This window comes from Anguilla anguilla, chromosome 2 (assembly GCF_013347855.1).
Source record: "Anguilla anguilla isolate fAngAng1 chromosome 2, fAngAng1.pri, whole genome shotgun sequence".
In the NCBI taxonomy this organism is placed as follows: domain Eukaryota; kingdom Metazoa; phylum Chordata; class Actinopteri; order Anguilliformes; family Anguillidae; genus Anguilla; species Anguilla anguilla.
In genome coordinates, this window is record NC_049202.1 from 57,420,460 (window position 1) to 57,492,548 (window position 72,089).

General features: G+C 39.1%; 1 protein-coding gene across 2 annotated transcripts; it reads left to right on the forward strand.

Annotated features, from left to right (window-relative positions):
- The first annotated feature begins 582 nt into the window (after positions 1 to 582).
- LOC118221740 (urotensin-2 receptor) lies at positions 583 to 39,775 on the forward strand. Of its 2 annotated transcripts, none has more exons than XM_035407083.1 (3): positions 583 to 1,151; positions 3,088 to 4,181; positions 36,620 to 39,775. In XM_035407083.1, the coding sequence occupies exon 2, from the start codon at positions 3,092 to 3,094 to the stop codon at positions 4,178 to 4,180; it is 1,089 nt and encodes a 362-aa protein (XP_035262974.1). In that variant the 5' UTR covers positions 583 to 1,151; positions 3,088 to 3,091; the 3' UTR covers position 4,181; positions 36,620 to 39,775. The 2 variants fall into 2 exon arrangements, with proteins under 2 accessions (XP_035262974.1, XP_035262975.1); XM_035407084.1 differs by lacking the exon at positions 36,620 to 39,775 and adding an exon at positions 8,507 to 9,667.
- The last annotated feature ends 32,314 nt before the right edge of the window (positions 39,776 to 72,089 follow it).

Genomic DNA, 72,089 nt, shown 5'->3' on the forward strand with positions numbered 1-72,089 from the left:
TGTAAGAGTATTTTAGTCGTGCAGCAGCCAATGTTTGGATTCATCTTGATAAAGGTCACCCTGCCCAAAATGCCAGTTTGATTCCACCAGCACAATAAAAATATTAATAGCAAGACGTCAGTTGGTTATTTATTATTATTATTATTATTTGCATGTGTTGTGAGATAATGCACATCATTCTCACAAATGTGTATCATTAAGAAAATACACGCATTTGCCCAAATCCTCACTGACACTAAGTGCATGCTGTGGATATTTTTCTCCATTTCATAAGGAACAATTTATGGACCGAAGGAAAATGAAGCAACACTGGTATCAATCACAGCCGTTATGCATGCAGCGAGCATGCTAACCCCTTTTCGCATGCAGGGTATGGGAATCACTGCTGTGAGAACTCAAGGTGTGTGGCAGCACTCCCCCAGCTGTACAGAAATAGCCACAGTGAGGGTAGTGAGCGCAGCGCACATTTCCAGAATGCCGCCTCATAATCCCAGCCCATACCCTTCCTATGCTCTCTTCCTCCCTCCCTCCCTCCCTCCCCTTTCCTCTTGCTCCCTCTCCCCCACTCTCTCTCTCTCTCTCTCTCTGCGTGTGTGAGCGCCTCTCTCTCTCCCGCGCACACGCTCATTCTGTCTGTGAGCGAAATACTGAAATGCACAGCCTCAACAGTATCTTACAGCATTCTTTGTTTTAGACAACTCGTGCTCTTCTGTGGTTTTTTTAAAATTTATTTATTTTACAGCGGCTGTTTTAAAAATCGTGATTGTGATCATTTGTTTCTTTTCTTAACCAGATATAAAAAGCCGTATTTTGCAGGTGTTCAGATAAGTGAGCGGAGTCAAAGTTTGCAATGCCACTGAAGCTCTTTTATTTATTTAATATTTTGAGTTTTTCTGGAAAAATGTACTAATCTAATTTTGCAAAATTATGTTTTAGTGGTGTTTTTTTTGTCTTTTGTTTTTTGTTTTGTTTTGTTTATTTCAGATTTTTATTCAAATGCCTTCACTGGATCATTTGGAGTTAACATTTCTGGTATTTACATATTCCCTGCGTGTGGTTTACAATGAGTTGGGATGGAATATACATTAATTGAAGATAAATGCTGATCCTTTCTGTTGGAGAAACTGTTCTGCCTGCAGTGTTCACTCAAGGTAAGGCAATAAGTTTTGACTTAAATGACATTTCCATTTGAGTCAGAGGCTTTCATATGGACTGCTTCATTGTGTCTGAAGAGATAAAAAGATCATGTTCCTGAAGGCAAGCTAAATCACTCTTGTTAATAAAAATGCATTTTTATGTCTTAACCTTTCATTAATATACTCTCATATCCATACTAATGGGGACATTCATTTTTGCAGAGTCTAAAGTCTGGGGTGAGTTTCCCTTGACTTTACGCTGCACAAAATCACAATGGGTTTTTAATTTGATGATATATATAAACACACACACACATTTTGCTCAATACTCCACAATTTTTGATTCATAAAAAATTCACATTTAGTTATTGTGCAAATCCTCTGCTAAGGTTTCGCTTTGGTTTTACTATGCAGAAATTAGAGCACTTTTTAGACATAGTCCCTGAATTTTTGGGCACCATAATGTTTGGGACACATTAATATTATGTAAGTGAAATTAATCATGTTTTGTAATTTGTCGCATATCTTTTGCATGCAATGACGGCTTGAAGTCTGTGACCCACAGACATCAACAGGTACTGTGTATCTTTTCTGGTGGTGCTCTACCAGGCCTGTACTTCAGCCATCTTCAGCTCCTGGTTGTTTCAGGGGCTCGTGGCATTAAGTTTTCTCTTCAGAATACAAAAAACATGTATAATTGAAGTGAGCCAGTACATGTGGCAGCCATACATGCCCAAACCCTATCACCCCCGCCACCATGTTTCTCATATGATAGGGACTGCTTTGGATCTTCGGCAGTTCCTTTTGGCCTCCACCCTTTGCTTTTGCCGTCAATCTGATACACGTAAATCTTGGTTTCATCTTTCCACAAGACCTTTTTACATAACTGCAGGCTCTGTCAGGTACTTCTTAGCAAACTGTAACCTAGCCATCCTGTTTTTAAGGTTAACTTATGGTTTTCATCTTGCAGTGTAGCCTCTGTAGTTCTGTTCATGAAGTCTTTTGCAGAGAGTAGTCACTGGCACATCCACACGTGCCTCCTGAAGAGTGTTTCTGATCTGTTGGAGAGGTGTTTGTTATTCTTAATTATGGTGAGAATTATTTGGGCTACCAGGCTCACCAGTGCTCTCTTTCTTTTTAATGATGTTCCAAACTGTTGATTTTGGTAAGCCTAAGGTTTGGCCTATGTCTCTGAATGTTTTTTCTTATTTCTCAGCCTCATATTGGCTTCCTCGGTTTTCATTGCACACCTCTTGTACTCTGGTTGACAAACAACAGCTCGGGCTGACAAACGGCAATCTGAGACTCCAAAGGCCTAGAATCAAGATAGCATACTGAAAGCTCTCTTACACTTGCCCTGAGATAGCAATTGAACACGCCTGGCTCATCAGAAATACCTGTGAAGTCATTTGTCCCAAACATTTTAGTGCCATGAAATGGGGGAGACTATGTATAAAAAGTGCAGTAAAATTTTAAATATTAAAACCAACACTGACTTACTTAATTACTTAATGGCCTTTTGAATTTTGTTACATATATATATATATATATATATATATACAACAAAAATATAATAAACAAACAGATATGTTTCAAATGCTTCTTTTATTACAAATTTAGAATGCAGTGAATTTTTTATAATATTTTGCTTTGGCAAAAAGTCAGTTTGCAAAACTTTTAGGGAATTATAATAATGACTGCATACTTTCCGAATAAGCATAGAATCTCCATATGCCTGCAGTGCGCGCACACTCACACACACACACGTGCACACAATCTTTAGTTGAATTCTTTTGTGCACGTGTGTGTGTGTGAGTGTGCGCGCACTGCAGGCATATGGACACACACAAACACACATTTACTGATGTTTTTCTAAATGTTATTGAAACTTCAGTTTTGTTTCTGAGATACACATTGTAATGTGTGCTCCTGTTGTGTCTTCCTGCTGAAGAGAGATGACTACCATATCTATGGAGCCCTTGGTGGTGATGGTCGAGAAGATCCCCAATGCCACCGATGCGCCACTGGATCCCTCAGCCGAGGACATGACCGCCACCCTCACTATCGGGGCAATCCTGTCCGTCATGTGCCTGGTGGGCGTGTCCGGGAACATCTACACACTGGTAGTCATGTGCCACTCCATGCGATCAGCAGCTTCCATGTACATTTATATAATAAACCTGGCACTGGCAGACCTACTGTACCTACTCACCATTCCCTTTGTGGTCTGCACCCACTTCCTCAAGGCTTGGTACTTTGGCGATGCTGGCTGCCACATTCTGATCAGCATGGACTTCCTGACCATGCATGCCAGCATCTTCACTCTGACCATCATGAGCACGGAGCGATACTTTGCAGTCCTCAAGCCCCTGGATACTGTCAAGCGCTCCAAGAGCTATCGCAAAGCAATTGCGATCCTGGTGTGGGTGGCCTCCCTGGTGCTCACCCTGCCCATGATCGTCACCATTCAGCTCATGGCAGTGGGCAAAAAGAGCATATGCCAGCCTACACTCAGCGTGCTGTCCTACAAGATCTACATTTCTATTCTCTTCTGCACAAGCGTTGTGGCCCCCGGTGTGGTCATCTGCTACCTTTACATCCGTCTGGCCCGGACTTACTGGGTCTCCCAGACAGAGACCTTCAAATTGACCAAAAAGTTACCCAACCAGAAGGTCCTGTACCTGATCTTCACCATCGTCCTGCTCTACTGGGCCTGTTTCCTGCCGTTTTGGATCTGGCAACTCCTGAACCTGTACCAACCGTCCCTGCCTATCTCCGCCAAGGCTGTGCGGAACATCAACTACCTGACCACCTGTCTGACGTACAGCAACAGCTGCATAAACCCCTTTCTCTACACCCTGCTCACCAAGAACTACAAGGAGTACCTGCGCAAGAGGCAGAGGTCCTGGACTGCAGGCAGTTATTTTAACCGGAGGAATCGGTTCCAGAGGTCCCCGCGCCGCTCCCTGTCCTCCAGCAGCCAGCAGTGCACAGAGAGCTTTGTGCTCTCACACACACCTCGCACCAACAACAGCAGTCTGTGAGGTAGGTCTCAGTCCCCGTATAGGGTTCCAGTCCAACTGCCTAGTGTTGGGTTGTTGAGGGCTCAAATTGTTTAGGTTGTTTAACAATTTCCGTTGTCTGGCTCCGCACTGCAGTGCGTCTCTTTCTGAATTGGTCCTGCGACTTTGAATCTATCCAGGGATGGTTTCACAGTCCTGGTAGTTTCTTGGTTGAGCTGTTTGAAAATAGCAACTGCAGGGGAACATAAATCCATGTGCAGTGTATAGTTTGAACCAGGCTGTTGCCTTTTTGAGGTTTTCAGTGAGAAATTGTTTGGGGTGATCAGTGAAGAAGAGCAATAGACTCTTGCATGACAGAGTGCAGTGTTGTGGAACTGAGGGACAGGGCTTCAGAGAAGGTATGGGGTAAAAATGCAGCTGGTGTTCTTCACACCCTTGCACAGAGAGGCATTCCGCACAGCTGTGAAGATTCAGCCTGGAATTCCCCCAAGAACATAATCCACTGAATGGACTTTCAGTAATTTATAGGGAAGAATATTAACTGGTCAGCAATTATCTGCTATATAAAGAGCCCAATGCCTTGAGCATTTGTCCTGTGTATGTAACTGTAAATATGTGTGTGTATGTGTGTGTGCGCTCGCATGCGCGCGCGTATGTGTGTTTGGGTGTGTGTGCGCAATTTTGCTGCGTGAATTTCCCTCCACAAAGGGCACTCATACTGCATAACCCTGCGGTAATTATTCCATTTATAAAGTGGCTTACCAACAAAAAGCATAACTGAAATTAAAACATATGATTTTGTTGCAATGGAAACATTACTTACTGTAAGTGTTCCAGCAAATATCCCAAAACCCTGTACCACTTAGCAGTGAACAAGTCTTTCTGGTCCCTCTCTCAACTGGGTTTGATAACAAACTGGTTTGAGGTCAAAATGGTCTCACAGCATGTTTGTTATCATGGATAGCTTGCAAGCTAATTATTGAATTATATTCAAAACAGAAGCTATATGACTATGTTTATATTATAAACTATAAACATATTCGAGCTCTAACTATACTTGCTACTCTCTACAGAAATTCATGAACATCAAGGTGACTATGTTTGAGTTGGCAGTGGCTGTACACACATATATACATACATATATATATATATATATATATATATATATATATGTATATATATATATATATGTATAAGAAGATGCAAACACACAAGATGCATATATACATTATGTTGTGTCTTCCACAGCTCAGGTACATTATATGCATCTATCCAAGAACACATGCAATTACTCATGTATGCATATACCTCAAACACAGTTCAAAAAATACTACAAAGAAGGCAAATGATCTTCTCAGTACTTTAATAACAAAAGAGTGTGACAAATGGATATATTGCAATATATACACAGAGGGGTGACAAATTAAAAGAAAAACCAACAAAGTATCTTAGTAAGGTGTTGGGCCACCACGAGCCACCAGAACAGCTTCAATGCACATTTGCATAGATTCTACAAGTATGTGGAACTCTACTAGAGAGATGGAACACCATTATTCCAAAAGATATTAATTTGGATGAGAATGCACTTTCTTATTGGTCCAAAATCTCTCACAGGCTTTCAACATCATTTTCATTATAAACTATTCAGAGACCCCTCTTGCGCTGTGGATGGGGGCATTGTCATCCAGGAAGAGACCCCTCTCATCAGAATAAAATCATCAAATGTGCATTTTTGAATGTGCAAATGTGCGTAATTTCCAGCCCTATTCACTGGTGTCTTTCTCATAGATCTAAATGCTAATGTCACTTCAGTCACTGTTCCTGTTGAAACACTAGCCAGTCTTTCGCGCTGAAGCTCCTACCATCCGTGCCCCAATAATGAACCCTCTTTCAAAGTCACTTAGATCTTTTCCTCTTTCCATCTTGATCCAAAACTGACAACTGTGCCTGCTTAGCATTTTTATACATGCCACAGAGCATGATAGGATGTTAATTGCTTAATTGTATAATTGTGGAAGCATCTGCATTCGTTATGTTTCTTCACTCATTTATTCTGGTTTTTTCTTTAATCTGTCACCCATCTGTGTATTGCAATATATCTAACAAAAACATTCAAATATTTTTGGTACAAAATCTATTCCTTGAAAAGTTACTGGCAAAATACCAGACACTAGTTCAAGAGGTTATTTTTTGCACATTCATAATATGGTAATAATAGCAAGTGCTTTCCAAAACAGATAGAAATAAGATTTAAGATTGCAATACGAGGGGTACAATAAAAGCAACCTAAAAAGGAAGAACGAACAGCAAATAAAATAACAACATAGAGCATAGAAGTATAAAAGGCAATATAGACAATAAGACAAACTAAGCACAGTAAAAGTAAAACATGATGAAACAAATAAAAGGAAATGAAAAGCAAAAGTACAGCAACTAGCTGTCAGTCATTACTGAAGGCGGTTTTGTAAAAAAAAGACAAAGCCTAGTTTTAAAAGTAGAGGCTGTATCAGCAGACCTAACATTTGTATGGAAGGCTGTTCCAGAGCCTAGGGGCCATTACAGTAAAGGCTTGATCACCCCTTGATTTTAATGTAGACTCTGGGAAAGCCAAAAGTCCAAGCTACTGATTAGAATAGCATGATCAATGGTGTCAAAAGCCATACTAAGGTCAAGCAGCACCAGAACAGAAATGTCTCCTGCATCAGCAGCCATCAATAAATTGCTAGTAACCCTAAGAAGGATCGTTTCAGTGCTGTGCAGCTGGCAAAAACCAGACTGAAATTTTTCAAAGATATTGTTGCTATTAAGAACCTCTAAGAGTTGTTTTAAAACAACTTTTTGCAGAACTTGCAAAAGGTCTAAAATTTCCTAAAAACAAACAGATCAAGCCAAGCTCTTTTTTGACAGAGACTGAACACAAACCATTTAAAAATAATATGGGACTTATCCAGAAGAGAGAGAGCTGTTAAAAATCAAAAGCAAACTGGGGCCAATCGCCTCCGTAACTTCTCTAAAATGTTTTGTGGGAATAATATCAAGGGGGCTGGAGAAGGGTTTCATATGTGACACAATCTCTATTAGAGTTTGCAGAGAGATTGCCCTAAAGTGAGTAAAGGAATTAGAACAAGGGCAGGGAAGGTTCACAGCACAGACCGGAGGAGTAATGTTAGCTCCAATATGATCAATCTTATTAACAAAGACAGATAAAAACTTTTCATCAACAACATCCATCTAAATGCATCTAAACAGTCGACAGCACAGCTGTGTTATAGGAATGATTTTAGTCAATGTTTTGAAAAGTATTATAGCTTGTGTCAAACTTATATTACATTATATATCACATATAGCGTTTCTTCTTAATTATATAATATTAAACCTATTTTTGAATATAACATAATTAATTTTCTTTTTTGAGAACTTTTTGAATTCACCAAGAGTGAATAACAGTGTTTAAATAAATATGTGTGCATCAAAATCATGTATACGACAAGCACAAGGGGACAGTCCATTTCCAATTAAAAAGTACGAAACAATGTCATAGTTGTACACGTTTAATTTCAAACAGCCAGAAGGCTGGCTTCTATAATCATACGCATTTTCCATTACTGACTTTTGGAAACTATGCAAAACATTTTAGATGGATGCATTGGAAAGATTACAATCAGAATATTGAGTTCTTTCATCCTGTACTTCAGTGGCACTCTGTCCCACCACACCCTCTCCCCCAGCATTGCTCCACAAACACACGATACAGCACATTGTATGTGACTGCTTAGTTTAATCGGCACACACTGTGTTTACAGTAAGCCAGGTTATTAAAATCAATGTGTTTTTCTTTATGAATTAGCCGCACTTTCTAAATACTGGAGGTGTACCTTGGACCTGTCTTTGAAAGAGCTTAATCACGTTCATGGTCAGACCAGGTTTTTCGTTTCTTTAATGGTGGTATGTGTGCCATAGAAACAGCTGTAATTCATTTACATTTCATCTCCTTTCCTGACTTTCTGACCAAGTTTTCTTCATTTATCTCACTCTCTATAATATTTTACACCAAACAGCTGTTAACTGGCATTTAGTGCTACTCAGTGAACACATTTGAACTTACAAAGCTGCACAGTACATTATGCATTATCTCTAGAATAGCAGCAAATATTTCAGATCTAAAAACAGCAAAGGATCAATTCAGACAGTATGATTACATTCTGCCTTAATATATAAATATATGGGTCTACATGTGTTGATAAATAACCAAAGCTAGCCCATGTAAATAACTACAAATAGTTATAAAATACCTCTGCTCTGCTCCTTAGTGGTATTGAGTCTTCCTTTGTTTTTTGTTTTTTCCAGGAAAATACTTTTGATCTGCCATGATAGCTGTATGTGAGCCATACATATGCTAGCGACAAATCCGTTTCACCATCCAGATGAGTGATTGGATTTTTGTTCTACCACTCTTATTGGTTTCAAGCTTTTCAGAAAAAATGGGAGAATTTAATGACCTTTTTTGGAAAGGAAAAGGAGTGTACTGGTGTCTGAATTATTGAACCCATACATAATGGTCCTTCACATATCCGTCAAGCATTGGATTACTGTGATTGTGTCATTCATCATGAAAACAGTCAATGTCCCGGAAAAGAAAAAGGATAAACCCTGTTTTACACTGTAATGGTTTTCCTGAAAAAGAGTGTTTTATCTGATATATCAGTGACCTCCCACACTTGGATTAACTTTTAACCAACACAGGCGCTCCTTCGTCAAAATAGTAGGGTTTGTGGCAGATTCCACTGCTTTAAAGGCTTGTATATTTTGACATACAGGTTAATGTTCACACTGGCAGGCATTGATAAGTAAATTGTGCATGAAGTTAAAAGATGTGACAACAAAATGTCATCAAAACTTTGTTTGCAATTGTTTACACTAATGACATAGTTGTGACAAGATTACTTTCTATATTTTATGTTCATCTGTACACAGTGTAATTGTCAAGCTTTAACCTAGGGTTTTGAGAAATAAAAAAGTATTACTTACATATATAGATAATATTAATGTATCATTATACAATATGCACATAAAATGCTATGAATGTATTATTTTAATACAAAGACAAAAATCTGAATTTTGAGGAATGTCAAATTACATATTTTCAGTTAAAAGAAAAGAAAGAGTTATTAGACAGACATAAAGACATAAATACATTACAAACCATACCCATAAGGGCAGCATGACTATAAAGGCGCTCAAACTGTGCTACACAGTAAAATGCTTAGATTGACTCAAACAGAGTTTATATCCAAGAGTCCAAACAGATCAAATATTCTCTGTCACAGTAAAATGTTGATTTGAGTTTGAGTTTTTTTCACCCTGTATTTAATGATTGTTTGAACACAGTATCTTCTATGTTGGCATCAACACACTTAAATGTTCCCTCCAGAAACAGCCCGGAATTGGTTATTCCTGCATTTATTTTGCGTTACTATAGCTGCAAATAAACAAGAAAACTGAAATGCAGTTTCTTCTTTTTCCTTCTTTTCAACAAACTTGTGTCTGTAATCACCTGCCAGAACCTCTGAGACTTTGTGAGGAAATAAGTCAGCAGGAAAACGAGGTAAAAATAAACCATTGTATTGTTTAATGTACCCTGCTGAGAATGCAAAATATTGACGGGCCCAAGATTCAAATAGACACAAGACACAGCCCGCGAGGATAGCCCCTGTACACCAGTGTTTCTGTTTCATAAATCACGGTTCAATTAAAAAAACAATGTGGTCATGCATTTCTGAAATTATACAAGAATGGTTTTCATTACCACTGCTTATTTTATTTTGTTATATTTTTTCGTCCTTAATTCATGAGTTTATAACCTGGCCTTCTGTAACTATTTTATATAGTTTACGCATGCTAATTAAATAAAAATGTTTTGATTTGATTCGATTTTTTTTAAATTTCTTTAATTTTTGTACTGTTTTATTGTGCAGGGATCCTTACACTTACATGGTAATGCAAGTCTTTTTACTAAGTCAATTGTTGTTATTTACAATAATTATAGTCATTCAGTGAATTTTCCAATAACTCTTTCACAAATTGCCTTAAGTGATGCTATGTTTTATCATATATTTATAGTGAATCTTCCATTATATTTTCAAACCAAATCTATAACATTTTACCCTGAACAGCTAAAAGTCTTTTAGTGCTACTCAACCAACTCAACACATTTGAACAGCATGCATTTTCTTAAAATTTAAACGCAGATATATCAGGGTATTTAAAAATTGCAAAGGAACAATTTATATGATTACAGTATGGCTTAATATCCAGATTGACATCCTCCATCATATTCTCAATCCCACAACAGGTTACACTATGTTGTACTTCCCACACTCTGCCATGTCATCTGTACCATCTACATACCAATACATACAATTGGTTTTGACTAACAAAAAATAATTAGTCACTATTAGAGTTTAGAGTCAGTAAATTATTAATTGTTAATGAGTGGGAAATTGATGCAAACCCAAGCACTTTTGTTTGGAACAGTTAATGCTGCACTGACCTAATGTAGCCACATAAAAAAAACTGAGTGGGCCTCGTCTATTTTAAATGCTAATGTGAACTGATTTACTATTAGAATTGTTTATCAGCTCTGATGTTATAAGTCCTGAAAGAACAAAAACACAGGAAAAGCTTTACAAGAAAAAATTCAAAATTTTAAAAATGAAACAATTAAAGCAGCAACCTAAAAAGAGAATGGCCACACTTTGCAGCATAATCATTTTGGCCCTATTGCACTGCAACAACATTGTAAGTACTTAAGGAACAGTTGTGTAATAGCATGCTGTATTACTATACAATGACCCAGTTTAAATGCTCAACCAAAAAAACTCCAAATTTTCTAATTAGTTCTGGAGAACTTCATTATCTTTGTATTTAGAGGTTACATTACTATAACGTTACTGCGTGGTTTCAGTAACAGGACTGACAACTCCTGAATAAGAAATAAAGGTTTGGACGTGAAATGGAAGAGTGGGCTGAGAGCAGTCACAGTTCGGGAAAGTATGTGAAAGATCAGACTCTAAATACAAAGTTGAGTGCCCCTGATTGCTGCAACATAAATTGGTATTTCTTCCATTAGTCTGCAGTACTCTGAAAAGCCCTGTGTTTTTCTGTCAAACATTTCCTGGCCATCTTGGATCTGGTGGAAGGTTTTTAAACATTTTCTGTGGTGCTGATTCAAAATGCTGATCATTTCCAAGCTTCAGTGCTATATGCTTTTTGTTTCATCTTATACATTGCCAATGTTTTTTTGTTTGTTTTTTTCTCTTTTTTTTTTAAAAGACTGCATTTATGGTGGAAGAAATCTTTAAAAAACTGCAATGGACAGCATAATTATCTCCTATTTATCTTCACAGCATGCAGCAAATGGCAATGCAGCAACAAGCAACAGGAAATAAAAGGGCAGAAATGTTTTTGAAAGTAAAATTTTCTTCAATACTCTGTTCATGTAAATGTGAACAGTAGCCGATGAACTTCTAATAACCTTATCCAAGTGGACCACTTCATTTTCTGTGTCCAGGTTATTGCTCATTTAGGAAATGAAAATCAAATGGGCTTTTGAATAATATATCATTGGTAACCATAACCAGCCTTCAGCCAGTCAAGCAGGCTTTATGTGCTATGTGTACAGACAGAATGAGCAATTCACTTCCTGATTATCAGAGATAAATATAAAGCGGCATACACCAGCCCACCCACCTCCCCCCCCCCCCCACCCCCCCGCCCTTCTCTCTTTGAATTGTCATTTTAAATGACTGTGCATTTCTAACATATTAAGCCAGTTTTCCTGCTTCCCTGCGGGTTTGGAAATGACTTGATTCAGCTTGATGAACACAATTTGATTATGAAATGTAATTTCCACACAATGTCTGCAGAATGGCAGCCGCAAGGATTAGGATACGTAAGTGTGAAGGTGTGAAAGGAAAAAAAAAGCCGGGCGTGTCACAGAGAGGTGTGAGGTCGGCAACAAAGAGGAACAGCAGAACGCGCGCACAGCAGACCTGTTAACAGCAGGGCTGACTGAACAAGGACAGCTGGCTACTTTTATAGGCCTTTTTTTCCATTCTGTGTGCACGCTTGTAAATATTTTTCAAGTGACCCTGGACAAAAGTGTCTGGCATTTGAATCCGACTCATTTGGCCCCTTCATCCAAATGCGAGTGCAGTAAGTTAATGACACGGTGCATTTAACTGGCTAAAGCACGAGCACCGTGTGAGTTTCCTGGGTGTGTGGCAGCCTTTAATTGCACTCACTGTGGATTTCATGCACAATTTATAAGGCTCCCACTTGCCACAGAAGATCCACGCGTGGTCAGATTTTTAATATTCTTTTCGTTGCGTCAAAGAGATCTGTGGCAACTTGTCAAATGCCCATACACAAACGCATGCACAAAATCCTGTCACCAGCCCCCCCCCCCTACTAAAAAAATAAAAATAAATAAATACCGGTGTCATGTTCACACTCACACAGTAGCCAGCACAAGGTCACAGAACTGACACTTTTAACTGCCTCTGCCTTAAACCCACTCTCCATTCCAATTGCAATTGCACAATGCCTGCTTAATTTACGACACAGGCGTCTTTTTACACAGCGCTGAACTGAACACGACATGCAGTGCTCCTGTTCCCATTTGATGGATGTCGCCAAAAGTGACCAGCGCCCTATCCCAGTGATATAATTAATTCCATATAGATGCAGGAAAATGAACATCTATTTGTATATGTACTATCAATCTCAATTCAGATGAAAGGGATCATTTTTAAGATGATGTGGTCATCAGAAAGGATTAGACTTTCTTAATTTCCCATCTCTGCATATCTGTCCCCTCCATTTGCACAATGCTTTAATCCACTGTATACTAAATGATAATTATTCCCTATGTCATTTGCATTGACAAGATATTTACAATTGCATCTCTTTTCATAACTAATTTTAATCCTTCATTGCATACTGTAGGTATGTTAATAGTCTATTTCAGGTCTAAAATGTTTCTGCTTGAAATTAACAAAAGAAAAAAAAATGAGCATGAAAGCTCAAATAGAGCTGTTTTAATTTGCTAGTTGAGCAAAACGGTACACTACAAGAACTAAAGCTTTTCTTTTTTTGTCATTATTGTCATTCATTGTTCAGCTGGCAGAAGTGTTGCTCCCTCATTCTATGGTTGCAAGTAACTTAAAGTACTGTATGTGATTTATGTTAATTTAATTCACAATCCCAGGCCAGGCAGCAAAACATGCAGCATATAACTCAGTAGAGGTCTGCATCGGGCTAGAAATGAGGCTTAAGCCCGCTTAGGTTCAACATCATTACAGTCTGACCCGAACCTGCCTGGCAAGCTCTAGCCAAATTTTAAGCCCAGACCCGATAGAGCCAGGTTGCTGAAATAACTAGCCAACAACACCATGCAGCACAAAATAAAATCATGCAGTGTCAGCTGCAAGTGAATGTGCAACTTCACATTCTTTAGGTTTACTTTTGGGTGGTAGTACTACGCATGATCGCTGACAAATGTGGGAGAACGATATTTAGACGAGAGCAGAGAGGATGAGATCTGTTTCTTGTGCAGCCGCTGCCTCACAGGCAAAGCCTGAACAAGTGCACCACATTCTGCCACGTCAGCTCGGAGATCGACAACACAGGGCTCTGCGGCGAAGATGAAATTTGGCTGAATGTTTTCCTGTCAATCATACATCCTATTCCGTCATCAGACTGGCGAAAGTGGGAGATTAGGGACAGCACCTATTAAACATCAACTCTGGCATATTTAAGACTATGTCTATATATTGAAGGATTTGTCAAGGTGGAAAGAACCTTGCCCCCCTTAACAGGATAAACAAATCATGCGAGTGTAAATGTGTCCTTATAAATGTGGATAGAACAAATCAATATTTGAATTGTTAGAGAAAAAACACTGGCACACGCGCACGCATGCAAACATACACACAGGTGCGTGCTCACACATGCACACGCGTACGCATATGGACACACGTGGAGGCAGAACGCAAAATGGGATTTAAGACTACTTAAGGAAAAATGAGCCTAAAGTAAGACCAGATGATGAACGACATATTTTAGGCAATGCGTAAGTGCTGTTTTGGAGCAGCAGAAAGCTTGGACTTGATTTTTTATAATGAAAATCAGGACAGGACAGGTAGTGATGATAGTGTGCAATGTCCACCACCGCCAGGGGAGGCCCCGTCCAGCTGCCCAATCCGCAGCCCTCAGCTTTTCAGCAGAGAGCCTGGAAAAACCCCCAAGTTCAACAGCCTATGTAGACAAAAGCATTCATTCCTCAATCCCAGGTTTGTTTTATCTCACAAAAATAATGACAGAAAAAATCTATCATTGTCCCTGTAGTGAAATGGATGAGGACCGAAGGCTGACTTGTTTACTTCCAGCACATGCATGAGTAATAATGTGCTGACATGATCGACAGCATTTGTATAGCTGGACCCATAATCAGTCAAACCCTGAGATGTTTTTCTCCTGAGTTGTTGCAAACACCTTTTTTATTTCAAATGAGTACACTGTATGTGCCAACAATGCAGGTTGTCAGAATGTGCTTGTCAGGATTGATATATAACTAGATTTTTTAAATCAGCCAGTCATTTGTTTGCTACCTCGGGGAACAGTTTCAATTATTTCTGTAAGTATTAGTAAGCTTAATATTGACAAACTTGTTTTTGGACAGAGGTCTGGACTGTGGAAAATCAACTAATACCAAGTAGCCTTTAAAAAACATGCGCAACAGAAATATATATCATTTTGCAGTACCTCTTGTTGCCATGGAGTCATTAACATCCATGTCGGTCTTGTGGCTTCTTTTTTGTTGCTATACTGTAGGAAACAGTCGTTGAGAGTCCACTGTTGGGACATTATGTAGGTCAATGTTAGTTTTCCATTGGTTTGTGGCTGTCATGTGTTTATAGTTGAGGTCAAGAGAAATTATTGTGCCGCTTTTGATGTTGAGGCTTGATAAGATCTGTATATGTAGGTACAATTTCATCTTGTGTGCCAAATTTTAAGTAATAATAACAACAGACATTTATTAAAACTGCCATCTGTTCCCAGCTTAGCAATGGTTTATTACTGGAGCTGCTTGCAATGCTTTACATGAAGATCCTTCACTCAGATGAGATTTAAGAGAGACTGATTACATTATAAATTTTTCTGCAGTTTTTTTTCCCCCTGTCTACCTACAGTATGAAAATGAACTTATTGACAAAAGGGAAGTCCTTTGTGTAATGAATGAATGGCAGCACTAGCATGGGAACATTCAGTATACCAGCAATTCTGAACCAAAATAAATACATGAGAGTTTGGTTACAGTGAGTGAATTTTAAGCACCATACATACTCCACCTGATGATGTTTCAGAAGTACTTAAGAATGAAAACTTTTTCATCAGCTTAAGAACATTCGATACAGTGACAAATAAAGGAGAAAAGTACCGGAGAATGTTATTGTGCTACCATTTTTCCATATTCCAGACCCTACACCTCATCCACATGAAAGAGTTCTCACAATATTTTCACCTCCGTCTGTGACTTCCCCTGTGTTGGGATTCTCCATTGCCAGTCTGGTTCACTCTTGTCTTCTTTGGTTTTAAAGTTAAGGCTTTAATCTTGTTTACTTTGATAACACATTGCTTTGAACACTGGAGGTATTTGAGTAGCCTAAGTCAAAGCTACCTCTTATGTCAAATTTACGATGTTTAATAGAAAGATAAAAGAATTTAAGTAGTGTGGATTGTGAGCAGCGGGATGTGGTGTAAATTCAAAGGAATCATTCCCTGCAGATGGTGTACACACACTATAAAGCCAGGGGGAAATGAGCACTAATCCCTAATAGAATAACAAACCAAACTCATTTATAAAACATTAAAGAATATTTCTGTATTTTATTTTCAAAATGGAAAGGGCCCAGTAGAACAGAAGGGTGTGGTATCAGTATGTGCCAAAGGGGATCACAGTAATCCTTGAAATTACAGCTCGTGTTTCACACACAGAATGTTGAAATGCTGTATTTAATTAGAGAGAAGCAGGCTTTATTCTTGTATATTATTGTACATGCAGTACATTTTAAAATATTTTTCATTTGGCTTTCCCTCAAATTAGGTTTATATCATTACTGAATTAAGACTTAAAAGACATAAAAGTAGGCTCGTGCTGGATTTATTGAAAATTTTATTTTAAATATTTTAAAGATCAGATTTAGTTCTATCAGCCGTGCCCAAGAATAAATTTACAGGTGTGTAAAGGAATCCTAGAATCCTTTAAGACCACACTGAACACAATGATAATACATAGTATAGCAAAATGATGAGCTATGACAAAACAGCCTCATTTGGTTTTATACTCACTGCTCTCATGTTACCAGTTAATTATTCTAATGTTTGGTATTCCACTTCCATCTCAAGAAAAAAAATCTCATGAAACAGTTTTTTTAGAATGTGGCAGAAATAAATTGTTTAGATTCAGCTGCGGTCAACAGTCCTAGGCCATAAACCCTATGTACAGTATGTGTGAACTTGCTAATAGAACTTATACAGTTTACAGTTTCAATATTTAGCATTGCTCATGCCTGCATATCAAGCAATAATTATCATCTGATTTATTTTTTACCCCTTTAAAATTGAAAATTGAAAAATAGGATTGTGTGGAAAAATGAGATCGTGTGGAAGGATCAGACATATTGATTTGGTATCCTGTTGAAGTAATTGGAGTGGAGATCAGCAGGGAGTGGAGATAATGAGAGCCCCGTGGGCTCTGAGGCCCATGGGAACTGGAGTAGAGGAAGTGAGGTGGCTTGGTGAGGCACTGAAGCCCCAGGAAATTTGACAGGGATGTGGCAGGAAGCTCTGAAAGAACTGCACTATGTCAGGCTTCTGGGATTTCAGGGCCTGACAAACTGCAGCCTCCTTGGTTTTCTCAGGAAGGGGGTAAACTGCACACTGTTTCAGATGCTTTAGTCATTAGGGCTGTAAAAACATTGGACTGATTGACTGATTGAATAGCCTGTTCGCAGACCTTGGGCCTCATTTGAACCACTGTCCTGCAGACTCTCCTGGAGTTGGGAGCATCCACTCTGCCAAGGTGATTTCCGTTAGTTTGCATGTATTCACATTCACTTCCTTCTCAAAACTTCCTGCTGGAATCATTAGTTTAATTGTTCTGGGGCTGATCATTTGCAAGTGGGTAGAACATCAAAGCAATTAATCTCTTGTGAATAAAAATGAAAAGCGCCCAAAACTGAAGGTCATCCAGTCATACCCTATATTAACATTTTCCATCTTCCATGGGACGTGAGAATCATGGGAGATCAGCTCTGCCGGTAATCATCATCGCTGGGGTGACTCAAAGGGGACAGGCCGCTGCCTTCCGGTAACTATGGTGATGATTGCACCATTCCCTAAAAGGAAACAAGAAATCTCAAGAAAATCCATTTATTTCAGAAACAACAGCATTCCAGCATGGCCTCTCCCCGCCCCCCCCCCCCCCCCCCCTCGCCAGTCCCACAGGGCCCAGGCTGGAGCAGTTGTGCAATGAGGCTCATGGCTGCCATAGGACACAGAGTATGTCTCTTTCCCTGAATGCCTCTTCTTCACTGTTCACACAAGTTTGTGGATGGATGGATGGATGGATGGATGGATGAGTCGTCTGCCTCCTCCAAATCGCTGAAAACCATTCACTTTCTGATCTTTGGCATAAAGAGGGCTAACAAGTTCTGGGACATTGACCAAGTTCCGTACTTGCATGTCCACTACTGGACTCCGACCTGCGCTTTTGAAAGGAGGTTTCCTTTCAGCTCAGGCCAGCTTTATTGCAGACCACATTTAAGCCCGGGGCCAAAGCTCATATTTCTGGAACCTTTTGCAGCTCCATGCTCTCCATTCTATCCACTCTGGATGGACTACAAGTGCATGAATCTCATGGCTGACTGCTCCTGGGAGTCACACCCCTGGCACACTTTCAGGTCATTTCCGAACTCACTTCCCCAGACCTACGTGTCAGCCAGGCCCTGCAGGAGAGTGACGCACCTGCGGAAATGGGATCATTAGAGTTAATGTTCACTCATTTTGCTACAGCAACCATGAAATCTCGACAACATTTTCCAGGCTTGAAGGGTGCTAAAAAGAATTTACAGGGCCCTCTAAACTCAGGAACAGCCATGTAAATGTGTAATTATATTCATGTTTGTGTTTATGTGTGTGTGTGTGTGTGTGTGTGTGTACATGTGTATGTATGTGTGTGTGTGTGTGTACGTGTGTGTGTGTGTGTGCATGAATGTGTTTGTGTTTCCATGTGTTTATGATTGCATTTCTCAACACTTTAACCCAACTCCAAATATTTCTATAAACACAAACAGAATTTTCACACTCTGAGATAAAAGTTGTATGAGCAAAAACAACTGTTGGAGCTCCATCAGCCAATGGCATGTAGATGTTGAACTAATTACAGTCTGGACTCTCAAGGTGGAGGTTGGACTGATGCCTAAATTTGCCTAATTAGATTACCTCTTCATTCCTGTGGAACCAGCGATTCTGTCAGCAATTTGAACTATCGAGCTCCTGTCTTATTCTTGGTTGCAAAATATGCAAAGGGAGGGCCTTTGGAACAAAAGGATAACACTTGAGAACTGAGCCCCCAACACCTAGTAGAATTTCGTTCTGCTCTGAAGCATTTTCCATAGTCTCCCTAATGTGTTAAGAAATAAAACATTTGTTGTATTTCATGAAATGCAGTCACCTCTGTTCCCATTCCCATCCCTGCCAGACTGTCTTTGTTCAACTGCAAGCTGTATGAACTTGGGTTCTGAAGTCAGATTTCATTTTCAGATAGAACTGAGGCTTTTGGCTGAATTTCTGGGCTCAATTAAGACATAAGACAGCATAACCTGGAGGATTGCATGAAAAAGTCTAAAATCTTTAAGGGATGATATTACATCCCGTAACAAATGGTGTGGAAAATGTGCTGTATCCCAGTGAATGTCACCACTCAAAAAGGATATGAATTTTACAAAAACCCATCTACTGGGCCAAGCACCCCTTTATAAGAAAATGAATCACACAGAGAACAGTGGTTGTTAAGATCCACTCTCATTATGAGAAGCAGAGATGCATCAGAAGACTGCAGTCCAGATGGGGCTCAATCACACTCAAACACACAGACCTGTGGTAACAGTGGTATTTTAGTGGTGGTGGAGTTCTCCTTGCCCATTCTTCATTGACAGGAGTATGCAGTCAGCCAATATACAGTTATGGGGGGTTAATTGTACATTAAGGCATGTGCCAAAATAACATGATTAGTCTAGTCATAACTTCAAGTATTTATTTTTGGTAAAGCGCTGTAATACTAAAGGTAATTTCAAAATCAAGAAAATTAAGCCCCCCTCCCCATTTAAGGCACCAAATGTAATTGGACAAATAAACATAATCTACAATAATCTAAAAAGTAATCCTATTTAGTACTTGGTTGAAAATCCTTGCTTGAAAATCCTTTGCATTTGATGACTGGCTGAATTTTGCAACCCATACACATCGCCAGACACTGGGTATCTTTCCTGGTGATGCTCTGCCAAGCCAGTGATGTTGCCATCTTGAGTTTCTATTCCTAATAAGTTATTCAGTCTTATTTTCAGCAAAAAAACATGAAAAACATGTTCAATTGGATTCAGGTCAGGCGATTGAATTGGCCAGTCAAGAACATTCAACTTTTTGGTCCTTTTGTTTGTGGATCTGCACTAAATTTACTACGTAGCTTTATTAAACCAAGAAACACATTATATCCCTGATCTATAATCCTAATAACACAAACAAAATGGCCACCATTGACCAATGAATTTGAAAAAGGGCAAAGCCTACAACACAATTGTTCATAACTCTGTAGCAGTTTAAGCTATCATCGTGAAACCTGATGTAAATGTTTGACTCCCCACGCTACAAATAAAAGTGTTTTTAAATCAACAAATATATCTTGGACAAATGACTGGATGAAACTAAAGTTGCTACGCGTGATTGTAGGACAAATATTAGCCAAAATATCAAGTTTGGTTGAAATCAGTCTAAGTTGGCATAGCATATGACATAATGGCCTATAACTCTAAGGGGGTACAGTATGGCCGATCGCTATGAAACTCAATATGGTCCTCTGACACCCCATATGGAAATTGTCTGTAACATTTTATGGTGGCAAATGACTAGGTCCAAGGTGATTGAGTGGAATCCTTCTGTTCCTTTCAATCCAAACATAAACCATCATTTTTATAAGCCAAAGTGATCTTTACTGAGCTAAATTTGACACAGACTGCATTGCTCACCACCCACCACTGCTTAGTCCTCTTTACATTGACTTTCAATTACAGGAATATTGGTTTGGGATTTGAAAGAGAGAACAAAAATGGCTCGCACACAGAGCCACAGTCTGTAGCCTCATCCTCTCCAGCCCCTTTAACAAGTTCTGTCTCTGTGATGCAAACAGTGACATTGTTGAAGGGGAGGCAGAGTGTTTGCAGTTTACAGATTGCGAGCCCAAAGCGAATGTTTTAAAAGAGTCAGCGTGCTGAAGGCTGTCAGGGGAATGCCTGAAAGATAATATGTAAAAAAAAAAAAAAAACTGTAATACTTTTAAAAACATGATCTCTACCAAATATAGCATAAGGATAAAAAACGTGCCTCCCTCACTGGGTGTGAGACCTACTTTCTGGAGTGATATTGCATCTGTTTTTATTAAAAATAGGCAACAGCTGAAGACTACTCGGCTTCCAACCGCACTAAAGACCAAAGTTTTGCAATTAAATGGAGTCAGTTACACAGACAGGGGGTGGGAGTGACCAATTAATTAAAGACAGCCTGGTTCAAAAGTGACTCAGATATTGAAATGTAAGCAGCTTGTTCATATAAGGAGACAGCAGTGGCAAAGGGTATTATGAAATTCCTACCCTTAAGGATTTAGAGTCGCAGTGCCAATTTAGTTAAAGAATATCTACTGCAAATATCAAAAACACGAAGTGATTTCATTATTTATACCACCTAATTATGGAGCCAACTTCACTTTATGGCATGTTTCCTGTTAAGCAGATGTGTGATACACCTTTTATAGAATGAAAGCTAATACTGATTTTCTGCAAAGGGTTTAGAAAAACACTCTGTGCAAGGGCATATATTCACACCAGTGATTAATTACATTTTATTAAATACCTTAAGGTCACTTTGACCTCAGCAGGCTCTGTGTCTCAATCATCAAGGTTCTCTCTGGCTGTGGAAACACATTGTATTTTGATAAACTGATCAGGACAGCAGCCCATTGATCTACCAGAGCTGTGCTTTTGTCTCATCGATCAGCTCAGAAATACATTCTGATCACATAGCAAGCAGGCAATATGACATTAAGAACACTTTGACCCAGGCCTGCATGAAACATATTAGTAATATAGATTTTTCATGTATTGAATATCACAGCAGTAGCAGTGAATAGATTCCATAAACTGTATCTGCCTGTTTGTAATAAAATGCCCATTTTTCTTTATTACATAAAGTGAGGAACATATCCTTGCCACGGTGAACAGCTGCTAACCAAATTTCAACCTAAATAAATCTGACCCATCAGTTGCCCTGGAGTCCACTGTGGTCATTGGTCAGATTTGTTTAGTTTCGCAGTAGAAAATGGTCAGTCAGTTCCCCTACCTCCTAATCTAGATGATAAAAACCTCCCAAGAATTGCAATATATACAAAGAATGTTGTTTTGCATTTCTAATAAAAAAATGTGTTTCCAAACAGGAGACAGGTGTGCTTAAAGAGACTGTCCCAAATTGTTGCAGCTGTATTTGTTGCCTTCCAAGACAAGAAAGACCAAGCTGTACTTTCTATAAAAATAAATGAGTGATTGGAGGAGGTCAATGTCAAGTTAGCACTTAACATGAACAACATTGTAAAATAAATGCATTGTGGTAATTATCTGTTTCCTGCGCACCCAGGGAAACTGTTTATTACAGTTCACGTGTTTCAAATCAAGCATCCCAATTTTACTACTGTAATTTGACTGGTGCAGCTGAGGCAAATCCGGTCCCCTAACCACATGTTTCGCCGCTGCCCTGCAACTCATTGTAAAGCACTTGCAGTATTTCAGAGAGTGAACATGAACAAGATCAATGCTACAGTATGTCATCAAAATCAGACATCATCAGAAGAATGATCTAACTATGATGGGTGAAAAGTTTAGCGTGTCTCACACACTCATGCACACAGTTTTTATTTTCTTTTGACCTTGTGTTACAGCATGATAGCACAGCATGCAGGCACTTCCTTTCTAAAATGGATAAAGGTGTGACCTCACTCGGAGGAAAGGGAGGATTTGCCTCCTTCCTAATCCGGGAATTGAAACAACCTTTATACGTGCCTTTTACTGCACATATTTTGTGTGTTCTGTTTTTTTCTTTTTTTTTTTTTTTGTTTGGTTTGCATTTTTGTCTGTGATAAATATAAAAGAAGTTCTCCAATATGGGGAGAAGAAACGTAGTATCAAGGGCTTTACAATGGCCGGATGAGTGGGCTGGAGAGCAGATGAGGACAATGGCTGAGGCTGAATATACTTTTTTTCTCTGTGATTTGGATTGCGGAAGCTGTCTTTCCTGTTTCTTCTTGCTTACATTCGACCCTCCATACACACACGCCCATCTTTGCTAGGCCTTATCCCATTGGCAATTATGACTGTAATATTTCACGCACCTAGAAAGGGGCAGGTCACAACACAAAGGAGGCCTGTCTGAGGATTAAACAAGTGTCACAGCAGTCAGTGTGACCAGCCTTGTTAAACACAGTCAGCAATGGCTTCAGAGGAGGCCAAATTGTCAGCAGTGGCTATTAGATACACAGTGAGGACACAGGGGATCCGATCCCATAGGGTCATTCAGCCAGTGGAGCAGTGAGTACAAAGCAAAGCAATTGTCCGCTGTGTTGTGCTGCATAACCCGAGTTCACATGCACATGTGATTTACCTTTCCTTTCATCACTAATGTGTCTTCCAAATCAGTGGCCAAAGCCAATTATAACAACAGAACATTGAGATTATTTCTCAGCTCATGCAGGTTTTTCATTTTGCTTTTATGTACAGGGCTCTACTCATACATTTAAAAAAATACAAACTGAGATATTCCTATAATAATAATAATAATAATAATAATAATAATAATAATAATAATAATAATAATAATAATAATAATGTGGTTATTTTTTCTTCTGTTTTTATTTCTGTTCTATTTTCTATTATCTGAACTCAGATTGAAGCAGGGTCTCTGAGTGCATTAAATTTCCTCTGGTTTTGCAGTTCTTTCATGTCACCCTTTTCTGTACTAGCTTCCTGACTAAGTGTGACACACGGTTATAAATCAGATATACTGTAACAAGAGCATTATACGACATTAACAGAAGCTCTTTTGATTTATATATCATTATGTTTTATTATGTTTCTAGGCATCCTATCTGCCTCTTTTATCTCCTCAGTGTTGTGTCAAATCTGAGTCCACTACATATTTTTGATATGGCCAAGTTTCTAAATATCAAAGCAACGTCATATTTAACATCCTTCATATTTTGCTTTATCCTTTTTTACCCTTCATATATTGTTCTCGCCTTCAGCTCTTATTGAAATATGCAGAGCCGTTAATCTGCTACCGTGTGCCCAGTTATTGTTCTTTTTAAACAGTATTCTGCACTGTATGTAATAACCTACCCCCCAGAAAATCACCCACAAAGCTTGGTATCAACTGCATCTTTCATCATGATTTCTGTTAGTTTCTCTTAAATATAATATACAAAGTAAAGATTATTTTGTCAGTATTGTCCTTTATTTTGGACATTTATAGTTTGCATTATAAGTTAATATCTCTCCAACACAAACAAATTCTAGTGAAACGCATTTTAATGCTTGGAATAAATAATAAGCAAAATTGTCAAATGCATTCAGATTGCTGGCAAACAGTTCCCCCTTCAGTACCAGTGCCTACATACATACATTTTTTACACTTGTCTACAAAAAAGCAATGCTGACTATCCATTATATCTACAAATGTAAATATCCTCTTTTCAACTTCATTCTGCTTCTGCTGTATATTGATATAAATGTGTTTTAGGTCAAGAACATTTCTCAGCAGCTCTCATAATATATAGTTCTGGATGGGAATTATTCCAGAATAAAACTCAACAAAATATGAATTCTCACCATTCCATAGTGTCATGGTCAAGCACAAACAATTAATCACTATGTCAAACTAACACTAATAACATTTATTTACAAACAATTCTTGAGAATAATAGTTTCTCTAAGGATAAGAAGGAAGCCTGTGGGCTTTTCCACTGTAACGCACAAGATAGAATTTTTTTTAATCCAATTTTTTCCTTTAGTAATGTGGTGCAGTTAATTTGACTGTCTCCTATCTGAACATCAAGACAACACGGTAAATACAATGGCACAAGGTGGGGTCTCTTCTCATATATTATTCCTGTATTAATTGGATTATGTCAGTTAGATTATGGCAAAAGGGAACAGTTACAGTGCACACAAAACATACAAAAGCACCCCATGTGACATTCAAAAGCAGCCCATGTTTGGATAACCACTTTTAAGGACAAAAAGATATTTGGAGTTTGTACTACTGCTCTAGTGCACATAAAACATATACATATTGGACACTGACATTCCTGCCCTCAGTATTCCATTGTATGCTTTTCATATCTCTTGGGACGGTAATCACATTTTTTTTTCAACCTTTCAACACATAATTAATGGAAGGTTACTCTGAATATTTATACTCATGGCATTTGGTATGTGGAGAAATCAGCAGAGATCACCAGGAATTCATTAAAAACTGTAAACATTTCTATAATATATGGTGTGCTCAGAATGCTCAGTGGAACACATGGCCCTGGGAAAATTCTGAAACTAATATAATTATTTGCATTTTACTGTCTCTACGTATACATAATATGTCACAAAAAGAATATGTACAGCACAGAATCTAGCACGTCGCTGTCATAATAACACTGTGGCGAGCACAAATACAGTTTTATACATGTCTTTTTTTTTTTCTTCTAGCAGGCTTGAAATAACTTTAAATCATGGTGGACTAACCCTGCCTGTGTCCACCAACTCAACTGCAAGTGTGAGCACTGACTTTCTCTGCAGAACCATAAAAAAGATCACAGTTTTTACAAGCATCTAGGCAAAGTTCACTTCTATTATGACAAATGTATTCTTATTGTAGACCAAGCCCAGCCAGTGATGACATTTAGATTATTATGAGTATGTACAGCAAATACATTTTTTTTTTTTCAGCAAGAGAACTGATCTGGTATCAATTACACTGACATCTGTTAAATGGCTGATGCAAAACCTTAATTACAATTCCCAGCTATTTCCTCTCATGCTTTGCTTTGTTGCAAAGGTCTTGTACAACAAACAGCGATTAATTACAAGACTCAGTCACATCACGTCTTATTTAGGCCTTTGGTACAATTCTCAGGTGTTTACATTTGTAATCTCGCCTCACATTTGGAATAAATTGTTGAATGTTAATTGAAAAAGATGTGCTTACTTTCTTTTATTGAAACTTTTTAGCAAATTCTACTTAAAAAACCATTGGTATGTAAGACGTCTTACAGCTGCCACTGTTAAAAACATATGCGCAGTGACAAAAAGTGAATAGCACTGCTGCAACTTGATTGCTTTACTCTTTAAACCAGAAATATTTTCTTCACGCAGAACTTTTGGTGTTGCTTTGTTTTGCATGCAAGGCCATTATGTTTTGCAAATTAAGGTGTTATGCAGGGTGTGACAACACCTTCTGGGTAACCTTGTGAAGTAAGATAAGCAGTAATGGTGATCTCCTTACATATAATATTGCAGCTGTAATATTTCAACCTGGAAAACTCCACTTGTTCAAGGCAACACAGATGGCACTTATTCCCAAGACCACAGTACACATTGTACAGGCTACACTGTACCAATCTTTGCCTGGTAGTTTTCTATTGAAAGGTCTGCTTTGATGTAACCAGCATGCACCAAGCAGATGGCTTTTATGAGGATGACATATAAATGTCCAGTTGGCCTTATTTTCTCAGACAATTGTGCCCTTTAAGCCTTCCTCCTTCATTTGCATCATGCCCTGGGCATGACACTTGTCTGTGTCTCTTCTCTCAGCTAGCAGGTAAGAATGAGACTCCGACAATGGACTGCAAATGACTGTTTTAGGCGTGTTGTTCCATTGCTCACGGGGTTACTGTTTGCTGCTATCTTTTAAAAGGCATTTAATTGCTCCTCCTGTTGTGAGCAGCTGTGGTGCTCTGGGAGCAGAGTCGTGGGAGCCCGACATCCTCCCTCTCTAATTGAATGCGCTCTCCCACAGTGCCCTGCACTACTGTGGTGCAGAATTTGCTCTCATCACGCCACCGTTTGAATCCAAGGCCTGAATAAAAGCACATGACTAAAAGAGCTGTGTTGCTGGCGTTGCCATTAGCACATTGGAGGAGAACCCCCCATTGCTCTGATTGCAGTCCATCCTTCCTGGGTTTCGGCTTTATGGAGCAGCTTAATAGGACACCGATGGGGGACTAAATGAATGGAAAATACTGAATGAATGATGCAATGAAACAAACAAACCCAAGCAGAGCCTTTGCGTTTCTGCGTTTCTACCTGTTAGAAAGCTTCCTGATACAGGAGGAAGAGAGGTTAGAACTGAAAAGATGACAAAATGAATGTCATTCTTCACATACTTAAAAAGTGACAGGCTAGGTAATGATCCATCAAATGTGTGCGGTGAGCCTGTCACTACTGTGCCTAAAGACTCAAGGGTTGTGCGCTCAACAACCCTCATTTCCACAAGTTTTGGGGTTATTTTTGTTTTTAGCTTTCTCTTCCTTTATTTCAAGGGGAACTGAAAATCAACTATGCATAGCCAAACTTTTTCTCAGAGTGAAAATAAGTTGGGCTGCAGGGTCATTAACACAGTATTATGCATGCAAGAGTAAACGAAAATGAAGAAATTCTGTGTCATCCTCTGCGTCATTATTTTTAGCATACAAAAACGCCATATTTGAAAGCAGTATCTGGAGCTTTCGGTGAGATATGGATCTTATTGAGTATTCCTGCAGTTTTTCTCTGGGCACAGCCAGAATCACACATGAAAGAAGCAGGGAGCTGCTCTCTGATTCATTGTAATATAAAACAGCTGGAAAAAATAACTATCATTCACTTGAAGAAGAGGCCATTACCAGTATGCATGTCTTTAAGAGCCAGTACTAGAATCCCAGTCCAGTTGGGCCATACAGTAAACCATGTCTAATTTACAGGCAGAAAGATTTGTTTATTCAAGTGCATCGGAGGTTTGGAGCTGTGAGAGTGATTATGTGTAGAGGAAGTCATTTACTGGCTTTTATTCACGTTTATCTGCAGCAGAGAGCATCTTTGTATTTTCGAAAGGCATTCTGATGGAAAGCCAAATCGTCAGGATAAGAGGGAGGGGTAAGAATTTGAAAAAAATTTTTGTAAGACTGTGAGAACCAAAATAAATCTGCTCAAAGCAGCCATAATGCAGCATTTCCCCGCTTCCGCCTTTCCAAATACAAGCTGCTTCTCAAACACCAGAGTTAACATAAACTAATGAGGCGAATCATTATTGTTTTCACACTATATGCCAAAGTCAAATGTCCTTTTGGATCATTTTTCTTCTTACGGTAGTATATTTTTTTCACTGTACACCACAGAGATTTAAACTGGCTAGTCTCAAAACTCAAGGGCAATTAAAGTTTGTGTGGCGGAAAACAAAGATACTTAAGGGAAAAGGCCGGAGGGATCACAGTGAGCCAAAAAGCCTGAGAAAAGGGCTGGAAAATTATTTCTTCTAGAAAATGGGATGGGGACCTTTTAGATGTGGTATGGGTCTATATGCACCAGGGAAGCCTCACTTGTGCACACTACCTCAGAGCAGGAATGTATATTAGGGAATACTTTTCACAGGCACTTGACAAGGACAAGAAGCATTCTTTTGAACTTGGCCGGGTGAAAGTTTGTTTAACACTCTGCCGGTACATAAAAGCAGTGCAGGCACCCTCTCCAAACCCGTGCGTAGTCAAAATAACAGAGGCTAGATGCGCTGCGGGACGCTGACACATAAGTAATGGAAAGACAAACAGTAGACATTACGCCGGTGTGTTTGTTATAAACGAATGGTAAACTGGGTCTATTTTGGAAGGCAAATTGGCAATCGGGGGACACAGTGAGCGCTTGAGTGAGACCTCCAGGGGACGGTGAGAGGCTGGCGCATACATAGAGCAGCGCGATCAGTGGAAGGAGCCGAAAGGCGGATTAGAGCAGGGGGCGGCAGACTCAGACGCCCGCAGACAGGAGCGAGGTCACAGGAGCCGCAGGCGGAGGACATCTTCTGCTCCCTGCGCAAAGCCGCTATACAGATTCTCCTCACTCAGAGGAGTGCTGCTTGCTATTCCCACTGGTCACGGCAAGTTATACATTACGACTAGGGCCATCAGTCTGTCTCTATCAGACGGCGCACACGGATTTGAACTTGTATTTAAATCCCCCACGTGGTCCTTGTAGCTACTGAAATGGCACCATCAAGTGGTTAATCATACAGTTGAGTGGCTAATTGTGATGTCAAGAAAGACAATGATTTGACCTAATACAGGGATAGTGAAATGAAGGAAAGTAAACATGGGTGGAAAGGCAAATGTAGGCATTATGTGAGTGTGAATGAATGCATCTGTATCTGCCAGACAGATGGATTTATTTTGCACGATGTGAAGAACAATAAATCATACAATGAAGACAACAACACACCAACTATTAAAAACAAACAAACAAATTTAAGGTCAGAGATCAACACTGGGGGGGGGAGGAATAGACAGCCTTGTGTGGATGCCGTTCTGTATACAACAGATGTGTACAATGTGCAAATTGAAAAAGTGGATAATCCCAAATTATGTGATTTTTTTAACAACCATGTGATAAATGGTAGGACAGTTCTATCAGCCAGACAGCTTTGACAGAAGTATATATTGTAGACTGTTGCTTTGGAAACCAATTTAAATTAAATAAATAATCAAAACAACTAAATAATCAAGACAACTGACGGCATATCCGTGGTCACAGACAAGTCAACTGATGTCTACAATAAAAACCAGCAATAAAAACACGTCTTTCAAATGAATATCACAGACTGGCTCAGCAGATTCGCAGCACAGACAAAATGAACCACCAATGCTTGAAAACTCACAACTTATTACAACCCTGATCAACTAAACAAAAAGGCCATGTCTCTGTCAGCTAGCTCACATTAATTAACGCTGTCCGGATTTTTGATCCCAAGAAAGTGTACAGGCCTAATGTAGCCACTAGACTGAATTCCTGAGTTTGAGCACACATTAATGTTAAGCTACTGACAGTGATCAAATTTAATTATACAGTTTAGCACCTTGAATTAATTTACCTTTGCTGCAGATAATGTTATTATTAAAACCATTTCCTCATTTAGCTGTTTCTGAGCAAATTAAATTCTTTTTTTCACTCCTGCAAACAAAAACTAACATTTCTTGTACAACATACAAAATATTCTTGTCTGCATGAACTTGACATGTTGCCTGTAGTCTGAACATTTATGTAAATCATTTGTGCTTAATTATGATAATTGCTTTATCAACATAAATTATTGGGGTGGTGAAGCCGGTATAATTGTTTGACACATTTGCTTGACGCTTGTTTGACTAAAAGGCTGTTGAACTGGACTGAAGCACTTGTGAGGAAACAGTTGGAGGCAAACTGATGGCTCTACCCTTACCTGTCAGAGCAGATGACTGGACTTATCACCTCCTAAAGACACAGTATAAATTGGTCTCCTTGGACACCTTTACACCTATCTAGGCAAGACAAATAAAACCCTCTCCCATCCATCTGATATTCCTTGCCTTTGTGGCGCCTGCTTTTACAGCTAAGCGTCTCTTGTAAAAGATGCTGTTGTCTGAACTTGACACTGAAAGGCCTTGGAAGCAGACTGTCACAGTAGAAGTGATTGGTTAAGCCAGCACAGGAAATGAGGGCACTGGGGAGGTTCCCAATACAAGGCATTTAAGATTTAACATAAATCAGACTCTCAACAGACCAGGTGCAATACTCGAGATGGATTGTTGGGATAGTGTCAGTTTGGGTCAGATTATGTTGCCTTTTGAAGTTTTTTTTTTTTTTATGCCAGGAAGAGCTTACATGCATAAGATTCAGGACTCAGACCCTACAGCATAATATGTACCCAATGTATTGTGAAGTCATTAAGAATAATATTCCTCAAGCAGAAGATTGATTTCCCCAAAAGATGAAACATGTGGTGTGTGTGTGTGTGTGTGTGCCTGTATGTGTGCATGTATGTGTGTGTGTGTGTGTGTATGCATGCATGCGTGTGTGTGTGTGTGTACTGTATGTGTAACTTCCCCCATGTTCTTGTAGCATGGTACTTGCCCAGAAGAGTATCAAACAGAGTAAACAAACATTTTTTTTACTCTCTTGGGTTTGATGGTTGGGTGAGTATAGCCATTAAAAACTTTATTATTAAAAAATATATATAACCTGTGCTCCCCCAAGAATATTCAATTCAACATCAATTCAATTTTACAAAATAATGGTATTTACAAAGAGCATTATCCCAAAGTAGCTTCACAGGATCACAGAGGCAAGGGAAAATTCCCTGGCTGGTGTTCGGAAGAAACCTCGAGCAGGGCCTAACTCAGGGGGGAGCTCATCTGCTGTTGGCCGGCACCAAATAATGGCGCCGAATAATAACTAGTGAAAGAATGGTCTCATTGTTTTCAGACCTAAGTGGAAAGTTTGCTAAGGAGCTGAGTTAAACATGCAGCATGTGATAACCGTGTATGTTCCCCCTGCACCTTCTCCAGCATAGTCTGGAATGGTCAACTACTGTAGCTTTGACCGACACGCAACAGATCCACACAGTAGCCCACGGAGAACCCACGTTTCCACCGCTTCCTTTTTAAAAAATGTGCACTTATTATGTATTACTGTAAATTATTTAAATTAATCTTAGGACCTCATGGAATGAAAGGAGACGGTAAAATAAATGGTGGCCAATAAATAGTCAATTCTCTAAGCCCCAAGACAGCAGAGTGCTGCCTTATAATGTCCAGAATGCAAGGGCAAGAACATATTGGAATAAATGCATAAAGTATGATTATGAGTAAAAGGTACTGCAATAAAACATTCACAGAGCTTGAGAATCACACACGAGTGACCTTTGGATTTGAGCCATTGGACAAATCCCAGGAGGACACAAGCACGCTCCGTAGCACGTGATATGCGACTGAGTGCTGCCGTCCAGAGATAAGCGAAATGAGAGGAGGTAAACCCGTAGGGATTAGCCGCGTCTGCAGGTTGGAAAGGAATTCGGTGAGTACCAACTTTACAGTCAGCCTGGATTCTGCTAGAGGGAGAATTCTCCGAGTGCACTGTTTACTTAATCGGGAACAGGCCAGAGAAAGACGTGAACTTATTGTTTGTAAGATCAACTCATAATAATGGCAATCAATCTTACATGCCTATGAGGGTTATGTTCATACATTATAGTACTTTTGAGTTGCACTTCAGGGACTTCCACACAAAAACATACACGCAGGCACAGACACACGCATGCACACACACATGCACACGCACACACACACACTCACACATACGCACATGCTCCCAAAAAGAGAGCCATATCAGGTGACAGTGCAAGCCTGATGAGATCTGGAGGGAAAACACAGGGCCAGAAGACTTTTCCAGGCAATCACAAGTCAACATGTGTCTCAGAAACATAGATGCCATTAGATAGCACTGCTTTCTACTGCAGCTTATTTTGAATGGCGCCTAGGCAGGGAAATGTGCGCATGCTCAACATTACAGCATGCAGAACCATTTATTTCAGAAGTCTCCGGTCAGGAGACTCCCTTGATCGGTGTACCACAGGGATTGATATACTTCCGGATTAGCATATTAGCAGATGAGTGTCAAAGATTGAGTGTCCAGTTTGCCCCAGGGCTTGAGGGTCTCCCAGAGTGAACAAGAGACACTAATACCCCCCTACCCCGTGAAGCACTCAGTGCTGGACCAGCAAGATCTTATAGTACATCAGTTGGCTGTGGCTAGGCTGCTTTACCTAACTTCTGCCAGAGAGAGATTATCTAGTTGGCTGAAATCTATGTGTATGTCACAAGCAACTGGCACAGATAAAGGCCATAGACACATGCGGGCACACGCAAAATTACAATATGAACTAAAAAATGAGCCTTGCCAATACTTGCACAATATTTCAAGCACAGTTGTGTTTACATTTGGTATGGAAATTATAATGTGTGTAAAAGCCTAAATCTAATATCATTGGGGGGAAATGACTCAAAATATTACTTGTTAAACTTGAAATTAAATTCAAGACCTCCTGTATCCTCCCTCAAATTGCTATCACTGGGGTTCAATGAGCCCGTCCTAGCTGAGTTTAAATTGCACTTACGGGCTGTGGAGCACTGGTCTGCAGCTCTTTGAGCCTCTCTGTATTCAATCTGACATCCGCACAGCAGAGCGTCGAATGCCAACTGCCAGATGATCGATTTTGGAGCCTGGCTGAATTTAATTTGTTGGATTTTCTCCTCTTTTTTTCATTAATGACATTTCTTCCCTTCTCCACTTTATCACACTTAGCAGATTGTGAGAGTGTCAGCTTTTCCTATGCCTATGCTAATTTCTTATCCTAATTACCAGAAAGTTGTTATTAGTTTAGTTCTGTATACTTGTGAAAAAATAATAAAATAAAACTTACACATACACAGAATCTTTCTGCAGGACTTCAATTAATACTGGATCAGAATAATAGATAGATAAAGTAATTACACAGAACTCCATCAAGCAAGATTTATCTTTGTTTTTCCTCTTGGTGGATGTTACTTGGTATCAAACAAAAATTGAAAGTAACATTTTGGTTTATTGTTTCTGTGTGAAGCAAGGCATAAAGTATAAAATAATGCATTTCAAAACCAGTTGTGCAGTACACGACAGAGTAACAGCATAGGTACGAGCAATAGAGTGTCTCCACACCACATTAATTGCTTCCTGCATTCATGTCACTGTGTCAGCTGTCCCTGTTCTCATTGGTCGGGCCCTCCAAAAGGTGGGGTTAAAGTCAAATAATTTTGTTTTGAACAATTTTCTAAAATCAATAAAACTTCATTACTGGAGTTTCCTCATTGAACTGTATATAACAGCCGGCAATAATGTCTGTCACAAAATAAATAAACATCAAAGAAGGGGAACTATGAAGATGTGCTACAGTGAGATAATTGGAAAATCTCCCACACTAATGTAATGACACCGAGACAGTGGACAGACTGCGGCAGCTAAGCCAGCTCACTCACATTCCAATGACACAATGACACGGGGGGGGGGGGGGGGGGGGGGGAATAAACGGTAAATCATAATGCACATGATTAGGGTACCCTCAATACCTTATTGACTATTAGGGATCTGGAGATACAGGGAAACCAATTTGGTCACTATCATTATGGGAAGAAAAAAGACAAGTGCATAATTGAATTGAGGAACAGACAGACTGCGATTAAAATGTAAATAATACAGGTGCTAATCTGTTACCGCTGGAGACAAACGCAGTTGTGGGGGTGATGTGAATGTCACCTTGTTGAGTTCATTTCCTCCGATTATGCAAAGACAAAGCACAATGGCCTTGAAGCCAGGCTCTGGGTTATCTCTGCCAGGCCTTGGGGGGTTTCTGATTACCACACAGCGAAAACACCATTCTGCAGGGTTTCTGCCTGGAACTGTGGGTTCTGTGAATGAAGCGATGGCACGGAAGATTACACACATACAGGAAAATTACAAACTTAATTGGTCCATTCAACAATACCGCACAGCTGAACATTCACTCTTTCCATGTGAATTTGCTTCTTTTTTTTTATAGCTAATTGCAATAATAAAAACACAGCCAAACAGGCAAAGGGGCAAACACGAGAAGCAAAACAGGAAGATAACTGACAAAAAGGAGAGGACAAAATGTGAAGGGAAAAGGCAGGGGGGATGTATTTTTTTAAAATGTCACACAATTAAGGTAAGGTGTACAACATTTATCAAATAAAAATAATAAACAAAAATGTGAAACATTAAAAACAAATTTAATCAAATCAGAATGTTGGCAGGAGCCTCACAGATGCTCAGACAAAGTCAGACATAATCCAGGGAACCCACACAAACAAATTCTGGATGGACAGCATGCAGCTGGGCAGCTTTTTTCTATAATAATTCTTGTGGATGCTGCAGACTGGTCGTCAGCCTAAAACATGGTTGAAAATGTAATTTATCAAGTCAATGAACGCCTCAGCATTCAGTATTTCAATGATATTGACGGGTGCTATTTTTTCCTCATCAGAAGAACACCATCTGGATCGGTGTCATAAAAAAACAGAAACCTACTCACTGTTGTCCTTCTCTGGTCACCTGCAGTGAGGTCGGCAAACTTGTTTGTGCCAAGAGGCCTGATGGGAGCTCCACAGAGAGAGCGTCTGTCCTTGGTCCACAGGGCTGGGGCCAGATGTTCATAACACAGAGTGAATAGTTGAGCCTTTCCTCAGTATCCCGCAGTGGTGAACACTGGGGGTGCAATGGGGTTTGTGGACCGGGGGGGGGGGGGGGAGGGCGGCTTGTGATTTTCATTATATTCCAGTTCAGCTCCACTGTACATACAATACAATAATTAAGTGTTATATGTAAATTATCAGATGTATTCTTTTTTTTTGGGGGGGGGGGGGGGGGGTGGGGGGGGTCTGGGGGGCGGGGGGGGAGAAAATACTCTGAGTGGGCAGGCCAATCCCTATAGGGACCACCCATACAAGTGAACTCCCTGGGTGCACAACAAATTAAAATAGTGAGCATACCTGTGAGCCTGGTATTTTATTTTCCCTGTCCGTAGTAGATGGGCATTATGTTATGCTACAATGAGCAATGGTGCTATTACGTAGGCATAAATTTCGGGGGGATGCAGGGGATACGTCCCCCTCAACATTTAGAACACATGCATTTGTCCCCCTGAATTTTGTGTTTTCCATTACATAAATAAAGACATTTCCACCATGAATTGATGCAGAAAAGGCACAAATTGGTGCATAAAAATTCACCAGAATGCAGGAAATGAAGTTTTTAACACTCAAAATTTCCTGACCCCCTGCTTAATGTGTCCCCCCCCAATATTCAAAAGAAACCTACGCCACTCTGCTATTATATAAAGCTGCAATGCGTTTTCTTATTTAAGGAAATTACACTTTTCTGGGAGTTCTAAGTCAAAACAATGTAATCATAATCGGAGACTGGTCATGAAAATTTTCAATCCATAATAGATAGTACAGAAAAAAAGAAGCACCACCATCATCCATAGAAACTACAACATCATTTCTTCAGTCTTACAAAGCATTAGTTTGAATAGCCCTTCTCAGAATTGTTGTGGAAATGTTATTTGATGGCATGAATGGTTCTATTGTGACACCTTATATAACACCTTATATAACATCAGTTATCAAAAGATCATTTTCCCGTAGGTCATACAATAAAATGCCTGCTTGATATAAGGCTACTTATTCATGCATAATTAAATATTCAAACATCTCTAAATGTGACTGGAAGTATTTTAATACATTGGGCACAAGTCTAAGTTATTTTTCTTCAGGCAATCTCCAGATAGGGACAGCTGTTTGTCATGTCTTGAGAGATGTTCTGAGAGATTACTCCAACTGGACACAATGTACCATCACCTTCCCTGGGCAGTGATACAAGTTTGTTTGATGAACAACACAGATACTGTTTGAACCCCTGGTTTAAATGCAATGCCAGACTGGCCTCCACTTGTCTGAGTGAAATACAGGTAAGTAGTGATATGAAAAGCAGCCTGCTAGCCACAGTAATGCAACAGACCTGTCTTATTGTCCATAGAGGAAACGGCGGGGCATAATTGCATACTGTTTAAGGACAACAGAGACATGACTTAGGGCCTTTAAAGCCCACTGCTGCACCTATTTAAATACGGTAATCACCGGTGCTGCATGTTTTGTGTAAAGCTGGTATCATTTATACCCCTCCATGCATTTCCTGTGCTTGAATTAATCAGTTTGTAAGAGGATGGTGGCAATACTTTGATGGTATTCTCCTGCCTCTATGTATTTTCTGAGACCAGACTGTGTCAGCGAGTGCAGACGAACGCGCAGAGGTGTGGCGTGGCATGAACTCACCACTTCAACTCTGTGCAGCTTGTGCAACCGTCCCACACAGTGCCCATAGAGTATTAATAGCAGCTTTTTTATTGTGTTGACAGGCCTGGACGAGTGCAGGGTGGGATGACTGTGAGGAGGGCAGAACAACAAGACACGTCTGACAGCGAGGAGAGGAAGAGGCAGCACGGGCAGTGAGAGGGGGGATTTCCACATCGCCAAATGCTCACTCAGCCATCCGATAAGATTTGTATCTATGACCAAAACAGGCAGCATTGGACCTCAAGGACTCCATCTAGGCGGTCGGACATGGATCAAATCCTGGCATCCACCAAAAAATCAGCCAAAGAGTGAAAGGCTGCACTGTTCTGTTTTCCAGGGGTTCTGTAGGCCTCATGGTCCTGTTTTCCTGTCCGGCCACATTCATTTCTCCCTGGCTTCTTCTGGCAATCAGTAAAGAATGGTCATGGAAATGTCAGCCTTAATCCATCCCCTACCTCTTTAGGTAACATTCCTTCTCATTTCTAGATGGCATGCCTTTCACTTTAACAATAGCTCTTCAGCGGTTTCTATGGTAGCACAGATATTTATTTCCCTTTTCAGCTCCTTGAGGTTTTAAAAAAGTTTTTAGTCACACTGGAATATAAATGGAACGCAATGGTTGAATAGCCATATGATCAATTAAAATTGTACATTTAAATACATTTTAATTAGAGAAGTTCAGACTAGGTCTAATTTGTACATGAAAATTTGGTTACGTGTAATTTATTGTAGGGCATTATGCTAAATGAAAATGTAATTAATATTTGTAGTGCATAAATCATCAATCAAGGAAATGTAGTGTAAGCTCTGGACAATCATAGGAAAAGGATATGTTAACTATCACAGCACAATACAATCCCTTACTAGAACTACTACTACTAATATGTCACCATTTTACTCAGGCAAGAAACAAACTTCAAAGCTGAATAAGATTCATTGTTATTCACAAAACCGCTTCAAATGAGTAGGCAAGCAGGTGTTAACTAATAATAATCACTAAAACAGCCCATGTCACCATTTAATATTTCTGCACTACCATTAACCCGCCAATTTTCCTGCCTGTGATAAATAAAGTGACTGTTTTCTTCAGAGGAAGGAGTATTTTCATATAACGCAATGGAAAGGGATCCACTTGGGCTTTCAGTAATGTTGTTTTACATAAGAAATCCACAGAGGAATTCCCTGTCGCAATTCCATACCTAAAATATCCATGGAAACTGGCGCAAAATGTGACTTGTCCTTTGAACTCCTTATGATCACAATGAATTAAATACTGTTCTGGCGGTGCTTCATAACATTATATTTCTCAGCTTCCCTTTAACATACTTTGCATTTAACATGTAAATAAAACCGCAGATTTGTATAGCCAGCAGGTTGAGTGGCAATTCAGGTAAGGGAACCTGCCAAAGACAGTTTAAAAAAAAATAAAAATATTGTCATTGGTGTTGCTGTTATTGTTGCTGCTACTGTTACTGCTATTGCTCTACACAAATGTCCTGTCAATTAGCATGTCTGGCTTGATTTATCACATCTCTTCTGAACACAAGTAGTTTCAGCCTATGAAAGCAGAAAAAGACAATGGTGGCGGAACACAGGATCATTCCATAGTGGAGTAATGGGGCCACTTTTACGCTTGGTACAGACTGCTCCTCGCAGGGCTCTTCATGCTGACCCGGGAGCCACAGTGGATGGATGTTGCCTGTAAATCATCCTGAAGGGCGCACTTCAAAACCACAGATTCCTCACATTCAGACTCCAAATTTATTTTCCACAGGGAGCTGTGTACTTGGACACAAGCAGGGCTGGCGTCTGCACTGCAGTCTGGTCTTACAGTCCTGGATGAATAAAACAGCCTTTCTTCTCTGTAGTATGACATTAATTTATTTCTTATGAGAACACATGCATCTTTTTCAGAGGAATAATCCCTTCAGTTAGTATAAGAACTGGGAAGAGATGTGAATCAGCAAACTCTCTTGGGAAATGCTTTTTCACTGCTTTCTTTGTGCTGTGCCCACAACTAATTCATATACGTTCTGTCAATGCTGTCGGTTGTATCTATGCCTTGCTGTAAATCCCAAAGGTGTTGTGATGTTTATTTCATTTTGCAAACTATTGGTGTAAATACTCAGTTTCCATTATATTATTTAAGGACATCTTGAAGCCAAACTGTTCTTACACTTGCATTAAATATTCTGATTGGCAAAACTGAGAGGATTTCCTTGTGTGCCAGGTAATGGAAACTGCTACAGCAAAACCTCTTACCCTGTAATCTTAACTTCATACAGGTAAAAACTGAAGCCATTTTAATTTATAGATATAACATACTGGGTGTTATCACACTGTCTCCATTTTCATAAGGGAAAGAGTCAAAAACAGATCTGTGTAGATGGATAATACCTGACTTGGATGGCAGGTATCCACAAAATTAAGCTTAAGTAGGGAACAACCCATACCTATACAACACAGAGAATTAGGCATTTTTCAAGGTTTCTGATGGAAATAACTACAGTGACCACAGACTAAACTACAAACCTTAACGTCTGTACCATCTAACCTCATACAGTATTAACACAATTCTGATTTTTCTCTCATACAGATGGCATGTGAATGTCCATGTGTGTTTCTGTGTGAGTGTTTCTGTATGTATGCGTTCCCAGGTTAATGTTGAATTTGACAGTCCTTCATAAACTAATGACTACTCCAGATCACTCGAAGAGTTATAATCTGGAGTAACAAGCCACGTAGCCATCTTGGGAAATGTGAGCAGTTTTTAAAGAGGATGTTACAATGGAGTTATAAAGCATTTTGGAAATGTGCCCAAGTCAACTAAACAACTGTAGTACTCTATACCCTTCTTTAAGCATCCTCTTGTGAGCACAGACCCACCAATAGTTCAAAAAGCGACTGCTATTGGTATAGAAATTATCCTCAATGCTTGTGATCCAGATATTTTCTGCCATGGGCTCTAAAGTGAATCATGTACTGGGTACATGCTGTCGGTACATATGTAGATTTTATCTGACATGAGTGTACATGCACCTTGTAGAAAGAAAAGACCTGTCTAACCAAATCTAATTGATCACAGTTTTGATGTAAAATCTTTCTCGAAGAAAGTATTCATGTAACAAACAAAACATCAAATGTTTGTCTTTTCCAGTAAATGTAAATCTCTTCAAAAGCTGAAATAAAAATGGAAATGGCATGACATGAGATATTAATCATGAATAGTTTTTCTCCTCAAACATCATTACACTTGTAGAGAATCAGACCCTGACAAAATATGTACAACCAAACTTTGTTATCAAGATGGATGAGTATAGAGCAATAAAGCTAGAAAAGAGTTATGATTTATGCAATATTAAAAGTAATTCAATTACACTAGACCTTCAGTTATGGGTATTTAAAATGTCTGGGAAAAATTTAAGTATTAATTCATTAGCGATCCTTTTAAAAATAAAAGACTTTTTGACTTTAAACTATACAGTACTGAATAGCTTTTCAGAAAAATCAGCTCTGATACCAGCTTTATATATTAATATATAATGTCAATGACCACAAGAATACAGGTGATAAAATATTAATATTATGGAAATAAAATCTGTCATCTTTAAAACTGAACATAAATGATATTTCACATTTACAAAGTACATATGATCCCCATTGGACTCATATGTACCCTGTTAGGGTTGAATTAACACTGGACATTTTATGGTGTGGTAACAATACAAGTACCAGCAAACAATAATTATTAGACAAGCAAAATGTAGCATTTAATTAATTACCATTACCAAAACCAACACTCAACAAAGATGTTCTTTCCTACCACATAAAGACAACTCAGTGAAACTGAACAATAAAAACAGTACAATTCCACCGTCGAGAGGGAAGTTCCAGTGAATATGTGAATAACTGAAGTGTTCTGCCAAATGAACAGATTTTAATCATCTCCAGCAGTGCCATTTCCTTCTTCAGATTACCTTAAATTAGAGTAAAAATCATTTTCAAAATATCGTGCCTAAAAATAAAAAATAATGACCTAGTCAGTCAGCAGCTCTCATTATTTAAATTGGAGACTCCTGCTGTAGTTCTGTATTTTCCGCAATGCAGTTCCTTCGGATTGTATATTGTCATAGTGGTCAGAAGACATCATGGTCAGATGATTGCTATGCTCAAAGTGGACATATTAAATAGCTGGTAATATACAACTGGATATATGAGATAGTACTTGTATTGTTATTATCTATAGTAACAAGGAATGTATAATATATGCATACATCACTGCCTCTGTTTTTGGAGGGTCAGTTTTAAAGTGAATATATCCAATCAGAAAAATCAATATTCTATTCTCATTTTTTCAACTTTACATTTTCACAATTAAAATAATTTTCAAACAGCACTTCATTAAAAAATAATTTTAAAAAATGATTCAGTAAGTTTCCATTTACATCCAAAGTTTTCTATGCAGTGCATTAATTTACAATAAATACATTATTTGGCTTAACTTAAACCATTAAGTGCACATCCCAGTATCAAAAATAAACATTTAATCCTGGAAAGCAATTTGCACAGTAATTACTCCGAGAGTAAACCGTAGCTCTACCATACATAACCAGCTGCACAGCTGCCTGCAAGCAATAGTAGAGATCAGGGTTTGAGTTATTATCTGAGCTTTGTGGGGGTCTCTAAACTAACTAACGTTAGGGGCGGAGATAAATAAATAAATAATAGCCCAGCGGAGTCAGTAGCAGCAACGCTAGTGCTAGGTGTCGTGCTAGCAGGTGAATCCCAGTTGTCAAAAAGCTGTTTTTTGTTTCTTTCTGAAAAAACCGAAACTAGCCAGGCTTGTAGTCCCCGTCGGCAGCAGCGGCCTTTTTTCGGCAGCATTGTAGCTAGTCTATACTACCACTTTTTCAGTAACCCTTTGTCAGGTGTGGAGTCCTGATAAACCAGGCATCACTAAGTTTCTCCAAGTTTTCACCAAGTATTAGTTAATTGGCCCTAACTATAGCATTGGCTTAAAAAAAAATTAAATTTAATGAAGTTTTTGAAAGTTAGTTTAAATGCAGATACTCCCATCAGGCTTTGGGACTAATACAATGGGACTTAACCACTGTATGACTTCCCATCTTGAACATCTTTATTTTTATGGCAACCCGTCTTGACTCAGGTACTCAATATAGCCGGAGCTGCACACTCTTCCTAGGTTCTGTGTCAATGTGATGGTCCATAACATGGGTATAGCCTGGATATTCCAAGAAGACTTTTTTGTCAACCAGCTCATGGAGGTCCAGTCCCAATACCCAAGGAGACACAACACATCACTTTTCTGGCATACTATTTCTATAAGAGGTTCAACGGTACATCTGGATGCATTTACATCTCCCTGGTTGTCTCATTGGATAGGTGATATCACTGTGTCTCAAGTCTCAAGTACCTCATAACGTCCTTTCCGTGCAAATCTGTAGCCAGTTGTGGGCATCAACGCAGGGACTATATCTCCGGGCTTGAACTCACAGGGTGGGGCAGACTGGGTGTACACTGTGCATTGAGGCTCCTGGGTGGTTATATGCTCCATTACCAGATTTCAGATGGCATTAATTTTCTCCTTCATGTCTTCCACATGTTCCACCAGGCTACAATGAGGATTCTGAGGCTGCTTTTCCCAGTCCTCCTTAGCCAGCAGTCCGCAGGGTTGCCTCCCAAACACAGTTGCAAAGGGAGAGAAACCTGTAGAGCAGGGATACGCAAACAGCTCAGCCCAGGGGCCACTTGTTGAGACTGGGAGGGGGTGGTAGATAGATTTACCTGGTAGTACAAATGACACTGTAAATAATATACAGATGATATCTACATAAGTTAAGTTTGCTTCCACCTGTGAGTGCTACACAGGGCCGGCTCTGGCCTATTTGCTGCCCTGGGCGAAGTTGTGTGAGGCGCCCTCTCACCCCCCCCCCTTAAATCCAACCAAAACACAAATTACAAGAGAAATCATACAGGTTGTAAAATCAATGCGCTACAAAATCCAGCATTCTAAAGCAGTTTAGTCTTTTGCTTTTGAAGTGTTGTTACATCCCCTCCCCTTTTCAATATACAATTTCACAATTGATCGCAACGTTGAATCACATTTCTAGTTACTGTTGCTAGCTTTATTTACGGTTGCCAACCATCCCCCAAAATACGGAATCATCCCTTATTTGGACAGTAGAATAGGCGTTTCGCATTTAACTCATGGCTAAGGGGCGCATTTTCATCCTTATGTTTGTGAACGATTGCGTTTATGTTAACCGCTGTTTTGAATACAAATCAATAGCTAGCTAGCTAGCCGGGATAACAAGCATGCCGTGAGACCATTCTGACCTAAAACCAAGAATTTTAATATTGGCTAGGTTACAAGTGATGGCGAACCTATCATAAAGCTACCTGGCATTCAAAACCCGTTTCAGAGGGTCTTAGAAAGACGTTATGTCTACACTGCGCGACCACACCATTTAAAAAGCAAGACAGTGCTAGGGAGATGAATTTGATTGACTTATGGTTTCCAAAATTGGTACTAATTATGGCCTATGGTATAAAACGAGAGGAACTATTTTTTCTTGATAGAATCATTGTTTTCATGGAATTAACGACCAGAGGTTTTTTCTTAACGGTGCAAATAGAACTACCAACCAGAGTTTTTGCATAACAACGGTCCAAATAGAACTACCAACCAGAGTTTTGCTTGACAACGGTAAATTAATATGCCCAAATGCCCGCAGAAGAATATTTCACTTTCAGCTTCTTAAATCGATAAAAATCAATAAATATAAAAGTAACCATATAATCATTGTTGGTAACCCGTTGTATAAGTGGAATAAACCCCTCTGGGCTGTCCGTTTATTGGAAAATAATGTACTTTGGGGGTGGTTATGCAGTCGAGGCAAAGCCGACAGCCTGTAGTGATTTATTCCTTAGCCTATACATAGTGTACACAAAATGCCAAGGACAATTTAGCATAAAAATCACTAGCTTGATAGCTGATATAATGTTAGCTTCCTTTTGATGACAAACAAAAAGTCTGTATCCATCAAAACTTAGCAGCTGTTCAAATTCAACTTTATATTTGGCTTTTTTCTCCTCCTCTTCCTTTCTCCGTTTTCTCCCCTCTGCCCCTGACAACTTTGTTCTTTTCATTGTTGTTTTTTATGATATAACGTTAAAATTCAGTCATTTAACAGGTGGGCTTAGCTAGCTATCTCATCTAATCTGAAGAGGACGGGGATGACGTGACGTCAACGATGCGATCATGTACACTTGGCACTCCCTCTGAAATGGGGATGATTGACGGTGACTGTGTGCGCTGTGTGTATTGTTGTGTGTGATTAGGAGAGAGGAGGGGGCGACCCGGGCTGCGGGGTGCAATGATTGAATAGGAAGAAAAAAAATGTTCTCCCTCCCAGTTTGTGCCCTACCAAAGCCCATGTCGCCCATGCCTAAAGCCGGCCCTGGTGCTACGCCTTAAAACAGCATAGTCTCGCATAGGGGAATGTACAATGAAGAGCCCAAAATGCATTCCTTTGCAATAACTGAAACAATTAAACACACTGTAAATTAATTAAACAAACGTAGCCTTAAGCAGGCTAGTTGGGAATGGCAAAACTGCAACAGGGACATCAAAGCCTACTGTAAAAAGAGACAAGATGGCCTTCATTTGTCTTTCTTGCTCATTTATCCCTCATTATATATGTGTTTTGGGACCATTGCAACATGGCCTATGACATAAATAATGTAAAAGATCTTTTATTCTTGTTGAACCTCTTCAAGAATGTGACTAATTAGGTTAATGGCCATTGACTAATTAGGTTAATGACCACTGCCAAAAAAGCCTCTCACAGTAGGTGAGACAATGTACAACAGGCCCCATAGGTTTCAAACATAATGTAAGTATAATAGACCATTTATAGCCTGCTGATAATAAGCATACATCATAGGCATCGTTGCATGACTACACTATGGTAGAGATCCAGAGAGAGAAGAATATTAGGAGGCTGAGGAGTAATAAACTATAAATAGCTAAAATAGTACATCATAAACCAGGTTCACCAAAAAAAAAGTACAAAGGAAATTTAGTGAACAGGCTATACATCAAAATGAATGAATGAAGGAGACAGTGTTGCAGTGTTCAGACGTGCTTTTTTATTTAGAACATTGTTGGCTTATCAAAACTCAATGCTTCATCCCAACAGGAAAAAATAATGGCCAAATGTATGTTGTAATATTTTGTTGTAGACTTGTGAAGACAATTAAAAAATGTCTTTTTCCTTTTTCTAAATTTCTTTGAAATTAGTAGGTGCTGTTGTTTGGCCAGCAGGTAGGGCCCTAGAGAAATATAATAATAAAATAACATCTTTATAATAAATTGGCTTTAAACAACAAAAATACTGTTATGTTATGTTTGGGGTGCGTTCTACTATCCAGAATTTTCTACTTTCTGGCACCACTGGGGGGGAGGCGGGAGTGTTTGGTAGGGGTGGGGGCAATAGCAATGTATAGCATGAGTTTTCATGTGATAGTATCATGGTATTATTATTACAGACACTGACCAGCTCTAGGAACTCTTCCACAGTCATTAAAGCTCCATATTCAGCCACCTCCTCTCTCTTTTTTGAGAACACAGTGTAGTTAATTGCCTGTGTTGCTCTTTTTTTGCACATCTATATCAATGGAGCTAATAAGCTCACTGTCAAGTTCACTGTCATAATTTCATGTTTGGATGCCATATTGTTCTCATTAGACATGGTGGAGCACAGCTGGAGAGAAACAGAGCACTGAACTCACCACTCATCATCTGCACCAAGGGAGAGATGATTTAACCAGGGGGGAAGGACACAACGCTGTTTAATCAGACAAATTGTTTGAACTAAGATATGGTTTGGCTTTGTATATTAATATATAATGTCTGAAGTTTCTCTGGCAGAAGAAGGGTACATTTACACACTCTGGATTTCTGAAGTTTGAATGAAACCTCTGATTCTCATTCCAGAGGGTACACGATGGACTTTGTTCAGAGTTTCCATGGCAACATAAGCATAAGCATTGAAAAACAGGAAAAACTCTCTGTCATGTTTTATTGACACGAGTGAAATCCCGGTAATGTCTCAATGAGATATAAAACATAGAACATGTATATGCCAGTATTAATGGTTTTGGGGGGTTTCTTCTTTTCCTGTCAACTAAAAAGATGTCTCTGTGTCTACTGCTGAAAATTCCTACGGCAGTCATATTTAGCTTTCTCTTCATTGGACGCATAAAGTTTCCATGTCATTGCTAATGCAGCTCTGGAGTACAAATTGAATTAGCATCATTTCACAGTCACCCACTTGTCAGCAACTATAAGTACAATTAAATTAAGATTACTGGCTTGTGTGAGGATTCAGCATTAAATAAAACATTTCATTCTTTTCTTCACGCACACATGACATGGCTGCTACTGACACTGTAAGGTGTTCTATGGTTCTATGCCAATGACACCTGTGTCCTGCTCATTCCAGGCTGAGAGAATAAGAATGTGTGTGTTTGCTTTGCCAGCCTTCCTAACCTGTGTGGAGTTTTCTTTGAAAATAATGCTGGGTTTTTCTCTTACATTTGCTACTGCAAATCAGAGTGAAAACAAATTCCCTTTGTGAGCTACAAACCTGTCAGCACAGCCTGCAGAGTAGAAAAAAGTAGAATTGTACTATTGTACTAGGCGAAACTGAATAAATTAATCATTTTCAAGGTGAGTGATCTTTATATTCCATGTGATTTGCTGCAGAACGGGTAACATTTTTTATTTAAAAAAATAAAATAATTATATATATATATATATATATATACATAATCCTGCATTCCTGAAATTTTACAGGTATGGCAAAACTCAGGAAACAGAAAGCTTGTGTTTAACCTCCTGAGACCCGACAATTCATTTTTGCCCCCTGCAGGGGACATGTCAAGAGCCATATTTCTCACTATGCTGAAACCTACACTACAGGGGATGTTTGCTAAAAACAAAATACATTGGCCTCAAAACATTGGGAACAGGGCTTGACATTGACACCCGCCCCCCGCCAAATGCAGGTAGAATTTGGCAGTGGCATGGAACTCCGTCACTCTTATCAGCCGGTTGACATCATTTAGTTTACAAAAGGCATCTGAATTAAGTCCATTTGAGTTGATACTACATGATACTACAACTCCCATGAGCACTGGGTGCACACTGTGTTCTCATCCCGTTGGCCCATTCAGTTTGCTCTCTCGTGTCTTGCCGCCGTAGTCAAGCTGGGAATATAAGCGATAAGGAGGAAAACCACTGTCAAACATGTTGCCGCAAATTGTGCATTCTCATTGTGGCTTTAAACTTTTCATTTAGTGACACTCTAGTGGAGTGCACAGATTCAGATTCTGCGGTTGTGATCGGAAAACACAAAGTTGACAACGATTGCCGGACCAAACATAGAAAACAACGATAGCTTGGTAAAGGAGCATAAACATTGACAGATAGATGTCCATGATTTAGATTTGATTTAGTTTATTTAGCGCTTCAAAAAAAAAAAAAGAAAGTCGGCTTGTTGCAGTGTTTGGATTAACCCTGTGGCATACAATGCATGAGCCTACACAGGTGCAGTTATTCTCTCACCATCAATAGGTATTTTGCAATTGAAATTTAAAACTGAAGTAAAAAATAAATGAAAGAGCTTCAAAATTTAACTTATTAAATTAATATAAGCATATCATATCATATCAGCATATCAGTTCTCCTCAATTAGGCTATAGCTGAGTAATAAAATAGTTTTTATTTGTATCGCATCACCATTATTAAAAATTATGGATACATGTAGCTACTTTTTGTTCTCCGCACTGACACATGGAGAATATTCATGAAAAATTGTTAACTCGATAACAGTTTCTGATCAAATAAAATGTTATGTCCAAAAAAAGGTTATGTCCAAAAAAGTGCATGCAGTTACATTCTCCAATATATTTCTATATTATTTATCCATCCATCCATTATCTATACCCACTTATCCTCAGTGTACACACCATTCACTCACCATTCACTCACATACTCATACCTAGGGACTTTCTTGCTGTGAGGTGACAGTGCTACCCACTGCAACACCATGCTAACTTTATTTATTTGTTTATTTGGATGGTGAAAATGCTGAGTGAATGAAAAAGTTAATGTCAAGCCCTGATTGGGAACAGACCTGGGTCAAATGCATAATTGTTTTGGATTCAAATACTTTTTTGTGCCCTATTGATCTTGCCTGGTGTAATCGAGCCTGCCAATATGACCAGAAGGCGGGATTTGCACTTTTTGAGCATATTTCATTGGTTCCAATTACACCAGACAAGTTCAGTAATGTGTAGAATAGTATTACGTATTTGACCCAGGTCAGGAATGACATGACTGTGTGTGTGTGTGTGTGTGCATCTTTAGTGCTTTACCATGCTGTTGTCACTCCAATTGATGATTCAGATATTTTGATGACTGCTCCATTTGATTGATGGACTAATTTTAGGAAAGTCAGAAGGGGGCTGCTAATGAGTACCAAAGCCAACATCTAAAATATGTTTTCTCTCTTTGTTTGGGTTGGCTGTGGTCTTGATTTGATCTTTCCTTCAAAGCATGTGACACAGCTCCCACTGCAGCACATTTAATCAAAACATTGTAAATGTGTTACAGTGTCTGTGTCACTGATGTCACAACTCACTTACCCATCCCTTCAGCAAGCTCACTCAGAACGTCAAAGCCACCGATTCCCCAAATGAGTCAGAGAACAATGTTTCTATTTCACGTACAGATATAAAATGATGTATACAGGGGTGTAGCACGAAATTCTGGGCCCTATACATAAGCAGTCTCTGTGGGCCCCCTTCCTCTCTTGATCCATGTCTCTCACGCATCATTCCAGGCTTTTCGAGGGCCCTCCCCCCATTCGGGCCCTGGCTAGTCAGTCTCACTTTTCCCCCCACTACGACACCCCTGGATGTATATGACAAAAGAAAACCAAACTACATCTTCCAAACGGTATCTCATATGTTCTTATAAATAAATGAATTTCTAAAACTGACTAACATATGCATAACACAAAGATAGTGGATACCTCAAAATGGATTTATTAAGGTGAAACAAATTGTTTTCTTGTGAATACAGGAGCCCTGTGGGATTAAATGCAGATTTATGCATCACAAATTACCTTTGAGCTGAAATGCTTTCACAGGTCCTGAGTGTATTTTCCTCTACTCAGTACAGCAGAAGTACGGCTTGAGTTGTATCATGGATGACTCATGGTGAAATCCGTTAAAATATGCATTACTTACCGTCATCCAAAGGGAAAACTCACTGCAATCAAAAGGGAGAAATACTGTAGCTTTATGGGCCAAATATGTGTAGGTTGTGTCGATATAGAAGGGGAAAGGGTGAGTGTGAAAAAAGCATATAAATTGTCCTGTCTGGATTATTATTTCTGATTTTCATGCATATTTTCCTTCAGCAGTTTACTTAATGAATTCAGCAGGTTTCATGCCCCGATTTACCACATAGTTTCATCTGACATTTTTAAATGTCTTCTTTTATATAAAGTATCTCCCAAGCAATGAATTCTGAGATGTAGCTTTCGGCATAACTTGTTCAAGTATCTTTATGGTTATGTGACACAGATGATACTTTTTTGGATCATTGATTTGGACCGAATTCTAAGTCTGTCCATCCATAGGGTAATAGCAAAGCAAAATATTTATCTGTTGTGTTTCAATTCCATGCCGGTTAACTGAAATGTAGCCATATTTTATCCGTTGGAGTGGTTGTTTCCTCTGTTTTTGCTGCTCCTCTGCTATTCCATATAAGTCTTATAAGCCTCATAGAGTAAGTCTCCCTGAATAAGCCAAGTAAATGATAATCTCCTTATTCTCTCTGTCAGTGATGCTCTGTGCTTTCATTGTTACTTTGCGGAGACAAGAGAAAAACATTTACTATTTTCCAGGTGTCAGGACAGTATAAGCACAGCAACTTGCCCTCCAGTCCACTGAGATGGTATTAAAGTAGCTATCTTAACCGTACAGCATACACACAGAACTGGACGCATCCATCCATTTCAGCTCATACCATCTTTGCCTTTTATACACTTCAAAAGAGGATTTATTTATGAGGCTGGCTTGAAATACAGTACAAAAAAAATGCACAATCAAACAACATTCTGCTTTTTCAACTCCCTAAGTTAGGGCGCAATAAACATTCTAAAAACTGCCTCTTTTGTTCAACCATAAATAAAACCCCATGGGTGCATTACTTATATTTACCTGTTAAAATGCCAAACTGAACGGTAATACATCACAGGCTCAGGTCTGGTCCACCTGTTCAACATCCACACGCTCGGCCATCCACATGTGACTGATTTACCCCCCACAGGAAATCAAAGCATACTTTAATTGAAACTCCGGCGTAATGTTTTCACCATAAAACTGTACCGAGTGAGTTACGCAGTATGATAACTCAGTGTGAGCCCTAGATGGTCCGCTCTGAGCACTTCTCTCTCCACTCTCAGCAGAGAGGACAGCAGTAAAAAAGGGCCAAACACCTCTGCTGATGCTCATCAAACCGTCCAGATAAAAGTCTCTTGAATTGCGCCCGCAAATCACCCACGAGGTCAAGTGCAGATGAAATCCAGGGACGTAAGAAACTTTGGGAAAGACCCAGGGATTAGTCAAGTGCAAAGGAAGATCTTGAACAGACCGGATTGGATGAGTGATGATGAACCTACCCAGGAAGACACACAGACCTGGCATCTGTTCTAAGCCGGGTAAGGACTGTCTGTTCTGGGAAAGCGCTCATTTCTCCATTCTGTGACCACACAAGAGCTTGCACTTCAGATTCCCTTCTCAGACCGATCAATGAACACACTTCACAGTCATTAGACAGTCACTTGTACTGGTTTTACTCTGCCCTATCTAGAGAAACTGACTAACACTGAAAACACTGGAAGTGGTCTATTCAGCCTCTCCAGGTTGTTTGCCATTGGCTGGGCTCTCTCTCGCTCTGCTTCCCACCGGGGCCTTTTGATACATTAAACAGAAGGACGACCTTGTGAACGGGTTTCATTCTGATGTGAGGCAGGTGCTGGAATGTGAGGAATAATGCAGTCATTCTTCTAAAGTGATCAGCAATTAACAGCATTTCAGATATGGCCCTGGTGACAAATACTGCTTGCTACAATTGCGGAGTAAAATTAAAAGAAAACCAGAGAAGTCAAGCCCTGAGACATTAGGCAGATCTATCAATCATCTCAAGCCCTCTTTTCCCTCTTGGTACTGCCTCAATGCCTATTTCTCATCAGGGCCTGTCTGCTTGCATGCATGGCATTCCTGTAGAAATAAACGACATAAATCAGAATTTATTTCCCTGTGAAGATAATTCCTAACCCAAGTAACGGTGGAGTGAATGTACGCCATTAGAGAGCCCGGAGAACACAAAGTCCCCAGCCGTCAGTCAGCATCTGCTGTTGCTGCAGCTGCTGCTGCTGCATGAGAATCAGTGCATTTCCTCCTGTCCCTGTCTGGGACGCCCTGGAGAGGGACTCATGCACAAATTAAGTTATTATCAAGACCACGGCTGCCTTCCAACTTATATTGAAGGCGCTTAGTTATTTCCCTGACTGAAACAGTGTGTGCGTGCGCGTGTGCCTGTGTGTTACGTACAAGAGCCTATATGAGAGTTTATAAAAAAACTGAGGACCTTCAGTTCACTCACATTTTCAGTGAAGGCACCTATCCTCATTTCAGTATGTAAAGATGTGTGGGAAGGATGAATTAATTATGGCACAGTCCCTCTGTTTTTGCATGTTAGCTGTTCTGGGCTTTGTTTGGATACTGTCAGTTCAGGATCAGTCACATTTATTTTCATCATTCACATATGCTGCCAAAGCACAGCACCCTGAAGCTTTCCATATTACACTTAGGCCTCTAAATGTGTCGTGTTAAACATGCCATGCAAAGAGCCCTGACCCTCTCCTGGTTCAAGCCCATGAGCAACCTGGAGGTCTAGAAGTATTGATTAGCTCTTATGAATGTATTTTAAAATACACTTCTTTATTTGGACCGTCAATATATTATCATTTATATTTAACTTTTGACACACCACTGGCCAGCATGGGACCTCTCCTATATCTGGGTCCCTCCTGAGATTTTTTCCCTCAGGGGAGTTTTTCTCACCACCGTTTCAATTTTTTTCCCTATTTTTCCTCACTTGCTGGATTCTGGAGCATTCAGGCTGTCTTGCCCAATTTTTTTTCTGTCCTGTATTTCTATGAATCATTTTTTGTGTTAAGGTCTCTGTGAAAAGCACAAAACAAATAAAAATTGAAACTGAATTGAATTGAATTGAATTGATTTTTTGTTCTTGCAACCTAAATGTAAAGATGAATGTAATTCTTTTTTTTTTTTTTTACCAGAAACAATGCCATGCTCCCTGTCTGCATCATTTTCAGAAACCAGCAGTGGGAGAGCAGGGACAAAAGCAGGTTTGAATTCATTTCACTAGGAGAAAAAAGAATGACTGGCATCAGCTCAAAAAATGTGACAGGAGACAAAAAGCTGAGCTCCTCCCTCCTCAAGTAATTAACTGTTCCCAACAACGGCAAAAAAAAAATGTAGTTTCAAGGATGTTTGAGAGACCTGTGGGCATAATTGACTTTCATCTGTCAATTCAGTGAAATAATTTAGAACAGAATATTCCTGAGAATATTCATGTGGAGAAGGTAACCAGATTAAAGAGATAATGACTTAGTAATGAATATTTGCTATCCCAGTACATACATAGTCCCCCATTTTATGGAAGCAAAAGCTATTTGCTGCTCAGCTGTTTCTTGGCCAGCAGTATGTCTTTGCATCATTATTTCATGCACAAAAAGCTACAAGGTCTAGAGTGTGGAAGTCAGTGTCAGCAAAACAGGCCACCGTGAGGCTGAAAATTTTGAATAAATCAGAGACATAGCCAAAATGAAATGTTTGATATATTGTTGGTAAGTGCAAATCTGTACCAAAGTAACCTGTAACCTGCACTAAAATGATGGAAAATGAAGAAATAAAGGAACTGCTCGTCATCCAAAGCACCCCTGACCCCACTACTCATCTGTGAAAATGGTGGTCGGGGTATTACAGTTTGGGCATGTATGGCTGTCACTGGTATTGGCTCAATTGTTTTCATTGATGATAAGGCTGGTGAGCAGGATGAATTCCGAAGTATACAGACACAACTTATATGCGCAGATCCAACCAAATACCACCAAACTCATTGAACAGTGCTACACTTTAGAGCAGGGAAATGACCCCAAACATACTGCTAAAGCAACAAAGGAGTTTTTCAGGGCAAAAAGTGGAATACTTTTGGTCAAGTCAATCGTCCATCCTAAATACAAATGATCATGCATTTCACTTTCTGAAGACCAGACTGAAGGCTAAATGCCTCAGAAAGAAATGGGAAATAAAGATCTGGCATCACCATGGAAGATATCCAGTGTCCGGTGATGTCTATGGGTCACAGACGTCAGGCAGTCATTGAATGCAAATTATTTACAGCCAAGTACTAAATGTGACTACTTTATTTACATTTACGTTAATTTACTTTTGATCCCCAAAAAAGGGGAGGGCCACGTATAAAAACGGCTGTAATTCCTACAGAGTTCATCTGCCTGATATGGATGTACATGCCCTGAAATTAAATCTGACATTCTGCACTGTATATATTTATATTTGTATAATTAGCCAATGTCTATCAGATATTGAATATCAAATAGTATTTGTCTAATGTACGCCTTAAATTGGCAAATATTTGAAATAGAATTTGTTTTAAATGTTTTTAATGGTTCCATTAATTGATATGGGCGCCTGTTGTGTCCATAGAACAACTGTTAGAAGCTTCTAATTTCAGAACTGGAATTGATGTTTCTACTGGAACACTTCACCATTTTTCATTGTTTGTAAAACTGAGTCAGCTAACATCGATTTCAAGAAGGTATGATGGCTATTAAAGCTTGCCTCGGCCCTTCCTCCAAACTAATGTAAAAGTAGTATTACTAATATTCTAGCTCATAAAAGATATCGATATATATATACATTTTTGTCAGATTTTCTATTATTTTTATTTTTGTTTCTGCACCCTGCCATCATCAGGCAAGACGCATCAAACTGAAGAGTGGGGAAATGGCAACCCTTTCCAGCATCAACTCTTTGGTTCATCATGTAGTATTATAAATGTGACTCACGACTGAGGAAAAAATTGGTGGTGAAAACTGTTTCTACGTCATGTATTTATTAAAATCAAAGGCCTGCCATAGATGTTTATACACAAAACAAGAAACCATCCCACCATTATTTATTTATTTTATTCGCTTGTTTATTTGTTGTTTTATGAGTTCTTTATTTGTTATTTTCTGGCAGCGTTAGGGAAAAATACTTTCCCCCTCATTTGTTTTATTTTTATTACACATACAGCAATTGGCAGCTTCTCTTTCTCACCAACATTCCAGGCAAACCCACTTAGACTGGAGCACTACTGTCCACTCTAAATATACAAAAACACATGGATAGCTCATAGTCCAGGGACAGCTAAAGTAGATCATTGATTTTTCCCGTATATGTTCCATGCAGTGCAATCTCTCTGTCATTCTATGTGGATCATGGATTCACGCAGCTTGGTTTACGGCAGCACTCCGAGTAGCGGCCACTCCATTCGGGTCCACTGCAGGGCTCAGACACCACTGCCCTTGGGACGCACTCGGAAACTGTGGGAGGGATCTGGAGTGATTACCCCTATCAGTCTGTCGTCTGATCTCCTCGGGCCGTTTCATCTAGAGTTCAATGGCGGTGGCATGAGAGGGAACAGGCAGTGTCTGGAGCAGGCCCCAAACCAAGTCTGATTTTCAGAGCTTCTTTTTACTACTCCCAGCAGGCTATGATAAAGACATTAAAGAGAGAGGGAAAGACAGGGATGACCAAAGTTTGCAACTTGAAACAAGCTTTGTTCAATACATTTCTGGACAGTGTTTGAAAGCTTTGAAAAGCTTTGCCAGTGCGTTATGAGATGAGACAAATTTATTCAGCAGTTTAATTGCAGCACAAAGAGGGACCACTCGGATAGCAGAGAGGCTCCTCTACTGCAAGGCAGGAGGGGTAAGCAGTCACGTCTCCCACAGTGACTCACCCACGCAGACTGGTTGAGGTACTGCCAAAGAGGACAGTCATAGATCACAGAGAGAACGAGCGTGAAGCAAGAAAATGAGAAGACAACGGGAGTCAAAAGGACATAAAGCAATGAAGCTGTGGAGGAGCAATACATGAATAAAAATGAGTGTATTTTCCAGTGGTGTCCTGTGCAATCCTGCACACGGAGATGTGTATAAACAGTTTAATAGTGGTAAACCGGAGATATGAGGCATTTGCGACAAAGCTGATAGTTACACTATCTCTCAGTTCTGACACAATGACCTACCGTAGGCTGAGCCACAGGAAATATTTTAGAGCACGCTTCGCTACATTGGGTAAATTTGTCCACACTCACACAGTTCCCACACATGCGTTGCTTCAACAAGGGCGCTGGCCTGATATTATTCTTTGCATGCTGGTCTTGATCAGAGCAGGAATGCATTTCTCTCAGGAGAGCTCTGTGCCATTTAGAGACATGCTTGCGACGCTAATGGCTGATTCCTGTACCCGCGGGTCACTGGATCATGTTTTTCCCTCTAAAAATAACAGGATTCCCAGATAAGTGCGTGTAATAAATGATGTGCCGCATTCTGGAAGAAATGTGTTTCCTCCCCCGCCTCTGTTAACCATTTTCATCCAAGTCTTCCAAGACAAACAAGCTCTCTTCATCACTGGAAACTGGAAAACATTTTCCTAAATTGCTTCCTGCAATCCCCCCTTAATTCTAATTGTTGAGAAAGGCAGTGAGGACGTTACACACAAAATGTACTTGTATCATTGGCTCTGCGTTTGTCCTGTGCTCAACCACGTTGTAAAAAAATAATTGATGCAGAATTGCAATTGATTTTATTCATCCAACTGATGTCAAGTCAAATGTCAAATATACAAATATAATTGCCATTGGATTGAAATTTGCACTCTTAAGAAAGGCAAGCACTAAATGTAAAGTGGTAGCCATCATGAAATGAATAAGATTTTTTTTTAAACCAGTGCAATGTTTGATATTTAAAATAACTGATTCTGTGATAATAATAATAATAATAATAATAACTAGAAAGAAGGTACAGCAATCTCTCCTTCCATGAATGTGCACTGGCAATCCATTCATCATTTTATGATATGTTTGGCCTGATGGTAGCGCTAGAGGAAAGGTCATGGGGTAACAATCAATAGGTTTCTTCTTGGGAGCATGAATCTACACATACAATTTTGTGTCTGTATAATTAACAGATCATGTGACTAGGTCATTTGAAAATGAAAAAAAAATTAAAATTTGACCTGATTGTGGGGAAAAGGAAAAAGGTCATGGGGTCACCAAAATCTATGTTTTGGGAGCATGAATGTACACAGCAAATTTCATGGCAATCTGGCCATTACTTCCAGATATGTCTGTCATGGACATCATTACTTAACCTCCTTGGCAGAGGTAATAATCTCTACACAATCTCAACCATATCGAACCAGGACAATCATGAAACACTTTCCTGTGCCAGTGCTATATAAACAAATTTAGCAACTTTAATGTCTGCTTTTAGTTGGGAGTATAATGTATGTTTAAACTAATGACTCAAACACTCCACAACTGCAAAAACGTTGCCAAAATATTCTCAAAGAGCAGAATCTTTATTGAACTGGATTGTTTAGTACAGATAAGGCTAACAACACTATGAAGTTGGCAATGTCAAAAGCAAACAAAGCAGATAAGCAAAACAAGTTTGTTCCAGTGTGCAAAAATGAAAACTAAAAAGAGAAATTACCCAGATACCCAGTATGAAAGATGGCTGTTTATGTAGCACAGGCTTTGAAGCATTTGCTCTGGAGCAAACTTCCTTTACAATATCAGGGTTTATTTACTTTGTCAACAGTTCAAACGAGGTATACTGAGCATCTCTACATGGCTTTCAAAGACATGACTGATTTTGTGAACATGCCAAATAGGGTACTAAAAAAATACGAAAACCTGAATTAATCAGACCTGAATAAATTTTAAGCAGTGCCAAATAATACTGCAATGGCAATTAAAAAAAAAAAAATTGTGTAGCAAGACACCTCAACAATGGTGGGCTAGGTATTTGATGAATATGCATTTGCAGAAATTGAGATATCTAACCTGTAGACTTGCTCACAAACTGTAAGTGAAATATTTTATCTTAAGTCACACTTAGCCTTACCCCTCTCCCAGAAAAATGCCCAATAGATTGATAATATATGTGATTAAAGTTTTAAAGTTAGAGATTAAAGTTCAATGCATGTTCGTCAAATTATTGTCATGCCTACCTATAGCCGATATGTGGAAGAATATGCATCCTTATCCTCCAATAAAAATACATAATTCACTATCCTGAACTTTTTAAAAACTCATCAAGTTTTTGAAAATGATGGTTAAGCTTGTTTTTCTAATAAATGCTAGTAAATTTTGGGAAATAAAGTCCACTAAATACTAATCCGAATAATTACGTGCATATGATTTTAAATGCAATCGTAATTTCAATTCAGTTCAATTTTATTTGTATAGTGCTTTTTGCAAAGAACTATCATAAAGATGGTTTACAGAGAAGCAAGCCAAGAAACAGAGCAAATAGAGCATGCAGAGCGAACACCAGGCCTAAACCTCCAAATAGCAAGCACATCAGGTAAAAGACTCCCAGTGGGGAGAAAAACCCTCAGACAGTAGCAAAAAAAAAAACTCCCTGATGGGAAGAAATCTTTCGAGGAACCCAGATATAGAGGGGAGGCCCATCCTCCACTGGCCGACCTGGTGTAAAGACAGGAACTTTATAAGGGCAGGCTCTACTAGCCATTGTAATTTTATATATACATGGAATTTTCACATTACCAGCATCTTGTGAATGAAGTAATCTTAGAAAATAGTAAGGAACAAGTAACTCACAAAGTCTGGGGCTAAAGCTTTATAGGTTAACAGCAAAATCTTATAGTCAATTCTAAATTTCACAGACAGCCAGAGAAGAGATTTGAACACTGAAATGACATGTTTCCATTTCTTAGTTCTAGTAAGGATCCTAACAGCTGCATTCTGCGCAAGTTGGAGAACTTTCAGGGCAGAGTTGGTGCAACCAACAATAAAACATTACAGTAATCAAGCTGAGAGGATTCAAATGCATGCAACTATTTTTTTCAGTCTTACTGCTACAAGAAGCTGGAATTTGATATTTAGTTTCTGCATGATTATTAGTTAGATCAGCAACTGTTTTGAATAGAAACTGGGGATTATTCAGATTTTCTTGTATAAGCATTGAAAAGTAAGTAGACCTTGCATTGGAGAGATAATGCTTATAGGCACCAGGACTCTCTTTCCAGACCACGTAAAATACCTGCAGTTTAGTGAAATGCGCCTTGTGTTCCAGTTGACGAGACTTCTGTTTAAGACCCCGCGTATGGTCAGAATACCAAGGGTTGTGTTGTGCTTGTATGAATGCAGGGTAGTGGCACCCACCTGTGTGAAATGACTTACCCTCAACAGTGTGGTCAAGGACAGGAGAGCAGAAGCCCTGCTTATCCCTTTGTGTGCCAGATAGTGTAATCCCCTTCAGTGTGTTAAAGGAACCATGTAAATTTGGGTTCCACATTCCTTTAAAAATTCTATGAAAGGAACCATGTAGATTTGGGTTCCACATTCCCTTAAAAATTCTATGAAAGGAACCATGTAGATTTGGGTTCCACATTCCCTTAAAAATTCTATGAAAGGAACCATGTAGATTTGGGTTCCACATTCCCTTACAAAATTCTATGAAATTCTATGATATTTCATAGTGTATCTAACACCCATTTCAGTAGCCAGGCCTTCTGCTCCTCATGCACCCAATCCAGATGATGCCCACCTGGCACTGCAAATGTGTGGCATTCTGGGCCAGCCAGACCTGAACCACAGGTAGCCCTTTTCCATCACCATACCGCACCACACTGCACCAGACCGTGAAACTGAGATCACAGGTCCAGGATGTGCTTCCATCGCCAGCGGAAGCATACTGCGCATAGTTCTCTGAATTAAATTTCACAACCTCCTCCAGAGAGGTACCAAACAAACATACAAGGAACTATGGGGGGGAGCTGACAGTTCGGCACTTTTCTGATTGGTCAACCGCAAAATTCATGTGAATGGCCAAGCAAACCAACTGCCATTTTTAAATACCCGGTAGCTACAAATTAGTTTACAAATTTGAAAGAAATGAATGTTGGAAAGCCTTACTGAATGAAACTACACATATGACTTGACCTGATAACCAAAAAGCAAGGTTTTACTTGCAACAGAATATATTTATATGATATGGAATATAACTCTGCATGCAAAGAAATAACTTAGTAATAGGCTGAGCTGAATGGGTGGGTCTGTTGGGTCTCTATTGCTTAAAGCATAGCATTTCACTCAAAATAAGCAAGGTAACAGCTATGTACCTGGAATACACAGCAATAAGACATTATGCACTTCTATTAAAGTTAAATCATCTTTGTATTGCATGCACATTGCCAATATTTGTTACATTTTCTTACCAATACCTACTAAATTATAACTGTAGTGGGGAGAAAAAATTTGTTGACTGTTTGTAATCATTCTGTCAGTCTCATGCGGTTTTGACGGGTAGATTAATACAAGAATGAACTGTACACATGAAGAATGTGTACAGAGGTACTGCTAACATTATTACATTTGACACATTGGCTTAAGTGGTGCATTAGATGTGTCAATAATAACCACAGATGTGAAATTGCAGGAAATAAAACATTAACACGTAGCTATAACTTACATAAACTCTATGTGAATTTAGTACTTGCAATTCAATGTTACTGGCACATTGCTGTAAGTCCTTCAACCTCGCTCTGTTTTTGGTTAGAAGAACCTTGTCACCTTGGCCCACCAAAGTACTTCAATCTTCCCCTTCTGCAGCACAGTCTGTCCAGGTTTCATCTGCCAACCCAACCCTCACTCTCTCGTCACGATCCCAAAACCACAGACAGCAATTTCATCAGTATTTACTGAGAGGCCAAAGAGACAAGACGAGTCATTTTTTACTGCTTACATGGGACCTCCTTCGCTCTTTACACAGGCAATGTGTCTTCATGATTCTTTACCCCTCATGGGGTAACACCCTGCAGTACCAAAATTATTTTGGTAATTTTCTGAGAAATTAAAATAAAAAATGCACAAACAGTGGGGAATCAAAAAAAATGTTTCTTGATCTGATGTTATTCAAGGTGTTTACGGAAAAACATGGCTGTTTCAACCCCATCAGTAGATGCATTAACACAAACAAACTGGCAGTGCTGTTGCCATATTGTTCTGTGACCTCATGCACGTGTCCCTTTCTTCACCTCATCTGTGCTGAAGGCCCGTGGTGTAAAACTCTCAGACAAAACAACTGCTACTGCACTGCTGGCAGAACTACTGTTCTTCATTATAGCTTTCTCTTCCCATTGTCTCTTCCAGTCTTCCTTATCACTCTTATTCATGTGCTTCTTAATTAAAACAATGTGTCCTTTTCTCTGGTTTAATTAATTTAAATGGGGAGGAGGGAGGGGAGGAGACTGAAATTTATACCATTCCTCATTTGATCTCCTGATCTCCCCCTTTTGAAACAGATACGTGGTTGTATTTATACAAGATGGGGAAGACACAAAGACAGTGAAAGACAATAGGATCCCTTTCCTCAAACATTTCCTTTATCCTTATCTGGTGCTTAGCAATTAAAACACGATAATGACTTTTGGCAATTCTGAAAGGCTGCAGATCCTTCAACATTTCTTACACTGTACCTCATCCTACATTTTCCAAAACCATCTCAAGGCTGTCAATATTATTCCATCTGTCACCTTCTGAACAGATCTTCATAGCTGCTCTTCCTTATTTATCTGACATCTTTTGATACACGTCCTTGTGCTATCTGGAAAGAGTTTTGAGTACCATGTATGGAAACTGATTTATAAATAGTGTTCCATTCCTTTTGCTTGCTAAACATTCCCTGCTGTTGTCTCTTATTTTGCTGTCTATTCTAGCTGTTCTTTCCCCAGCTGGACTTGTTTTGGCGATTTGGATTAGCACGAGAGTACAGAACCGTTAGTCGGTCTCCAATACAGAAACTGCTCCAGTATAACAAGATGGACTGATCTCTCCTTATCATCTCATCTGGATCTCACCTCACCTGCTCAGATTCCCTTCTTTCCCACATCTAAAACATTTCACCGTGTGCGAAGCTGGCGTAATAGCAAAATCAAATAAATCGATTTAAAAAAAAATCTTTACACATAGTCACTCACCCTGGCTCTGTAGGTTCTATAAATGTCTAACTCGGCCCTTCACCTCATCACTGAACTAATCATGTTCTTGCTTGAACTGAATAAGCATTTCTTGCTAGCTCTGAGGGTATTTTGTGAGTGAGGAATTTGAACAAAAACTGCAGGACCTACTTGACCGCAGCCCTCGCGTGGCCCCATCCTACAGCAATGTTCAGCTCAGTTTAGTTCAGTGATATCAGGATTGAAAATCAAAAACACTTGTGTTCCAAATACCACCGCATATCATTAGCAGTTTTCACCAAAATGTTTCACTTTAAACCCAGTCCTACCAGTTTTTTTTATCATTTATATCACTGAAATGTTTCTCTTTAAACCCAGTTCTACCAGTTTTTTTTACCATTTATATCACTGAAATATTTCACTTTAAACCCAGTTCTACCAGTTAGGTTTTTTTTTTTTTTTTTTTTTTTGCATTTACATTCTTTTTTAGCATTACACCAACAATTGTCCAAGTTATGCCTTTTTAAGGGATGTACCAAGACAATCGCATGGGATTATGTGGGTTATTTCATAGTGAGTGTTCTGTTCCCAATGGCCCCACTACTTTGTTCCCGGCGTGGACCAAAACAGTTTGTGAGGAACAGAAACAATGAAGCAATCCAGTTGGCGGAAGCACTTGCTAACCTGTCCATGTCTTCCCATTGAGAGAGACCATGGCACCACAACTATGGAATGTGAAGTTTAGGGCTGGCCTCACAGGCAGGGCGTATAAATACCATTCAAAACCAAGTTAAAATGAGGGTAATCCATGCTCTGGATCAGGTCTATGCCATGTCACCCTTACTTAAATCCAAAGGCCTAGGACTGCAAGCTGCAGGAGAGCTTCCACATGAATACAGACTGTAGGACATGGCCCAACAATAAGCATAGAAGTGCCCTCTGCCAATACCTGCGCCTGCACCATCTTACTGTGGTGACGTCAGAAAAAACAATAATCCTAGAGTAAATTGCATTCTCCTTTGCGGGGCTTGATGAAAAGCATTTTTTATTAGGCTAGTTTTTTTTCTATGTATGCCCTGGAAACATTTGGACAGAAAATTTGTCTGTTCAGCGTCAGTGTGATTAACTCGATCTGAGATAATCTATTATGCCTACATCCTGGACATATTTTATGCCACAAGCGTGCATACTATACACACACACACACACACACACACACGAACACACACACAAATTTTGCTACTTATCACAGGAGGAGAGAGGCATAGGCCAATTGCGCTGAGACTAAAAGGACCCCATGGAGTGATTTTTGATTGTTGTGACAAAGGCCAATAGAGAACCCGGCACATTAGACACCGCAGCCGTTGGTTTCAGAAGTCAAGATTGTGTGAAATTAGCATTATTTCTGCAAGGGTAATCACAACAACAAGAAAATTATCATGTCTGGCTGTCTGCCATTCAATAAATAGTTACTTCTAAAATAAGTGATTATTTGTCCTTACTTTTCAGCAGTAATCTAGGCTCAGTCTATTGATCGGCTTTATTTTTAAGTAATCTGAAGAATTTCAACAAATTTCTTCCCTTTGAAAAACTCACACTATATTTATGTTATTACAATTTGGAAAGCAGAACTCACTATGCTGTTCATCTCTTTGCCACTTGCAACCTTTTTCCTTTCATTTTGCCGCTTCCCAACATGATTCTACCACAAATTAAAAATCTCTGCGATCTTTCATTTTTTTCGCCATTATTTTCTGTTATAGGCAAAACTTATAAATTGTGTGTTTTTATATTTTTTTAAATTCCTTTTAAATTATTTTTAAAATGAACTCTTCAAAGTGCTTGGAAAATACATGATTACATTGTCATATAAATACAATGTTTACCTGTTTCTTCTTTCGTATCCCCAATAAGATTGTATGTTTTGTAAATTCGGCTTAGTTTATTATTATTACTTATTTTAATTCTAATTTAAAGGAGCAAAATGTGTTTTAAACCTCATATATTCTCCACAAGGGAGAACTGCAATCCCAGCCCAAAACATGACACCACCTCGCATGACACTACAACTTTTATCATGCAGCTTTTGAGGTGCATAGCGGGGTTTCTTGGGTTTAGTGCTGGTTGGGCTTAGCTGCCTCTCTGGTGGAGCCTTGTGCTTATCGTGTGCTAACACCAGCCATTTCTTCACTGTACTCTAACTGGCAACCAGCTGCGCATTTTATTATTGAGACAAAGATGGGCATGCTACTGGCTCAGGAGTGTTATTGGAGGCGATGACCCCAGTATCTGATGTCTCAGGCAGACATAAACACAACATGGCTTGCAGACTGTAAAATATATCTGAAATTACAAATTCATAGTCAATACTTTTACTCAGCATATTTCTGCAATCTCAGTGGGTGTCTGTTTTACTATTTGCCTATGGAAAAAGTTAGACCTTTAATTGCACCTTTAGGGCATTCCAAACCAGCTTCTTGAAGTAATTCATAGGTTTGCCAAGATGTTCCTCAGCATATTTTATTTAAATTTGAGCCTTTACATAATTTGCATGCCATTCTATATTACTGCCCACAATATTGAAACACATGAGGTTAAGTAGATGGCATGAAAATCAAGAGCAGAGTTTTAAATGAGGTGGTCTAATTATTTTGATATTTGTCCAATTCATGTCAATGGAGGTAAAATATGTGCCTGTAGCTAGAAAAAAAGTTGTTCAGCAGATCACGTCCTTACAGTATTACACATTTCCTGATATTAAATGCCTCGTTGGCAAAATTGCTCACCCTCTGTTTCTTTTAAATAGCTTTTGTTTACTTTTTTATCATCCATGGGGCGCCACCATCAGCAACCAGTTTGATGAACACAGCATGTCAGAAAAGGAAAGCTATCAAGTTATGGATGTTTTTTTTAGTTTGGATCGTGTCTTTGGCTATATTAATTTATAGTTTTCTCAATTTGATCAATTATGTAACACAGGAATTAAATCACTGCTTTGTACGTAGTAATGACAAAATGACAAAGTTCAAAATATTGCATCCTTAAGGCACCTTTTTCAAAGTAGATGTCTGTGTTCATTTGTTTCATTTTATATTAACTTATACAATTCAGCTGAGTCACATCTGCCACCATAAATCCTATTCAGGTTTATAGAAACTGTGTTTGTCATTATTTAATTACACCTCTTTCAAGACAGGATTGTTTAATTTTAAACATCCTTTCACATATTAATTCCATCAATGGAACCCTCGAGGCAGCACCTTGCCACCATACCATCAGTGGTGGGCACTGACCCTGAGGCAGCTGACATGGTGACTCTTGTAATGGACTGTAAATGGTGCTGCACTTCGCTGTTGTTGCTAAGCACTCTAGTATCCACTCACAATCCTACTCTCAGAAATCAGAGTATGAACATAGAAATATTTCTCCTTTATATTGAGGTTGAGGGAATTGTCTATTTTAGTTTGAACTGGACTCTTCATCCACAAAAGTGAAAGACAAATTGCATAGTGTTGGTATCATAAACTTTAGAATGAAGTTTTTTTTTTTTTTAAATACCAGCAGAGAAATATAAATAAACAAATATGTAAATTAATCGACAGATCTACTTAAGGAAGTGCATGTCTACAATCAGAATGGCATTAGGTAACAGAAACACATGCAGACAGAGCATCACCTCTAAGACAGCTCTTGGCTTGCTCACTCTCAAAAGATAATTTCTCTGTGCTTCTCAGAGTGTGATAAATTGAAATAAAGTTTCAGCTGCAGCCCATAGTCGTGAACAGCTCTGTGGAGGGTCAGTGGCAGTTACAGCACTGCAACGCAGTAGGTCTTGCTCTTAGAAGCCCAAGAAGAATTCACACTATTATTAGCTGATCCTTTCTCCCCATGGCACTTGTATGTAATTAGTGATCCAGTGCTTTTTTGTTGTTGTTGTAGTTTTTTTTGTAAATACTATATCCTGTACGTGCATTGTCTTGTCATTTTTCTAACCATTTTAATACCATGTGAGATGACCTGGACTGCTATATTATTATCATTATTATTATTTGGAACATACAGGTGACCATGTTCATAAGATCTGATAGTATGATGCCAGTTGATGCTTTAAAATCCATTCACATGTATTTTAAAATCAATTTTGAATCTCAAATGCAACTAATACCTAATACAACCATTCAAAAGTACATTTTCCCCCTTTGAAATATAAACAAGTCTCCAAACTGCGATGCAAAAAGTACCTCAGCATGATCTCACAATTTCTGGGGGGGGGGGGGGGGGGGGGGGGTTATAAATGGGAGCAGACAACAATGGATACAAACAAGTCCATGGTAACCGCAGATGTGGAATTAAGAGTGACAATGGTGAACCAATGATATAAATTTGTGATCTCAACAACATCGAGTTCTTCTTCCAGACAAGGAAGTGAACACATTAACTTTGATCTCCCACAAACAAAAATCAAAAACCAGATCAACCACCTGATCATCAATGGAAAATGGAGATGGCCACTTCAAGATGCTTATGCACACAAATGAATGGACAAAGCCAGTGGCCACCCCCTTGTTGTGGCAGGTATTGAACTGACCATCAGAAAGACCACAACCCCAAGTAAAGCAATCAAGCATCGTGATATTCAAAGATTAAAAGTAAAAACATAATTCATTTTACAACTACAAAATTGATTCCCTGCTCTAACAAAACAGCAGCCACAGAATCAAATGTGGAGCGCACAGAAAACACATCTGTGTATAAAGCATGGTCACCATGCAGACCTGCACCATGACCAGCAGTATAATACTGCTAGTGCAACAGGAGTGAACGTAACTGTAAATAGTTTGTCATGAAGTTTGAGAAAGAAACTACCCACAGTGCTATAATAGGCTAGGAGGATTGCAAGGGCCTTGACTGAAAACGGATCTCCAAAAATATGAGAACATAGGATGAAGAACTTTTTATTAATCAGATATTGAAAGTGACACTGACAGGATATATTATTTCTAATGTACTAATATAAATGTTTCTTTTTCTTAGGGTGGCCTGGGGTGGGGGTATCCAATGTGAGACTTTTCATGGGGTCCAAAATCCCATGTGGCACCCCTGACCTTCCTTTACCTGATAATGTATTTATGCGATGGTCAAGTATAGTGCATAAGTTGCCTACCCACACACACACACACACACACACACACACACACACCCCAAACTACCCCAAATCCCCTCTCGTCTTCATAGAGGAAAACAAGAGCGTAAAAGAAAAGCAAGAAGAGAACATTTTCATTAACAGTCTACTCAAGAAGCTAAAAGGGCTGCTGAACACACAGTTGAACAAAATCTTTTCTAAATTCTCCAAACAGAAATGAGTAGCACTGTTCAACAGCCATAAAAGAGCATGTGACAAACATGGAAACTTTAATCAGATAAAGAACATGAACAGAGACATAGCAGAACATGCAGCCCTGCCCAGAAATGAACCTTGAACCCTCAACAATTCAGGAACCTTCACTGCAAAGAGACAAACTAAAAAACGGAATTTATCCAAGATATGAGCAACTAAGTGCTGAGTACTTCAGTATTGGACTCAACCTTGCATTCAAACCACTCTATTTCTCTATTCACTCAAGTATGGACAGAGATGAAAAATCCCCTTGGACTGGGAGAAAGGGCACTGTTATTAAAATTCCATAAAAACAGATTTTACTGAGTGCCATAGCTGGCATGGCATTACCTTGTTGCCAGTTCCAAGTAAAATCTTTTGTAAGATGATTACTGAGAGGATATCGACCGCTGTGGACAGGATAAAGAAAGAATAGAAATAGAAGAAGGATACAAATGAGCGCACTCAATTCAGAAAAGACAGAGAGTGTACTGATAAGCAGCGTCATAAAGCAGTGAACTAAATGGCAAAGGGAGCTTCATGGACTTAAAGAGTAAACTTCATAGACTAATAATTAAAATGTTTCATAATGCCTAAATGATATTATATTTGTTACTAAATATTTTCCTGCACTTCTGTAGGTATCTATAGCCGCTTCAACTGGTCTATATTAAAGGATATTGTAAAAATAGCTTCATTGCACCATATTAATGAGCGCAGTTGTAATGGCAGCTGTTTATTTGGATAGTATTTTACTGAAATGTAGAGCTTGATTTATAGATCTGATACATCACATAGTACTTAAATTATGATTGTTAAAGAACAAGGCCAATATCAATCAAAAGTTTATCATTTTTAATCAGCATCATGTCTTATGGATCTTCCATGCCTGCAATGACCAGAGGAGCCCTGGGCCTGATCCCCATGAGAGGACAGGCAGAATGGGAGAGCTGCGCAAAAACGAAAGAAAAATAAAAGAGAAAGTTATTTCAGGAAATAAGCTCATCTTTCACAGCGTCAAACAGAAACAATGTGCTGGTATGGGAGGTGCTTGTTGGTGGAATGTGTAAAATAAAGTACGGCGTGTTTAAACTGCATTCTTCTGTGCTGCAGTCAAAAAATTACTTTATTAGTCTGACAGTTCCATTTGGGAAATTTAAAAAGGGTAACAGAACAGCCTTCCTTGGGGTTTGATCTAATCAAGCACAGCAACATACAGCTTATGTACTCAACATACTGTACTTTACTTCAGATACAATCAGGTAGATACATGTAAATACTCATACAGAATGACTGAAAACCACAACAAAACAGCAACTGCAATAACAACAACAACAACAATAATAATAATTACAATATCAAATTGTTTAGAATCTAAGCAAATGTCGAGCTGCCTTTTGTTAAACTCTTGGAGCATCCTGCAGATGTGTTCTCAATCCTCAAGCATTCCTCGAATCAAATTTGAGAAAGTGCCAGTCACAGTTAGTTCCCCATCTGCATTTATACCACTTCCAGGGTTTCTTTCTCATTCCACGGAGCGCCAGCCTTATTTCACACAAAGGCCTGCCATTTATGGAGAATATCTGTGTAAACCCAGATCCAGCATGTAGCTAGCAATCACTGAGAAGGAATGCTGTAATTGCCTTTCTCTTTTTTTTCTTTCTTTTTTTGTAGTGAAGCACATACATGGCCAAAGTCTGCCTTCACACTTTGATTCCTTTTTCTGAGTCTCTCTTTTTTGGTTTAATTGTTTTCAGGTCCATATGACATCACCTAAAAGTCCAGAATGATTGTTTGTTACCAGATGTTTTTACGACCTAATTTCATTCTGAATATGTGTTCCATGTTTATATCTCTTGCATGGATTTGAAAGACACTTTCCACATTTGTTTATTTGTGTTTTCCTTTTTACACAGCACATAAAATTTGCGCAGCTACAAGAGGAAGGTGAATCAGGCAGCCCTGAATAACTGAACACTCAATTCAGCAAAATGTATTATGAGATTATTCTGATATCCCTTTCAGTCTTCAAGCTCAGCTCAAACAATGAAATTGGTACATTATACAAGATCATTATACTTTCCCGATACTTCATTTTTGACGGGAGAACCGTGGTTCTGCATATAGTGTTCTCTTTCATATCATTCTGTTTCAAAGTGGTTTACATACAAATGCATTCTCTTAAATTTCAACTTAATTTCATGCCTCCTCACAGGATGGATCCAAGGATTCATACTGTTAACGCCAAATTTTGACCATACCATCTGCATGTTGCAGGAGATATTGAGATTTGTCAGACCAGTCAATGTCTTTACAATATTCAATCATCCAGTTTTGGTGTTCACATGCCCACTGTAGCATCATCTTCCTGTTCTTAGCTTAAAGCAATGGAACTCAGCATGGTTTTCTGCTGCTGCAGCCCATCCACTTCAAGGTTCAATGTGGTGTTTGTTCAGAGATGCCTGCCTGCACACCACTGTTGTAAACAGCTGTTATTTGATGATTCATTTTTTTTCTTTTCTGTTGGCTTAAATTAGTTTCCCCATTCTTCTTCTCAGCCATCTCTCATTAACAAGGTGTTTTCAGCCACAGAACTTTTGTTCATTGGACGTTTTTTTTTATCACACCATTCTCATTTCAAGCCTAATTTGGCACACCTGACTCTACTAATTGGCAGCTCAACAAGATCTCTAGCTGTTGAATGAAGTGTACTTTGTTAGGGTTGCAATGAAGGACAGTAGATCTCCAGCAACAAGTTTGGTTACCACTGCCATACCAATGTAGTGTATGGGGTGCCATTTATAAAACATTGTACAGTCTGTAACCCTGCTAAATTTTTTGCATGTTTAGCATCAATTGGAAAGAAATGCATTACAATTTTCAGACATTACTTTTAGCCAAGTGGGCACACTGGGCGTGGCTAATGAAGGTGGGTAAATTTGTGATCAGAGGCAAGGAGTGTACCTCTCAAAGTATGCAGCGCACCTGGAAAATGGTGGATTATATTGATTATCTTCATTGACAACATCTGCAATGGAAGATGAGGATAAGGATATACTAATCACATTTGTCTCACAAGACATTGTTTTGCAGGAGTTGGGATGTCACTTCTTTTATTAATTGAGTCCCGACAAGTTTTCTTCCATCAGAATTAAAATAAAACATTGCCTAAATGTTTATTAAGGGATAGTTTTAATTTCCCATTAAACCACTTTCCTAAGAGTAATGTTATGCATTAAAGCAAGATTGAAAAACTATGCATTATATATAAAATATGTTAACTGGAAATGTTAAATATAAATGTAAATGTTAAATGTAAATACAAATGTTAATGTAAACGTTAAATATAAAGAAGTACCAGCACAATATACAAGCTGATATAGTATATATTTTTATAGTTGTCAATATATTTTTATAGTTGTATAGTCAATAAATGTATCTGACCATATGTACAACGTCTGAAAATATAACTGCTATACAAGAAAAGAAAGTGAATTATGAAATGAACTATCCCTTTAACTAATGGCTGAGAAAACATCTGGGTCCAGATAAGTGGAAGTATTGCGCAACAGTACAAACAACACGGAACGCCTGGGCCAGCAGTCTGGGATGGGAGAGTTGAATTTTTATTTGAGAGGTCAAAAGGCCCTGACAGCACTACAGCAACACACAGACACAGAGGCACTACTGTTCTTATGGTTCTGTCTGCAAGACTCCTAGTAGGAGACGGCATGAATTAAAACAGTTACTGAGTGTGACTCTCCAGGTCAAACTTTCACGGGATGTTTTTCGGGAGTGCAGTGTGGACAGCATACACCATGACCTTTGGCAGAGCTCTTTCTTTTTTTTTTGGGGGGGGGGGGGGGGCAAATACTTGTACTTATTTCCTAATCGCAAATAAAAAATCATGCGTGCACAAGTATACTTGCTTTTGATCAGCACATCTGATGAATTATCTCAAATATAAGGACAACTTACAGTACCATGGTCTCCTGCAGGCAGTTCTATGACAAGTTGTAGTGATAGCAGCAGTGACAGAAGGTGATGTAGTGTTAGCGGCTAAGCTACCAGCTGTAGAAGCCTCGGCCATTACTTCATTTTCAGTTTTATCACTCAAGTTTGGTTGTTTGATAAATCCAAAATTAGCCAATTATCTCCCTTGTTTTAATTGTTGCATATTTTTGACTACTTAGCCTACAGGAATAAAATTAAATAAAAAAAGCTGAACAACTACCATATGATGGCGCTGTAAATTTCTTGACACGTGAACAGGAAAACGAATTTCTTCAGAGAATATCAGTTGAAAAGGAAAAAACATGCAAGTTGAATGGTGGTAGTAAAAATAACATAGCTGGGCTTGCATAATTGTGAATAAGCATATACATGAACCCGAAAGCACACAGACTATTTATAGATGTTTTTATTGCCATTACAACACAGTTTAAAGCAAATAAACCTTAAATACACATAGTAAAAATTATACCAAAACAAATTGTCATTTAATGTTCCAGAGACCCCCAAAGCCTTACAAATGGTGTATTCAGGGGAGTCTTATTAAAGGGTAAAATGCTCTATAACAAAGTTATTGAGGTGTGGACCCAACTGCAGAGACAAATATGAACCAGGATAAATGATAAAACTATTTTAATATAGATACAGAAACAAAGTTAACACAGGTGCAACAAAGGACTTGAACTCATGAGGCAAGCAACAAGAGACTAAGCAAACACAAGACTCCAAGACTGAGCAACAAAGTAGGGAATAGGGGCACTGTAAATACACTGGCAAGCAATGAACAGGTAAAAACAATAGTAACATAATAGGTACAACCTTGAGTGCAAGATTAGTCCTTTGCTGCCCTCTGGGGGTTCGCTCTTGCTCCCCCATAGACTACGCCCTCATGCACTGTACCTTCTGGGGTTAGATGGGTTGTCCCAGGTGTTGTTACTGAGCCACAGGACCTCACAGCTGTCTTGGTTAGTATTAGTGAGGTGGTCCAGGGGCCTTCAGGGAGAGGAGGGAGCTCTACTTCCTGCTGGAAGGACACATCAGAATTACTGGTTCTGAAGTATCCAGGCAACAGAATGCCGGGTTTTTACCATGGTCGAGGTCTCTCAGGAGGATCCAGAATCCCCATCATTGACAGTGCAGTCTGTAAGTTTTTTTTTCTTCTCTACTCCAGCACATTGAATTATAAATTAAATGGTGAGTATGAGGTCATGAGGTAAGTATGAGTGCAGACTGTAAACTTTAATTTTATGGTACACATTTGATGGTTTACATCCATAACAGTTGACCCATGTAGGAATAATAGCCCTTTTTATACATAGTCCCCCCATTTTAGGGCATCATATGTAACTGCACAATTGGCTGCTCACTTGTATCTCGGCCAGCTGTGTGTTATTGCATCATTAATCCACCTACAAGAAAGCCAACAACAGTCTATTTTAGGTGTGTGAGTTAATTTTAGGTGTGGCATTTTATTTGGAGTCTGTTACTGTTGTCTCTCAAAATGAGGACCAGAGAAGGGTCAAAGATTCAGAATGAATCGATCAGAGACATAGCAAAAGATGTGTCAAAATCAACTGTTTGATACATTGGTAGGAAACAAGAAAATCCTGGAAAACTCAGTAACAGCAAAGAGCAAATCACTGTATTGGATGGCCAATTAATTATTTCGACAGTGAAGA

What these genes read in the sequence shown, in the direction of transcription:
- LOC118221740 (XM_035407083.1), top strand. Translation starts at nt 3,092, where the DNA reads ATGACTACCATATCTATGGAGCCCTTGGTGGTGATGGTCGAGAAGATC.